The following is a 72,089-nucleotide window of genomic DNA, read 5'->3' on the forward strand; positions in this document are numbered from 1 at the left end:
TAGATTCTCGCCCTCATATGCCAACCTAGTAATGGGAAGGTTTGAGGAGATGAGAGTCTGGGGCCCACCAGCCTCCGAGTGGAACAATGACATATTGTTCTGGGGACGATACATTGATGACTGTATCATGATCTGGACAGGAACACCAGAAAAATTACATGGGTTTCATCAATATCTGAATGACAACGATCAGAATATAAGATTTACTATGGAATATAGCAACACAAAACTCCCATTCCTAGACGTGGAAATCTTTATAGAGAACAAAACAATACAAAGCAGACTATATAGGAAGAGCACGGCTTGCAATGCTGTACTACACGCAACAAGTGCACACCCAGAACACCAAAAAAGAGCTATCCCCTTTGGGGAGCTAGTCAGAACACGCCGCAATTGCAGCAGTGACAAGGAATTTGAAGACCAAAAACAAGGGGTGGTCCAAAGATTTCTTAACAGGGGATATAACAAGAGACAATTACAAAAGGCGGTAAATAGAATAGATGGAATCACCAGAAGTGACACACTAAGAGAGAAAACAAAACACAAGAACAAAGAAGACAAGATCAGATTAATACCGGGCTACAACAACTGGTCCACTGTCTTACGTAAGAGCCTAAACAAACATTGGCATCTACTAAGAAAGGACACAACACTGACTAAGTACATAACGGAGAGACCAACACTAACTTACAGAAAAGGTGTAACACTGAGAAATATACTAAGCCCAAGTTACCCGACCAATGTAACAAAGACAAACTGGCTGACTGAACTAGGCTTCTTCAGCTGTGGGCAATGCGCAGCCTGCAAATGGGCTTATAAAAAGAGGAAGGAATTTGAAGGACCGAATGACAAAAAATACAGCATTCGCACTGCTATAAATTGTCTCACCAAATTTGTGGTTTACGCCTTAGACTGCAAATGTGGCAAAAGATATATTGGCAGCACAAAGAGACCCTTGAGAGAAAGGATAAATGAACATATCAGGGCAGTGAAACAGGGAGATATGCGCTACCCAGTAGCAGCACACATGTCCATTTGCCCAGCCCAAACATCAAACCACACATTTCAATTTTTTGGATTCAACCATGTACCCACCCACCCAAGGGGGGGAAACAGGGAATTATCACTGAGGAGGAGGGAGGCAACATGGATACAAACACTGAGAAGTGTGGAGCTCGGGCTTAACATTGACCATGAACTTCATTATTTCCTAGGCACATAATACACCTTAGAGATGGGAGAGATTGAATTAAAGGAGTTCATCAATGCCTATTTTAACAACGAAGAAGTCTCCATAAATTGGTAATTGAAATATGTGAACTAATTACTTCAAACGTTTGATTATGCCTGTACTGTATATCTTTCACATGATCATATAGTCACATAATGACTCCTATTTATGTTCTGTCCCAGTTTTGAGTGGAGAAACCATATTTTGAAATATTTTGTCAAGTTGGAAGTAAACTTATGATTCCGTGAGGTTCTGCATGAATACACCTGAATTATCACAAACAAATCTTGAACGAAAAATTAACACAGGACCTCACAGAAAGTTGAATTAATTAAACATAAGCTTATATTTCACGAACTACACTGACACCAAGGAGCACTATCTAATCCCCCTTACCGAACAAATATAGTCCACTGCACTACTATTAGAATCATGGGACCTAGCAAACATATGTAATCAAATTAACCTTGGACATTGATCAATGGATAAGTTTAATATATAAGTAACGTAAGTGTACTATTAAGGGTAAGGATAACGAATACAAATGGACTATTCTTTCACATTCATAAAATAACAAATATTACTCGATTTCAGAATTTTTCACTTAAAAATAATACACTCTAACGAAATACCAAAATATACAAGAGAAACGATGACTAAAAAATGGTCGCAATGGGTAGACATTCATATCATTGACACTCGGGACCTGTAAATAAACATGTATTGACAACATGATAAGATGGCCGCCACGAACAACATTTTAAACAAGGTTAAACTAAACGAAGCTATTTCGAAACACCGGAAGTGCATCCAATCACGTGGTCCGGCATGTAAGGCTATGTTACTTATAGTCCTTTAAAATTAATGGCGGGGACTGCTTCACATACATGGCAGAGGGGACGGAATTGCGCGACTAAAAGCTACAGCGAAAGGTAAGATGACGTGCATGCCTAGACAAACCCGAAACGGTAAACGTAACGAACCAGCGAAATGCGGGCCTTTTATAAAAAAAAAAAATAAGCAAGCCGACGACACCCCTCGCTCTGAAAGCATTGGAGTAACTATTCCTGCTACTGAATAAAATATCGAATATTTGAGGTTTAACACAAAAACAAGATAGCCTACTTCAATGTGGGAACGTGTTTTCGCCACACTTTCAACACACAATTAGAATGCGTGGAACTACGATGCTTTGAAAATAAATATAACGCGCTATCAGGAGGTTACCAACTCCTTTAACAGCTGGCCATGAAATGCATGCGCACACGCTGTAGATAATTATATATACAAAAAATTGGATTAATTACAAAATATTCAGACCCCGAGTACGAACCTAATAAAACGTTTTTTTTTTTAAACAGATAGTACTGACATTGACCAGTTTATAATTAGAATTATCAATTGATTTACAGCTGCACTTTTGAATACTCTTAACGCTGAATACCTCTACAAGAATCACCTGATTCGAATAAATCCCCAACAGAACCCCTTGAGGGTCGGAAGTATCACCTCAACCTCTGTAAGTACACGAAATATAGTTAATTACAAGAATCTTAAATGTAAGAACGCCTACTTTTAACTTGAGTACAGCGCCTCACTTCGCTGTTATTTCTTTCAATAAGAAGATTAGGTACCCTTATGATTACCTACACTATGCATGATATCACAATTCTTAATAAAAATTGAAAACACTATCTCCCAAACTTTAGATCATCCAGCATGTTGACATATGCACCGCACGGTGATAGTTAACACTGGGTTCTCCACATTTTTTGAAATGGGCCATAGACCTTCTGTTTTCACAGAAGTCACCATGTAAATCACGAGCTGTATTTTTCCAAAAAATGCATTGTTAAAAGCAAACAGCGAATGAACCTTACAATGTAAATGTACTATGTTGAACACCACCATATCTCAGTAATATTGTAAGTACGTCTCTTAACAACAGTAACACAATGTCTATAAATGTTTACAATGCAATATGTTCATTGGAACTACAAGTTACAATGCTCGTTTTTCTTTACCTAACAGCCTTAAGAAAGTCGTGGGTTACATTCCCAGTACGATGAAACACGTGTTGGCTGTGACGTCTCCTGAAAAAAAAACGACACCAAAGAATACCTTGAATATTAAGGATCATTTTGTTTGAAATGTATTTTGTTGTATGGTGAAATACATGTATATCTTTTGAATTACCAAACGTGTGCTAAGGAGTTTACCAGTTATGTATGGCCCTAGCTAACTTTAGAAGAGGGAAAGTGGTTCTCTTCTCCTTATAGCACCGTCCCAAGATTTATCAATTTAGAACAACATAGGTGGACTTTCCTGTGTGGCGCCGGTACCTAGAATCAATACCACTAAACACTATCAAAATTCAGTCTCTGCTAGGGGCAGCCTAAAGGAACACCATGACTTCCCTAATTAATGATAGAGCTAATAGAGATAAAGAAGCCGAGGACCTGTTTAACAATACAGGGACCCAACAACCAAGTACATCCTCTGGACAGGGTGGGCAACCGTCCAGACAGGAGGGCCTTAAAGAAAAATTTGTAAGATTAGAAAAACTAGAAATCAGTGAAACATCAAGGTGGTGGGATGCAGCTACTCTAAAACAATATATAAAAGTCAAGAGAGTACCGAGAGGCCTCAGATCTCAAATTATTCCAACATACGAGGACCTAGAACCAGACCTACTATTGGCCTGGGAAAAAGAACTAACGAGTAACTCAAACAACTTGATAATGATATTAATTGAAAACTGTGAGAGAAAAGTGGCCAAGCTCCAACAAGATATTGATAAACTGGAGGCAGAGATTAAGGATCTCAACCAACCAGATGTAACCAGTAAAAATTACCAGATTTTAAATGAGATACTACAACGACATGTCACAGATATAAAGCTACGAAAAAGTAGAAAGCCTAAAAGAGACGAAAGGGATTATGCTAGCGGAAGGATATTTACTTTCGCCAAAAAATATGACCACTTAATTCCTAAAACAAGACCCCAGAATCAAGGTGAGAACAGCTCTGTCAGCTCTGGCATGACTTCCATAGATACTATCAACACTAGTGAAAGCGAGAACGAAGGACTGATTAGAACCACTAGTGCTACAGACCCTAATAATAGTTTTTTATTAGAGATCAACAGAATAAAAAAGGGCAACAGGGAAAACAGACAAACAGGGCAGCAAGGAAAACAAGGAGAGGAAAAAGAGGTGGGAGCAGGTCCAAACAGGCAGGGAATGAAAACAAGATCCTGGAACCAAACTCAGAAGAAATAAGAAATGTTACAGTTATGAATCTGAGTGACTTGGATCTCAACAATGATATGATATCGGTTCTTGAGAAAGGCATGAGTTTTTGTCCCAATAATATTGGTGATTACTGTACCACTAAGGTTGATTTGTTTAAATTCACGCGCCGCTTGAAACTGAAAAAACATTTTGAGATAAACAAAACTGTAAATAAAGAATTGCAGCAAAATTTGGGTATAGTGTCTAGCTGTGAATATTCTATTCAAGATATTGTGGACACTAGGCTTTTATTGTCAATAACAGAATGTGAGGATGAATTGATACTGACAGATAGAATCATGAGGGATTTAGATATAAATATGGATTACAACATCACAAGCAAACTCAAAGACAAATCCACATGGACACCAACACTCACAGCAGGCAATAACATTGATCAGTTCTTCAAATCAGTTTCAGCTGACCTAGACAAACACCACTCAAGAAACACGGTAACACGCATACATCGAGACAATTTATCCATTGGAGAGAGGAAAGCACTCCTACAACTAAGCCAAAATAAAGACCTGACAATTAGAGAGGCAGATAAAGGGGGCAACATGGTGATTATGCGAAGTAATGACTATGACCATGAAATCCTCATGCAATTACACAACAGTGAATGCTATGAAGAAATCACAACAAACCCTATATGGAAACTAACAGAGTATATCAATACTCTCTTAAAGAAATGGCATGGGATGTCCTTATTAAATGACAATGAACTCTCATATCTGAAGACAGACAGACCCAGATATCCAGTCATTTATACGGTTCCCAAAGTACACAAACCCCACACTTTCCCTCCAGGTAGACCCATTATATCGGGCATAGGGGGGCCAACAGAGAAACTGTCGGAGTACGTAGCCATTTTTTTAAAACCTTTGGTACTGAACCTTCCATCTTACATAAGAGACACCAAACACATCCTGGGGACCATGGCTGACCTACCATGGGAAGACAACATGTTGCTAGTCACACTAGACGTAGTCTCCCTTTACACCTGCATCAAAAGAGACATAGGGCTGAATTCAGTCAGAAGAATGCTATCCAGGCGACCTGCCAGTGCTTGGTCACACTCAGAAATGATTTTGGAAATGGTAGAGACCATACTGGATAATATTTTTTTCTTATACAAAGACAAATGGTACAGGCAAAGACAGGGTGTGGCTATGGGCTCTAGATTCTCGCCCTCATATGCCAACCTAGTAATGGGAAGGTTTGAGGAGATGAGAGTCTGGGGCCCACCAGCCTCCGAGTGGAACAATGACATATTGTTCTGGGGACGATACATTGATGACTGTATCATGATCTGGACAGGAACACCAGAAAAATTACATGGGTTTCATCAATATCTGAATGACAACAATCAGAATATAAGATTTACTATGGAATATAGCAACACAAAACTCCCATTCCTAGGTGTGGAACTCTTTATAGAGAACAAAACAATACAAAGCAGACTATATAGGAAGAGCACGGCTTGCAATGCTGTACTACACGCAACAAGTGCACACCCAGAACACCAAAAAAGAGCCATCCCCTTTGGGGAGCTAGTCAGAACACGCCGCAATTGCAGCAGTGACAAGGAATTTGAAGACCAAAAACAAGGGGTGGTCCGAAGATTTCTTAACAGGGGATATACCAAGAGACAATTACAAAAGGCGGTAAATAGAATAGATGGAATCACCAGAAGTGACACACTAAGAGAGAAAACAAAAATCAAGAACAAAGAAGACAAGATCAGATTAATAACGGGCTACAACAACTGGTCCACTGTCTTACGTAAGAGCCTAAACAAACATTGCCATCTACTAAGAAAGGACACAACACTGACTAAGTACATAACGGAGAGACCAACACTAACTTACAGAAAAGGTGTAACACTGAGAAATATACTAAGCCCAAGTTACCCGACCAATGTAACAAAGACAAACTGACTGACTGAACTAGGCTTCTTCAGCTGTGGGCAATGCGCAGCCTGCAAATGGGCTTATAAAAAGAGGAAGGAATTTGAAGGACAGAATGACAAAAAATACAGCATTCGCACTGCTATAAATTGTCTCACCAAATTTGTGGTTTACGCCTTAGACTGCAAATGTGGCAAAAGATATATTGGCAGCACAAAGAGACCCTTGAGAGAAAGGATAAATGAACATATCAGGGCAGTGAAACAGGGAGATATGCGCTACCCAGTAGCAGCACACATGTCCATTTGCCCAGCCCAAACATCAAACCACACATTTCAATTTTTTGGATTCAACCATGTACCCACCCACCCAAGGGGGGGAAACAGGGAATTATCACTGAGGAGGAGGGAGGCAACATGGATACAAACACTGAGAAGTGTGGAGCTCGGGCTTAACATTGACCATGAACTTCATTATTTCCTAGGCACATAATACACCTTAGAGATGGGAGAGATTGAATTAACCACTTGGCTGCTAAGGGGTGTGCGAGGGGTTCCATTGACTTTCCATTGAAATCAATGGAAACTCCATGACGAGCTGAGCTCGTCATGAGCGTCGAAGGGGTTAAAGGAGTTCATCAATGCCTATTTTAACAACGAAGAAGTCTCCATAAATTGGTAATTGAAATATGTGAACTAATTACTTCAAACGTTTGATTATGCCTGTGCTGTATATCTTTCACATGATCATATAGTCACATAATGACTCCTATTTATGTTCTGTCCCAGTTTTGAGTGGAGAAACCATATTTTGAAATATTCTGTCAACTTGGAAGTAAACTTATGATTCCGCGAGGTTCTGCATGAATACACCTGAATTATCATAAACAAATCTTGAACGAAAAATTAACACAGGACCTCACAGAAAGTTGAATTAATTAAACATAAGCTTATATTTCACGAACTACACTGACACCAAGGAGCACTATCTAATCCCCCTTACCGAACAAATATAGTCCACTGCACTACTATTAGAATCATGGGACCTAGCAAACATATGTAATCAAATTAACCTTGGACATTGATCAATGGATAAGTTTAATATATAAGTAACGTAAGTGTACTATTAAGGGTAAGGATAACGAATACAAATGGACTATTCTTTCACATTCATAAAATAACAAATATTACTCGATTTCAGAATTTTTCACTTAAAAATAATACACTCTAACGAAATACCAAAATATACAAGAGAAACGATGACTAAAAAATGGTCACAATGGGTATACATTCATATCATTGACACTCGGGACCTGTAAATAAACATGTATTGACAACATGATAAGATGGCCGCCACGAACAACATTTTAAACAAGGTTAAACTAAACGAAGCTATTTCGAAACACCGGAAGTGCATCCGATCACGTGGTCCGGCATGTAAGGCTATGTTACTTATAGTCCTTTAAAATTAATGGCGGGGACTGCTTCACATACATGGCAGAGGGGACGGAATTGCGCGACTAAAAGCTACAGCGAAAGGTAAGATGACGTGCATGCCTAGACAAACCCAAAACGGTAAACGTAACGAACCAGCGAAATGCGGGCCTTTTATCAAAAAAATAAAATAAGCAAGCCGACGACACCCCTCCCTCTGAAAGCATTGGAGTAACTATTCCTGCTACTGAATAAAATATCGAATATTTGAGGTTTAACACAAAAACAAGATATCCTACTTCAATGTGGGAACGTGTTTTTGCCACACTTTCAACAGACAATTAGAATGCGTGGAACTACGATGCTTTTAAAATAAATATAACGCGCTATCAGGAGGTTACCAACTCCTTTAACAGCTGGCCATGAAATGCATGCGCACACGCTGTAGATAATTATATATACAAAAAATTGGATTAATTACAAAATATTCAGACCCCGAGTACGAACCTAATAAAACGTTTTTTTTTTAAACAGATAGTGCTGACATTGACCAGTTTATAATTAAAATTATCAATTGATTTACAGCTGCACTTTTGAATACTCTTAACGCTGAATACCTCTACAAGAATCACCTGATTCGAATAAATCCCCAACAGAACTCCTTGAGGTTCGGAAGTATCACCTCAACCTCTGTAAGTACACGAAATATAGTTAATTACAAGAATCTTAAATGTAAGAACGCCTACTTTTAACTTGAGTACAGCGCCTCACTTCGCTGTTATTTCTTTCAATACAGAAATATCAACAACAAGAAGACTAGGTACCCTTATGATTACCTACACTATGCATGATATCACAATTCTTAATAAAAATTGAAAACACTATCTTCCAAACTTTAGATCATCCAGCATGTTGACATATGCACGGCACGGTGATAGTTAACACTGGTTTCTCCACATTTTTTGAAATGGGCCATAGACCTTCTGTTTTCACAGAAGTCACCATGTAAATCACGAGCTGTACTTTTCCAAAAAATGCATTGTTAAAAGCAAACAGCGAATGAACCTTACAATGTAAATGTACTATGTTGAACACCACCATATCTCAGTAATATTGTAAGTACGTCTCTTAACAACAGTAACACAATGTCTATAAATGTTTACAATGCAATATGTTCATTGGAACTACAAGTTACAATGCTCGTTTTTCTTTACCTAACAGCCTTGAGAAAGTCGTGGGTTACATTCCCAGTACGACGAAACACGTGTTGGCTGTGACGTCTCCTGAAATAAAAACGACACCAAAGAATACCTTGAATATTAAGGATCATTTTGTTTGAAATGTATTTTGTTGTATGGTGAAATACATGTATATCTTTTGAATTACCAAACGTGTGCTAAGGAGTTTACCAGTTATGTATGGCCCTAGCCAACTTTAGAAGAGGGAAAGTGGTTCTCTTCTCCGTATAGCACCGTCCCAAGATTTATCAATTTAGAACAACATAGGTGGACTTTCCTGTGTGGTGCCGGTACCTAGAATCAATACCACTAAACACGATCAAAATTCAGTCTCTGCTAGGGGCAGCCTAAAGGAACACCATGACTTCCCTAATTAATGATAGAGCTAATAGAGATAAAGAAGCCGAGGACCTGTTTAACAATACAGGGACCCAACAACCAAGTACATCCTCTGGACAGGGTGGGCAACCTTCCAGACAGGAGGGCCTTAAAGAAAAATTTGTAAGATTAGAAAAACTAAAAATCAGTGAAACATCAAGGTGGTGGGATGCAGCTACTCTAAAACAATATATAAAAGTCAAGAGAGTACCGAGAGGCCTCAGATCTCAAATTATTCCAACATACGAGGACCTAGAACCAGACCTACTATTGGCCTGGGAAAAAGAACTAACGAGTAACTCAAACAACTTGATAATGATATTAATTGAAAACTGTGAGAGAAAAGTGGCCAAGCTCCAACAAGATATTGATAAACTGGAGGCAGGGATTAAGGATCTCAACCAACCAGATGTAACCAGTAAAAATTACCAGATTTTAAATGAGATACTACAACGACATGTCACAGATATAAAGCTACGAAAAGTAGAAAGCTTAAAAGAGACGAAAGGGATTATGCTAGCGGAAGGATATTTACTTTCGCCAAAAAATATGACCACTTAATACCTAAAACAAGACCCCAGAATCAAGGTGAGAACAGCTCTGTCAGCTCTAGCATGACTTCCATAGATACTATCAACACTAGTGAAAGCGAGAACGAAGGACTGATTAGAGCCACTAGTGCTACAGACCCTAATAATAGTTTTTTATTAGAGATCAATAGAATAAAAAAGGGCAGCAGGGAAAACAGACAAACAGGGCAGCAAGGAAAACAAGGAGAGGAAAAAGAGGTGGGAGCAGGTCCAAACAGGCAGGGAATGAAAACAAGATCCTGGAACCAAACTCAGAAGAAATAAGAAATGTTACAGTTATGAATCTGAGTGACTTGGATCTCAACAATGATATGATATCGGTTCTTGAGAAAGGCATGAGTTTTTGTCCCAATAATATTGGTGATTACTGTACCACTAAGGTTGATTTGTTTAAATTCACGCGCCGCTTGAAACTGAAAAAACATTTTGAGATAAACAAAACTGTAAATAAAGAATTGCAGCAAAATTTGGGTATAGTGTCTAGCTGTGAATATTCTATTCAAGATATTGTGGACACTAGGCTTTTATTGTCAATAACAGAATGTGAGGATGAATTGATACTGACAGATAGAATCATGAGGGATTTAGATATAAATATGGATTACAACATCACAAGCAAACTCAAAGACAAATCCACATGGACACCAACACTCACAGCAGGCAATAACATTGATCAGTTCTTCAAATCAGTTTCAGCTGACCTAGACAAACACCACTCAAGAAACACGGTAACACGCATACATCGAGACAATTTATCCATTGGAGAGAGGAAAGCACTCCTACAACTAAGCCAAAATAAAGACCTGACAATTAGAGAGGCAGATAAAGGGGGCAACATGGTGATTATGCGAAGTAATGACTATGACCATGAAATCCTCATGCAATTACACAACAGTGAATGCTATGAAGAAATCACAACAAACCCTATATGGAAACTAACAGAGTATATCAATACTCTCTTAAAGAAATGGCATGGGATGTCCTTATTAAATGACAATGAACTCTCATATCTGAAGACAGACAGACCCAGATATCCAGTCATTTATACGGTTCCCAAAGTACACAAACCCCACACTTTCCCTCCAGGTAGACCCATTATATCGGGCATAGGGGGGCCAACAGAGAAACTGTCGGAGTACGTAGACATTTTTTTAAAACCTTTGGTACTGAACCTTCCATCTTACATAAGAGACACCAAACACATCCTGGGGACCATGGCTGACCTACCATGGGAAGACAACATGTTGCTAGTCACACTAGACGTAGTCTCCCTTTACACCTGCATCAAAAGAGACATAGGGCTGAATTCAGTCAGAAGAATGCTATCCAGGCGACCTGCCAGTGCTTGGTCACACTCAGAAATGATTTTGGAAATGGTAGAGACCATACTGGATAATATTTTTTTCTTATACAAAGACAAATGGTACAGGCAAAGACAGGGTGTGGCTATGGGCTCTAGATTCTCGCCCTCATATGCCAACCTAGTAATGGGAAGGTTTGAGGAGATGAGAGTCTGGGGCCCACCAGCCTCCGAGTGGAACAATGACATATTGTTCTGGGGACGATACATTGATGACTGTATCATGATCTGGACAGGAACACCAGAAAAATTACATGGGTTTCATCAATATCTGAATGACAACAATCAGAATATAAGATTTACTATGGAATATAGCAACACAAAACTCCCATTCCTAGGTGTGGAACTCTTTATAGAGAACAAAACAATACAAAGCAGACTATATAGGAAGAGCACGGCTTGCAATGCTGTACTACACGCAACAAGTGCACACCCAGAACACCAAAAAAGAGCCATCCCCTTTGGGGAGCTAGTCAGAACACGCCGCAATTGCAGCAGTGACAAGGAATTTGAAGACCAAAAACAAGGGGTGGTCCGAAGATTTCTTAACAGGGGATATACCAAGAGACAATTACAAAAGGCGGTAAATAGAATAGATGGAATCACCAGAAGTGACACACTAAGAGAGAAAACAAAAATCAAGAACAAAGAAGACAAGATCAGATTAATAACGGGCTACAACAACTGGTCCACTGTCTTACGTAAGAGCCTAAACAAACATTGCCATCTACTAAGAAAGGACACAACACTGACTAAGTACATAACGGAGAGACCAACACTAACTTACAGAAAAGGTGTAACACTGAGAAATATACTAAGCCCAAGTTACCCGACCAATGTAACAAAGACAAACTGACTGACTGAACTAGGCTTCTTCAGCTGTGGGCAATGCGCAGCCTGCAAATGGGCTTATAAAAAGAGGAAGGAATTTGAAGGACAGAATGACAAAAAATACAGCATTCGCACTGCTATAAATTGTCTCACCAAATTTGTGGTTTACGCCTTAGACTGCAAATGTGGCAAAAGATATATTGGCAGCACAAAGAGACCCTTGAGAGAAAGGATAAATGAACATATCAGGGCAGTGAAACAGGGAGATATGCGCTACCCAGTAGCAGCACACATGTCCATTTGCCCAGCCCAAACATCAAACCACACATTTCAATTTTTTGGATTCAACCATGTACCCACCCACCCAAGGGGGGGAAACAGGGAATTATCACTGAGGAGGAGGGAGGCAACATGGATACAAACACTGAGAAGTGTGGAGCTCGGGCTTAACATTGACCATGAACTTCATTATTTCCTAGGCACATAATACACCTTAGAGATGGGAGAGATTGAATTAAAGGAGTTCATCAATGCCTATTTTAACAACGAAGAAGTCTCCATAAATTGGTAATTGAAATATGTGAACTAATTACTTCAAACGTTTGATTATGCCTGTGCTGTATATCTTTCACATGATCATATAGTCACATAATGACTCCTATTTATGTTCTGTCCCAGTTTTGAGTGGAGAAACCATATTTTGAAATATTCTGTCAACTTGGAAGTAAACTTATGATTCCGCGAGGTTCTGCATGAATACACCTGAATTATCATAAACAAATCTTGAACGAAAAATTAACACAGGACCTCACAGAAAGTTGAATTAATTAAACATAAGCTTATATTTCACGAACTACACTGACACCAAGGAGCACTATCTAATCCCCCTTACGGAACAAATATAGTCCACTGCACTACTATTAGAATCATGGGACCTAGCAAACATATGTAATCAAATTAACCTTGGACATTGATCAATGGATAAGTTTAATATATAAGTAACGTAAGTGTACTATTAAGGGTAAGGATAACGAATACAAATGGACTATTCTTTCACATTCATAAAATAACAAATATTACTCGATTTCAGAATTTTTCACTTAAAAATAATACACTCTAACGAAATACCAAAATATACAAGAGAAACGATGACTAAAAAATGGTCACAATGGGTAGACATTCATATCATTGACACTCGGGACCTGTAAATAAACATGTATTGACAACATGATAAGATGGCCGCCACGAACAACATTTTAAACAAGGTTAAACTAAACGAAGCTATTTCGAAACACCGGAAGTGCATCCGATCACGTGGTCCGGCATGTAAGGCTATGTTACTTATAGTCCTTTAAAATTAATGGCGGGGACTGCTTCACATACATGGCAGAGGGGACGGAATTGCGCGACTAAAAGCTACAGCGAAAGGTAAGATGACGTGCATGCCTAGACAAACCCAAAACGGTAAACGTAACGAACCAGCGAAATGCGGGCCTTTTATCAAAAAAATAAAATAAGCAAGCCGACGACACCCCTCGCTCTGAAAGCATTGGAGTAACTATTCCTGCTACTGAATAAAATATCGAATATTTGAGGTTTAACACAAAAACAAGATATCCTACTTTAATGTGGGAACGTGTTTTTGCCACACTTTCAACAGACAATTAGAATGCGTGGAACTACGATGCTTTTAAAATAAATATAACGCGCTATCAGGAGGTTACCAACTCCTTTAACAGCTGGCCATGAAATGCATGCGCACACGCTGTAGATAATTATATATACAAAAAATTGGATTAATTACAAAATATTCAGACCCCGAGTACGAACCTAATAAAACGTTTTTTTTTTAAACAGATAGTACTGACATTGACCAGTTTATAATTAAAATTATCAATTGATTTACAGCTGCACTTTTGAATACTCTTAACGCTGAATACCTCTACAAGAATCACCTGATTCGAATAAATCCCCAACAGAACTCCTTGAGGTTCGGAAGTATCACCTCAACCTCTGTAAGTACACGAAATATAGTTAATTACAAGAATCTTAAATGTAAGAACGCCTACTTTTAACTTGAGTACAGCGCCTCACTTCGCTGTTATTTCTTTCATTACAGAAATATCAACAACAAGAAGACTAGGTACCCTTATGATTACCTACACTATGCATGATATCACAATTCTTAATAAAAATTGAAAACACTATCTCCCAAACTTTAGATCATCCAGCATGTTGACATATGCACCGCACGGTGATAGTTAACACTGGGTTCTCCACATTTTTTGAAATGGGCCATAGACCTTCTGTTTTCACAGAAGTCACCATGTAAATCACGAGCTGTATTTTTCCAAAAAATGCATTGTTAAAAGCAAACAGCGAATGAACCTTACAATGTAAATGTACTATGTTGAACACCACCATATCTCAGTAATATTGTAAGTACGTCTCTTAACAACAGTAACACAATGTCTATAAATGTTTACAATGCAATATGTTCATTGGAACTACAAGTTACAATGCTCGTTTTTCTTTACCTAACAGCCTTGAGAAAGTCGTGGGTTACATTCCCAGTACGACGAAACACGTGTTGGCTGTGACGTCTCCTGAAATAAAAACGACACCAAAGAATACCTTGAATATTAAGGATCATTTTGTTTGAAATGTATTTTGTTGTATGGTGAAATACATGTATATCTTTTGAATTACCAAACGTGTGCTAAGGAGTTTACCAGTTATGTATGGCCCTAGCCAACTTTAGAAGAGGGAAAGTGGTTCTCTTCTCCGTATAGCACCGTCCCAAGATTTATCAATTTAGAACAACATAGGTGGACTTTCCTGTGTGGTGCCGGTACCTAGAATCAATACCACTAAACACGATCAAAATTCAGTCTCTGCTAGGGGCAGCCTAAAGGAACACCATGACTTCCCTAATTAATGATAGAGCTAATAGAGATAAAGAAGCCGAGGACCTGTTTAACAATACAGGGACCCAACAACCAAGTACATCCTCTGGACAGGGTGGGCAACCTTCCAGACAGGAGGGCCTTAAAGAAAAATTTGTAAGATTAGAAAAACTAAAAATCAGTGAAACATCAAGGTGGTGGGATGCAGCTACTCTAAAACAATATATAAAAGTCAAGAGAGTACCGAGAGGCCTAAGATCTCAAATTATTCCAACATACGAGGACCTAGAACCAGACCTACTATTGGCCTGGGAAAAAGAACTAACGAGTAACTCAAACAACTTGATAATGATATTAATTGAAAACTGTGAGAGAAAAGTGGCCAAGCTCCAACAAGATATTGATAAACTGGAGGCAGAGATTAAGGATCTCAACCAACCAGATGTAACCAGTAAAAATTACCAGATTTTAAATGAGATACTACAACGACATGTCACAGATATAAAGCTACGAAAAGTAGAAAGCTTAAAAGAGACGAAAGGGATTATGCTAGCGGAAGGATATTTACTTTCGCCAAAAAATATGACCACTTAATACCTAAAACAAGACCCCAGAATCAAGGTGAGAACAGCTCTCTCAGCTCTAGCATGACTTCCATAGATACTATCAACACTAGTGAAAGCGAGAACGAAGGACTGATTAGAGCCACTAGTGCTACAGACCCTAATAATAGTTTTTTATTAGAGATCAACAGAATAAAAAAGGGCAACAGGGAAAACAGACAAACAGGGCAGCAAGGAAAACAAGGAGAGGAAAAAGAGGTGGGAGCAGGTCCAAACAGGCAGGGAATGAAAACAAGATCCTGGAACCAAACTCAGAAGAAATAAGAAATGTTACAGTTATGAATCTGAGTGACTTGGATCTCAACAATGATATGATATCGGTTCTTGAGAAAGGCATGAGTTTTTGTCCCAATAATATTGGTGATTACTGTACCACTAAGGTTGATTTGTTTAAATTCACGCGCCGCTTGAAACTGAAAAAACATTTTGAGATAAACAAAACTGTAAATAAAGAATTGCAGCAAAATTTGGGTATAGTGTCTAGCTGTGAATATTCTATTCAAGATATTGTGGACACTAGGCTTTTATTGTCAATAACAGAATGTGAGGATGAATTGATACTGACAGATAGAATCATGAGGGATTTAGATATAAATATGGATTACAACATCACAAGCAAACTCAAAGACAAATCCACATGGACACCAACACTCACAGCAGGCAATAACATTGATCAGTTCTTCAAATCAGTTTCAGCTGACCTAGACAAACACCACTCAAGAAACACGGTAACACGCATACATCGAGACAATTTATCCATTGGAGAGAGGAAAGCACTCCTACAACTAAGCCAAAATAAAGACCTGGCAATTAGAGAGGCAGATAAAGGGGGCAACATGGTGATTATGCGAAGTAATGACTATGACCATGAAATCCTCATGCAATTACACAACAGTGAATGCTATGAAGAAATCACAACAAACCCTATATGGAAACTAACAGAGTATATCAATACTCTCTTAAAGAAATGGCATGGGATGTCCTTATTAAATGACAATGAACTCTCATATCTGAAGACAGACAGACCCAGATATCCAGTCATTTATACGGTTCCCAAAGTACACAAACCCCACACTTTCCCTCCAGGTAGACCCATTATATCGGGCATAGGGGGGCCAACAGAGAAACTGTCGGAGTACGTAGACATTTTTTTAAAACCTTTGGTACTGAACCTTCCATCTTACATAAGAGACACCAAACACATCCTGGGGACCATGGCTGACCTACCATGGGAAGACAACATGTTGCTAGTCACACTAGACGTAGTCTCCCTTTACACCTGCATCAAAAGAGACATAGGGCTGAATTCAGTCAGAAGAATGCTATCCAGGCGACCTGCCAGTGCTTGGTCACACTCAGAAATGATTTTGGAAATGGTAGAGACCATACTGGATAATATTTTTTTCTTATACAAAGACAAATGGTACAGGCAAAGACAGTGTGTGGCTATGGGCTCTAGATTCTCGCCCTCATATGCCAACCTAGTAATGGGAAGGTTTGAGGAGATGAGAGTCTGGGGCCCACCAGCCTCCGAGTGGAACAATGACATATTGTTCTGGGGACGATACATTGATGACTGTATCATGATCTGGACAGGAACACCAGAAAAATTACATGGGTTTCATCAATATCTGAATGACAACAATCAGAATATAAGATTTACTATGGAATATAGTAACACAAAACTCCCATTCCTAGACGTGGAACTCTTTATAGAGAACAAAACAATACAAAGCAGACTATATAGGAAGAGCACGGCTTGCAATGCTGTACTACACGCAACAAGTGCACACCCAGAACACCAAAAAAGAGCCATCCCCTTTGGGGAGCTAGTCAGAACACGCCGCAATTGCAGCAGTGACAAGGAATTTGAAGACCAAAAACAAGGGGTGGTCCAAAGATTTCTTAACAGGGGATATACCAAGAGACAATTACAAAAGGCGGTAAATAGAATAGATGGAATCACCAGAAGTGACACACTAAGAGAGAAAACAAAAATCAAGAACAAAGAAGACAAGATCAGATTAATAACGGGCTACAACAACTGGTCCACTGTCTTTCGTAAGAGCCTAAACAAACATTGGCATCTACTAAGAAAGGACACAACACTGACTAAGTACATAACGGAGAGACCAACACTAACTTACAGAAAAGGTGTAACACTGAGAAATATACTAAACCCAAGTTACCCGACCAATGTAACAAAGACAAACTGGCTGACTGAACTAGGCTTCTTCAGCTGTGGGCAATGCGCAGCGTGCAAATGGGCTTATAAAAAGAGGAAGGAATTTGAAGGACCGAATGACAAAAAATACAGCATTCGCACTGCTATAAATTGTCTCACCAAATTTGTGGTTTACGCCTTAGACTGCAAATGTGGCAAAAGATATATTGGCAGCACAAAGAGACCCTTGAGAGAAAGGATAAATGAACATATCAGGGCAGTGAAACAGGGAGATATGCCCTACCCAGTAGCAGCACACATGTCCATTTGCCCAGCCCAAACATCAAACCACACATTTCAATTTTTTGGATTCGACCATGTACCCACCCACCCAAGGGGGGGAAACAGGGAATTATCACTGAGGAGGAGGGAGGCAACATGGATACAAACACTGAGAAGTGTGGAGCTCGGGCTTAACATTGACCATGAACTTCATTATTTCCTAGGCACATAATACACCTTAGAGATGGGAGAGATTGAATTAAAGGAGTTCATCAATGCCTATTTTAACAACGAAGAAGTCTCCATAAATTGGTAATTGAAATATGTGAACTAATTACTTCAAACGTTTGATTATGCCTGTGCTGTATATCTTTCACATGATCATATAGTCACATAATGACTCCTATTTATGTTCTGTCCCAGTTTTGAGTGGAGAAACCATATTTTGAAATATTCTGTCAACTTGGAAGTAAACTTATGATTCCCCGAGGTTCTGCATGAATACACCTGAATTATTACAAACAAATCTTGAACGAAAAATTAACACAGGACCTCACAGAAAGTTGAATTAATTAAACATAAGCTTATATTTCACGAACTACACTGACACCAAGGAGCCCTATCTAATCCCCCTTACCGAACAAATATAGTTCACTGCACTACTATTAGAATCATGGGACCTAGCAAACATATATAATCAAATTAAACTTGGACATTGATCAATGGATAAGTTTAATATATAAGTAACGTAAGTGTACTATTAAGGGTAAGGATAACGAATACAAATGGACTATTCTTTCACATTCATAAAATAACAAATATTACTCGATTTCAGAATTTTTCACTTAAAAATAATACACTCTAACGAAATACCAAAATATACAAGAGAAACGATGACTAAAAAATGGTCGCAATGGGTAGACATTCATATCATTGACACTCGGGACCTGTAAATAAACATGTATTGACAACATGATAAGATGGCCGCCACGAACAACATTTTAAACAAGGTTAAACTAAACGAAGCTATTTCGAAACACCGGAAGTGCATCCGATCACGTGGTCCGGCATGTAAGGCTATGTTACTTATAGTCCTTTAAAATTAATGGCGAGGACTGCTTCACATACATGGCAGAGGGGACGGAATTGGGCGACTAAAAGCTACAGCGAAAGGTAAGATGACGTGCATGCCTAGACAAACCCGAAACGGTAAACGTAACGAACCAGCAAAATGCGGGCCTTTTATCAAAAAAATAAAATAAGCAAGCCGACGACACCCCTCGCTCTGAAAGCATTGGAGTAACTATTCCTGCTACTGAATAAAATATCGAATATTTGAGGTTTAACACAAAAACAAGATATCCTACTTCAATGTGGGAACGTGTTTTTTGCCACACTTTCAACAGACAATTAGAATGCGTGGAACTACGATGCTTTTAAAATAAATATAACGCGCTATCAGGAGGTTACCAACTCCTTTAACAGCTGGCCATGAAATGCATGCGCACACGCTGTAGATAATTATATATACAAAAAATTGGATTAATTACAAAATATTCAGACCCCGAGTACGAACCTAATAAAACTTTTTTTTTTTAAACAGATAGTACTGACATTGACCAGTTTATAATTAGAATTATCAATTGATTTACAGCTGCACTTTTGAATACTCTTAACGCTGAATACCTCTACAAGAATCACCTGATTCGAATAAATCCCCAACAGAACCCCTTGAGGGTCGGAAGTATCACCTCAACCTCTGTAAGTACACGAAATATAGTTAATTACAAGAATCTTAAATGTAAGAACGCCTACTTTTAACTTGAGTACAGCGCCTCACTTCGCTGTTATTTCTTTCAATAAGAAGATTAGGTACCCTTATGATTACCTACACTATGCATGATATCACAATTCTTAATAAAAATTGAAAACACTATCTCCCAAACTTTAGATCATCCAGCATGTTGACATATGCACCGCACGGTGATAGTTAACACTGGGTTCTCCACATTTTTTGAAATGGGCCATAGACCTTCTGTTTTCACAGAAGTCACCATGTAAATCACGAGCTGTATTTTTCCAAAAAATGCATTGTTAAAAGCAAACAGCGAATGAACCTTACAATGTAAATGTACTATGTTGAACACCACCATATCTCAGTAATGTTGTAAGTACGTCTCTTAACAACAGTAACACAATGTCTATAATTGTTTACAATGCAATATGTTCATTGGAACTACAAGTTACAATGCTAGTTTTTCTTTACCTAACAGCCTTGAGAAAGTCGTGGGTTACATTCCGAGTACGACGAAACACGTGTTGGCTGTGATGTCTCCTGAAATAAAAACGACACCAAAGAATACCTTGAATATTAAGGATCATTTTGTTTGAAATGTATTTTGTTGTATGGTGAAATACATGTATATCTTTTGAATTACCAAACGTGTGCTAAGGAGTTTACCAGTTATGTATGGCCCTAGTCAACTTTAGAAGAGGGAAAGTGGTTCTCTTCTCCTTATAGCACCGTCCCAAGATTTATCAATTTAGAACAACTTAGGTGGACTTTCCTGTGTGGCGCGGTACCTAGAATCAATACCACTAAACACAATCAAAATCCATTCTCCATCGTGGCCAGACTGAACTTTTGCATTTGCTCCAGCCAAGCATGACCACAGAGCCTCAGTTGTAGTTATTGACTTCTAAGCACAGCGTTTTGATTTAATCTTGCAAAGTTCATATCCTGACTTGTGTATGTTGGATTTTTATCGTTTTGGTCTTGTTTTACTCAAATAAATATTGGCTAGAATCCTGTGCCATGCAACATGTTGTAAAATGTGTGAAATATAAGAAACTACATCTTTTACTTTGATTACTTTATGCATTCTTGCGCACATTGTTGAGAAAGAGACCATTGTTTTTGCTTGTAAAGTTGAGGGTATGAATACAGGACCCGGTTCCAACCTATTTCAATATCTGTTTTTAACACCTTCCAGTGCTTAGCACTGCTGGGCCTGCCCGTTAAAGCCCTGGAGCACATTTATCAAGAAATCATGCAGCACAGTGCAGCAAGCATTTTTGCTGTGCTGCGCTGTGTGAAAGGGAAAGGGCAGGATTGCACCATATTTAACATTATATGGCGCATTTCTATCTTTTACGAGCACTGGCACACAATGTGCTGCCTAGTGCCAATGCAGGCAGCTTTGCACCATGGTGCAAGGGTGTGCAAGGGTGCCTGCGTTCTAAGCAGGATTGTTTTTGTGCAGGTAGGGACACCTTCCTGCACAAAAACAATCATCTGAGGTATTTTCCTCTTTCTATGTGTGCTGCAGGATGAAGCGCATATAGAAAGAGGAAAATAAATATATTTCTCTTTGTTATGCCTCACCTGGGAAGGCGCAGCATTTTGACGCATTTCCAGGTCTACCAGTAATGGTAAATCTGGGACAAGCAGGGTGGCCTTGCATGGGTTGATACACCTAAATTAGTGGTTGCATCCCCCTTGCACTCCCTTACGGGGTGCAAGGATGAGGCAACTGAATGATAAATTTACCCCCTGGGATAGTTAAAGAAGTTGAATGATTGTGTTCTAAATTCAATTGCTACTCATATCCATTATTTGTGCATTTAGTAAAAGTGGGACATACATTTTTTATACAGTTAATCTGTATACTGAGCGCAGTGCTATCACAATACAATGCAGGCCAAATTTCAAGTCATTAGGGACCGCCCCAGACAGGTGCTAATGGCTCGTCCTTTTAGTGCTACAACAGCAGGCTCTGAGTCCTAAAGGTCTCTGGGGTTACTAATTAGCATATCATATAACCAGTGATATCACAGGAAGTGATGATGCAGGAAGTGATGTTACAATCCTACTTCTATTCTTACCACACATATGTAACACACATGGCCATTACTATGGCACTGCAACATGTTCGGCAATCCATGGTTTTCATACACCACACGGAGAATGGACCTATTATTTCAAAGCTGAAATACAATGTTGACATAGAATTTTTGGTATGCCTACAATGTATTTCTTTGTATCTGAAACCCACATTCACGTGTTCTTGTGTGTGAATGCTTTATGTAATAAATAAATCTATATTTATGCTATGAGGTTTTTGTACGACTGCACATGGGTGATTTTGGACAATAAATGTCTAGTGAAGCGTGCCACTTATTCCCCCTTACCACAGCTGCTAATTATTTACGACCTGACTCCTTAGGTACTTTACCCATTCCCAGCTTAACCTAAAAAACGTAGGTGTCTGGTTTGATTCAGAGTTATCTCTTCGTAATCAAATCATGAGTTTGGATGGAGAAAGTTTCGGAATTTAAAAAAATTTGCAAAAAATCTCGCATTTCTGCCAGAAGCAGCCAGGAAGACAGCGGTCCAGTTTTAATTATGTCTAGACTAGACTACTGCAATGTCTTATATCTTGGGGTGTCTCAGGACGATTAATGAGACTACAGCGTGTGCAGAATATGGCAGCATGGTTGCCTAGATGCTACTCCTCAGCTTTAGCAATAAAGGTCCTAAATATCTTCGTTCACTGATTGCACCATAGGTACCCAAAAGGAATCTGAGATCAGCTGATTCCTTTCTGGCATGCAAACGTAGATTTTTATAGCCCGTACAGGAGGTAGTTCCTTTGTGTACTTGGCAGCAAAAATTTGGAATTCGCTCCCTCTTCAGCTCGGGGAGGAAACTTCTGAAGCATCTTGTGGTAAGAATCTCAAAACCTGTTGTTTTAGATCTTTCTAAATCAGGTACTGCTATTTGTTTGGCTTCCATGTCAGGACTGAAACCTCAGCGCCGGGACGCATCAGTGACATAGCTATGTGCTTTACAAATCATATTATTATTATTTAGCTGAAGAGTGTTCATTGAAACACAACTTTCATGGTTTCATGACCACCAACAGGGTGCAGATCAGCCCTGTCACCCTTATCTCCAGACTCTTGATAACTGGAAGAAGAAGGGAAAATGGGGCTGAGGCACAAACCAGCTACTAAGTGCTGTTTAATACCATGGCACTCTGTAGATGGATGTCTGGGTTGCGCATGTTTAAGGGACGTAGTTCAACTACCATCTCCTCACAAAGCGTGAGTGTGTGTTTGTTTATTTTATAGTTGTGAGTCTGCCACTGGCCATAGAATGCTCAATATGAATCTGGGTTTATGGCAGCACCCAAGGTAACATACTGCAGCTGGCATATTGAAAATAATTCTTGGCTTAACCCCTTGTGTGCTGTTGACGAGCTCAGCTCGTCATGAGGGACGGTTGAGCTGCCCTCATGACGAGCTGAGCTCGTCACAGCCGTTGGGACGTTCGCACGCGGGGATAATTACTCCGCAGTGCTGAACGTTTGAAAAACGGGTGTGGTGTGACGAGCTCAGCTCGTCACGAGGGCAGCTCCGCTGTGCCTTATGACGAGCTGAGCTCGTCAACAGCACAGCGGCGCCGCACACGGCCCCTCTCCCCCCGCACAGCGGGGGGAAAACACCCCGCAGCCAAGGGGTTAAAGAAGGTCACCAATGGTGAAATGGATGCCCTAACATATTAGAAATAGTTCTTGGCGTAGGGAACCCTGTGTAAAAATGCTGGTGCTTGCATACCGGTGTTAATTGTTGGCTTGGGAGCACCCATGGCAAAATGCTGGCACTGAAATACTGGAAATAATACTTAATACAAGGGGACACTTATAGTAGAATGCTGGTGCCTGGCACACTGGAGGTAACTCTTTGCCTCAGAGAGGGCAGCTATGGCATATTAGGACTGAGGGGGTCAGTTGGGGGAAGCAAACCATGAGAAAAGACTGGCTCTGAAATACTGGAGGTAATTTTTGACAGACAGGCCACAAATGGTATATGGGCAGTATCAATGAAAAAATTCTAGCACCAGAATATTGCATGTAAGGCGGTGCCCATACCAAAATGCTAGCATTTGGATAAAGAATGTAATTAAACATATGGCAAAGTCTCACAGCAAAACAATCTGCTGTACTCTAGGCAAATATTACTCTCTACCATATTCAAAGATTATCAGTCTCCTTGATGTGTGTCTATAAAATATTAAGCAATTCTGATTGGGCATTTATGAAATATTCTAAACACATTGAGTGGGACCTGCTGAGGTTGGTCTTTCCCATGGATCCTGGATGAGACCCACCAAAGAACATTTTAAAGAAGTTAAGAAAGTGTGCCAAATGTGCATGTTAAACAAACATTTTTAAATAAATTGGCTTCAAGCCACAGGATTTACAGGGAGTTCTGAAGTGGATCTTTTGGTATGTTATGATTCATTTATAGAATGCTCATATGCATATTGTTCTTGTTCCTTACAACGTAACAGCAACCGGGTGAAAATATCAATTAGCATCTAAAACAGAGTAAATTTGTTTCTGCCCAAAAACTCAATGTGAAGGACACCAACAATTTGGCTGATGTTATAGAAAAAGTACAGTCTCCATAAGTGACCGTTGTGGTCCTAGTGACGGCAAACAAGAATTGGTTTGCCAAAATAAGAGAGAGTGGTGGTTGATAGAAGAACAAACTGTTGGCTAGAAAGTAGGGGTGAGCGTAAATCACTTAATTCAATGTAGTGTAAAAATGACATACTTTAAGGTGATTTTAAAGACAGTTAGGTTGCTTTAGATCACAGGTACTCAAAGTATGGCCCGTGGCCCGCTAGCGGCCTGGCAAGCCTTCCCTGGCAGCCCACGGACCTTGCAGTACCCCTGTTTTATAAAAACATTTATAAAGAGTGTTTGCAACCGGAGCGCGACTCCGAGAGACTCTGCTGCTCTGTGGGTGCCGGGTGATTCATTTCAGCGATAGTCAGAGTGGAGCTGCAGGGGCCTAAGAAGAGGTGAAATACTACAAAGCACCATTAACATGCAAATGGTCTTTTAAAGACCTGTGAAGTGCTCGGGTGCGGCTGTGTGTGTGTGCCCAGGAAGCTGTCTCAGCCCGGGCACACACAGGCAGGGTGAGATGACAGAGGAAGGTAGAGGGAGGATGACAGAGGGAGAGGGAGGGAGGGAAAGGGAGGGAGACAGAGGGAGGGATGGGAGGGAAAGGGAGGGAAATGGATGGAGAGTGCGACCGAGAAATGGAGACCGAGAAATGGAGACCGAGAAAGGGAGACAGACAGAGGGAGGGAGACAGACAGAGGGAGGGAGACAGACAGAGGGAGGAGGGCCACAGAGGGAGACAGAGGGAGGGTGACGGAGTGAGGGAGGCGGTGGAGGGAAGCGTAAGTGAGGGAGTGAGGGAAGGGGAGTGAGGGATGGGGAGTGAGGGAGGGAGTGAGAGGAGTGAGGGAGTGAGGGAGGCAGAGGGAGGGAGGTGGAGGAAGAGGGAGGGAAAGGGAGGAAATGGGAGGGAAGAGTGTGACCGAGAAATGGAGACCGAGAAAGGGAGACAGACAGAGGGAGGGAGACAGACAGAGGAAGGGAGATAGACAGAGGGAGGAGGGCGACAGAGGGAGACAGAGGGAGGGTGACGGAGTGAGGGAGGCTGAGTGAGGGAGGCGGTGGAGGGAAGCGGATGTGAGGGAGTGAGGGAAGGGGAGTGAGGGAAGGGGAGTGAGAGAGGGAGTGAGGGGAGTGAGGGAGTGAGGGAGGCAGAGGGAGGGAGGCAGAAGTGAGGGAGTGAGGGAAGGGGAGTGAGGGAGGGAGTGAGGGAAGGGGAGTGAGGGAGGGAGAGAGGGAAGGGAGGGAGGGAGTGAGGGAAGGGGAGTGAGGGGAGTGAGGGAAGGGGAGTGAGGGAGGGAGTGAGGGAAGGAGAGCGAGGGGCGAGTGAGGGGGAAGTGAGTGGGAAGTGAGGGAGGGAGTGAGGGAAGGGGAGTGAGTGGAGGGGGAGTGAGGGAAGGGGATTAAGGGGAGTGAGGGAGGAGGGAAGGGGAGTGAGGGAAGGGGAGCGAGGGGGGTGAGGGGGAAGTGAGGGAGGGAGTGAGGGAAGGGGAGTGGGGAAGGGGAGTAAGGGGAGTGAGGGAGGAGGGAAGGGGATTGAGGGAAGGGGATTGGAGGAGGGAGAAAGGGAAGGGGAGTGAGGGATGGAGAGGGGGAAGGGGGAGTGGGGGAAGGGGTGTGAGGGAAAGGGGAGTGAGGGAGTGGAGTGGGTGGAAGGAGAGTGAGGGAAGGGGAGTGAGGGAAGGGGAGTGAGGGAAGAGGAGTGAGGGAGGCAGAGAGGGAAGGGGAGAGAGGGAGGGAGGGAAGGGCAGTAAGGGAGGGAGAGATGGAAGGGGGAGCGGGGGAAGGGGAGTGAGTATGAGGGAAGGGGAGTGAAGATGAGGGAAGGGGAGGGAGGTTGAGGGAAGGGGAGTGAGTAAGAGGGAAGTGGAGTGAGGGAGAGGGAAGGGGAGTGAGGGAGAGGGGAGGAGAGAGGAAAGGAGAGGGAGGGTGAGGGTGGGTGAGGGAGGGAAGGAGAGGGAGAGGGAGGGAAGGAGAGGGAAGGGGAGGGAAGGAGAGGGAGGGAGGGGAGGGAAGGAGAGGGAATGAGAGAGGGAGAGGGAAGGAGAGAGAGGGAGTGAGACAGTCAGAGTAAGGGAGAGTGAGGGAGAGAGAGGGGGAGAGAGGGATAGAGAGGGGGAGAGAGGGAGAGAGAGGGAGAGAGAGGGAGAGAGAGGGAGTGAGAAGGAGTGAGGCAGTCACAGTGAGTGAGACAGAGGGAGAGAGAGGGATGGAGGGAGGGAAACAGAGAGAGATAGAGGGAGGGAGACAGAGAGAGATAGAGGGAGGGAGAAAGAGAGAGAGAGATGGATAGATAGAGAGAGAGAGGGATGGAGGGAGGGAGACACCGGGGTTGTTTATTTTTAGCTTCGGCAAATCTTACTCGCGCGCTACTTTAACCCGCGGCTTCCGGGTTCTATTCACTGATTCACTTTTGGACACCGGAGTTTACATTCGCGGATGCACGCCAATTTCGTTTTGAGCGGGTAAGCTCCTTTATTCTACAGGTGCTTAAGCTTATAATTATTTACCGATTTAACTTGCATGTGTTTGGATTACACCTCCGTTTTTTTTTCTGGCACTATAGGCACGTTGTGCCTCTTCACTTTTAGTCCACAATATAGCACGTTTTGGTTTTCTTTGCACTATAATCAACCTTCACTTTTCAACCTCACCATCGGGTAACCCGGTTTTCTTCGTCCCTACACACCTTCCTTTGTATAATTACCAGTTAGATCACGGTACCTATACAGTCTAGTTACATCCTTCTTTGCATTCCCTTTTACTGCAGGACAGCGATATATACTTGCTTTTTTGGTTTATTTCATTGTGGATTCCCCCTGACGAAGTGCTACGCACGAAATGCATAGGGGATATAGCTCACTTATGTAACCTATTGGAACTATGGATTGAATACGATTTATACATATATTCAGCAATATGAATCTATTTATACCTAATCATGTGATGGAATATGATGAACTTTATTGATATTTTCAAGAATTAAAAGATTTTGCTTCTCTACTTAAAAAACCTGTTCTGTTCACCCGATTTTTCAAAATTTCCCTACGCATATTGACGCCATTGCAGTGCACGAGATTTTACCTTACACTGTGTAAGGCTCTCTCAGTTTATTTCCTGTTGCACCTCATGGACTAGGAGGTGATCATCTCGAGCACCCAAACCAAGAAACAATTTGTATATATATTTTTTGAACACTGATTAACAGAGAGTGCAGCGGTTTTCCTAATCAATATTCAACCTCATGGTCACAGTTTTTCTTGTTACTCTAGCCCCACCCCCTCCCGCACTGACTCTGCCCCCACGGGTGCGGCCCTCAGACACAAACCACACTGTAACTTTGGCCACCGAGAGAAAGTTTGTGAGTACCCATGCTTTAGATGTTGGTCTGGAAAAGGATAGTTTGTAAAACCTGAAGTTTGCTGGGGTCTCCAAGAGTTCTTCATAAGTACTTTGATAGAAGGAGTCACCATGGCTCTCTGCCTGCAAAATAGATTTTTGATGGTAAACTGTGCTAGGAAATCACACCATTATGATGGAGTCCTGCACACCATTAATGATGGAGTCCTGTACACCAGACATTTTAACTGAAAAAAGAAAGGCAATGTTGTCACACAGGGCGTCCGATGTGGTATTCTGAATGTTATGGCCATGGTGTGTTAGATTTCCAAGACAATGCAAAATAATTATTTGGAATGATTGGTGGAATTAGGAATCCTTTCAGAAAAGGAAATTTGATGAGCTTTAATTTTTGCTTTCAACAAGAGCGTTTTAGAGTAATATGCCTCCTTAGCTGAGATAGAGTATTCTCATCTCCATTTCCTTTTAGCTCTGCAAACTTTTAGTTTGAGGTAGTTTAACGCTCACCTGAAAACCAAAGGATTATTTCTGTTTTGCGGGTGTCCAGATTTTTGTTTCCAGATTGACAATCCTTCATCCGGGTTAGCAAGAAGTGAAGAGTTTAAATTATGTGGTAGGATATTAGGGTTGGAATCTATAGGTGGTGTCTTGTTGGGTCCACAGACTGCTGCAACTTGGTATGGGATGAAAAGATTCCAATTGTACATGCTGGTCATTGCCAAGGGTTTGTGGCTACCAATGTTGTGTTGTTGTTATGTTACCTAGATTTATAGAGCGCGTAACTACCCAAACACAACTAGCCAATAGGTTTTGCTTATTTTATATGTAATGTGATTTCATAGTACTCAGACCAGATTAAAGGGGCAGTTTGTGCTCTGTCTTTAGGTCAGCCAATTCATAAATGACACTAACATATTGCTTGCAATGCGAATGGGCTTCTGCATTAGTAGTTCAAGATATAGGCTGGCCAAGTTATTTCTGACATTTGTCAGATTTTTTAAGGAGGACTCAAAGCATATGTTTTAATTTTAGAAAACAAAGAAATATCCACAGCGGATCAAAGCAAAAGCACCTCAAATTTCCAAAGTCCCATAAAGTAGTCCAAATTCTTATGTGCTGTCCAACCTCCAAGACCTGCTGCGGTTCGGTCCCACTGGAATCCCAGATAGATAAGTTGAAGAAAAAGTCGAGGCAGCACCGAATTGCAAAATAAATTGCAGGAGACCAGGATTTGCAAAAATAGATTTATCTTTTATTTTCAAATTTCAAAATATATTTGGTCCAATGTCAATACGATGTAGAATGTGAATAACGAAGACGGATAGTACCGATATGGTGGTACGGGTACTAATCAAGAATGCCGCAATGTAACTACGTGGGGGGCCGTAGGGTCTCTTGAATCGAGTAATATCAATTTGACATCAGTGAATATTTTTAGAGTCCTTTGTGATGTCACAGAACAAATTCGAAAACATACAGTCCTTGATAAGCCGCTGTTATGAGTAACTCGGACGGAGTTCGACGTGCTTAGAGGCCCCCGACGGAATCAGTCAAAAACGCTGGTCTCCTGCAATTTATTTTGCAATTTGGTGCTGCCTCCACTTTTTCTTCAACATATGTTTTAATTTCCTAAAGGTGTGGCACCAGGATATAATTTTCCAATATTGTCTGACATCAGTTTGTGTTTTAAATATCATTATCATAATACCATGGGGTTAGAGTCAATACCAAGAAATCTAAACCCATTTGAATGAATGTATACGACACACAATTAATGGCAACTCTATTTATGAATAGGATAGCCTGGCATACAACGCCCATGAACTATTCCAGCACTTTCATGTCTTGCCACAGAAGTCTAATCTCTTCAGCATAATTTAGGCACAGGAAGTAGGAGAGAGGGGGTGCTGCAGCACCCCTAAAGATTACCATGCTGGAGTTCAGAAAGTGAATGATCAATTAAGATGACTTTAAATTCGGTTTTTATCTTGTGACATTTGCTGTGCTTCAAAGATAGATCATGTAAGAACTTGTCTTCTGAAAAGTTACTGCTTATTCCTGTAACATGGAGATTGGTGTTTATTTTGTGAGAGTCTTTTGTGATGTGAACTAAGTAAAAATCTTGCTGGCGTACCAGGAGAGTAAAAGGATGGGTTCTAGGATGTTTTTTCTAACACACAACAACACTTAACCCCTGCGATGCTGCGGACGGCCCCCGGCCGTCCCACGTGACGGTGGGCATGTGCAGAGGACGGCCGGGGGCCGTCCGAACCCCACCCACTGATTAGAATTCCAGCACCGCAGCGGAATTTGCGCCGCGGTCAAGGTGCTAAATACCTGTAAATTAACTATACAAAAATTCCAGAATATGTCAGCAGCTATAAAAGTCCAAATGAAGCCATTTTATTTTAACTTAGAGGAGTGATGGATCATTTTTTGTAATTCTGAGGAGTGATGAAAACAAAGATTTTAATAGGATCAACGTAAATCAATACGTGGTGATGAACAAATTAACTATGAAACCCAATTTCCACATCTTATTGTTTGTGTGCGTCATAGTTTCTTTTTTCATAACATACTTTATTGTTGACAGCCGGTACGGATCAGGCTCCACCAGAGGGGCCAGAAATACACAGAAATTGTTAATAATACTGATATCAACATTTAAATTATTATAGTTACACCATTTTTGGTATATGAATGTTTGAATACAACTTTTCAAAACAAACAAATGTGCCATGTTAGGCTTATAGAAGAAATAAAGAAATCTGAAATACTCAGGTCTGGGCGCTCCAATATGAAGACGATTGTCCTCAAGATCTATGTCCCAATGCAATACAGTCATATCGGCAGTCCCTTGATAGCAGAAACTGGAGGAATGTGTTCTAGGTAAAGCCCTCTATAATCTGCCCATCTCTTCTATATTTTAGGATGTTTCTGGGGGCATCACCTAAACTTAAAAACTGATATTTCCAGACCCATATAAAAAACCCAGGCCCTTTGCCCATATCGCGACAGAAGGCGGGGACTCCTCTCTGGCAATATTACGTCTAGCTAATGTGAGGCCTAGAAACAACAGGTGACGCTTGTATCGGTTACCACCTATCCCCTCACTAATGTGAAGCATAATCAAGAGTGATGAAAGTGAGATATTCCATCCTAGGACCTCCGAAAGGCGAGTGGTGGTCACCTCCCCACCAAAACCTCATTAAAGTGGTACACTGCCATACCGTATGTAGGAAGGTGCCCTCAGCAGCACCACAATGCAAGCAATTGGGGAGACGACAACCCCAGTACGCCAAAGCCTATATCTGGTAAAGTAGACCAGATGAAGGTATTTAAAATGAATAAGTCTCAAGCGTGCCGCAATCGCCGCGCTGCGCGACGACTCCTGCGCCTCCACCCAATAATCCTCAACCAGTGGGCCAAGATCTATCTGCCACGCAGCTCTAGTTTTGTTTAGTGTATTGGGGCTGTTATTCTGAATCGTACGATATATTTTAGTTAATTTATGGTCTCCCAGATCCCCCATGAAGACCTTAGCTTCTATTGGGTTGAAGTGGGGTATGTCTGCTTACTGTGCTAGATACGGGGAGAAGGCATGACGGAATTGGAGGTATTTATAGAACTGCAAATACGGCATGGCATATTCTGTCTGCAGTTCCTGAAAGGACTTCAGGTGTTGACCGTGTATGACCAACCCCACAGTGTCATTCCCAATACTCTCCCAGACCCGAAATCCGGGTAGTTGCGCTAGCTGTGGCAGCAGGACGTTATGCCAAAGAGGGGCTTCTTTGGTCAATTTGCCCCACCATCCCATTATGTGTAGTACTTGTTTCCAGGTCATAAATACTGTACTGGTCGCTGGTGACAGCCCTTTAAGCATCGGGCCGGAATATAGGATCATATGCTTCGGCATGGCATCCATCAGCCAACACTCGACTGCATATGCAGGATCCCTCGATCTCCGTACCACCAGTCATTTAGGATGAGTAAATGTGATGCCACATGGTAGGCCTAGATATCTGGAGTGGCCATTCACCCACAATAGGTAGATTGGAAGCAGGTCCTCAGCGCCACTCGCGCCCCCCCCCCCCCAAAGAAACCGCGGATTGCATTCAGTTGCCGGAACCACAAGGGCCGTATCGGGTACGGGTAATTTTGCAGCTAGTATAACAGTCGAGGCAGCAAGACCATTTTGAATATAGCAGATCTACCGAACAGAGACGGAGAAAGATGCGACCACAAGCGCACCTGATCCTCCATCTGCATCCACAGTGGGGCCAGATTCCCTTCCCAGGAGATGGACTGAGAATTAGAGAGGAACACCACTAGATACTTGAATCCATCGGGGACCACCGTCACCTCCCACAACCATCTGCCCAACTGGTCCCCCATGCAAGGGCCACTAAAAGGATGTTCCCCAATTCATGTAACGGCCAGAGGTTTCACCAAAAATTTGCATAATTCTGAGCAGGCGTGGGACAGTTCTATTGGGCTGCATGAGGAAAAACAGTACATCGTCTGCATATGGTCCGATACCTGCCCCGACCACTCAACACCATAAATCGGAGCATTTATTCTCACCCACATCGCCAATGGCTCCAAACCCAGTGTGAATAGATCCGGGGGAAGGGGGCATCCCTGACGAGTTCCCCACTCAATAGCAAAGCTAACGGAGATAGAGTTGGCTACACGGACTGACGCTGTGATGTCAGGATACAGCAAATGTATGAAGGAGAGAAGACGGGGACCGATGTGCAGGCAGCTAATCAAAGCGAAGTGATATGTCCAGGTAAGGGAGTCAAACGCCTTGTCGATATCTGCTAGGAGGAGTACAGCCGGTTCATTGAGTTGATTTACCGCAGCAATTCCATTGGGCGCACGTCGAATATTGTGCCGTGTGGCACGATTGGACATAAAGCCAGCTTGGTCAGGGTGGATCAGGTCTGTAAGATGCGGGACTAGGCGGTTGGCAATTATCTTAGCCAGGAGTTTGGCTTCAACGTTGAGGAGAGAAATCGGGGGGTATGAAGAGTGAAGTTTGGGAGGTCGACCTGGCTTTCAGAAGATCCCTGTCTCTGTGTGCCTCCACTCCGGAGTAAGACAGCCTTCCTCCACAGTGGCATTTATGTCCGCCAGATATGGTACCATCATTAGAGATTGGTATTTTTTAAGGAACTCACAGGGGAAGCAATTTGGGCCGGGTGCCTTGCCCTAGTTCATATCCATCAATGCTTGTTGGATCTCCTCCATCATCAAGGAACCTTCAAGGGCTTGGCATACAGAGTCAGAAAGGGACCATGGGGGCAGGTCTGCAAGGATTTTATGAATGATGTTGGCCTGTAGGGTCTCTCGAGGGGTGTAGAGGTCCGTAAAATACGTGGCAAAGCCTGCTGCAATTTGTGATGGGTCTGTAAGTATCTTCCCATCCCGGTCACATATACCTGGAAGAAGTTATGGGCGTAATGTCTGTTGACACAGGCGGTGAAGCAAGGCGCTGGATTTGTCGCTCCACTGATAAATGCAGCTACAGGTAGCGAGCCAGTAGAGTCTAACTTCATCCAGAAGCTTGCTAGCATGTGTTTGCTGTGTACTGAGCAGATGTCTGTGCGCAGTACCCCGGTCCTCCTCCCTGCTTCTACACTCCAGCTCAATTAGTCGGGCTGCGTTCTGTAGTAGCTTTTTACAGCGTTGTCAACACCGCGCGGCACAAAATGTTATGTCCACCCGCCTAAGAGTAGGTTTCATGGCTTCCCATAAAACTATAGAGGATTCGACTGTACCAGTGTTATGTGTAAAATAGTCAGTAATAGATGTTTGGAGATGTACCTTATATTGTTCATCCTGCAGCAGCCATGGTAAGAGCCGCCAGCAGAATGGGGAGCGTTCAGGGTCAAGGCATAGTTGTAATGAAGTTGGGGAATGGTCGGACAGGCCTTCGGCAGAATTTCTACAGTTTGAAGTCTGTGAATGTGGGGTGCAGAACCAAATATGTAATCTATGCGGGAGAAGGACTTGTGTATCCCCGAAAAATACTTATATTCATGTTCCCTGAGGTGTAACGTCCTCCAGGAGTCGACTCATTCCATTCCCTGAATCAAAGGCAGCAGTTTAGACTCTCACATAGCTATTAGTCGCTCCACGCTGTGCCACCTACCTCGAGCTGGACATAGCACATCGTACCAGTCCCCCCTGCTATCATCAGACCTGATCCGATCAAAGACCAGAGCTTTGTTAAGCGCTCTACAAGGTTCCAAACTAAGGGGGTGGGGCATATGTGCTGCCCAGAATGAGGGGCTCGCCTTATTCTGAGTGTTCCTGTAATCACTATGAATCTGCCCTGCGGGTCTGACCACATCCTGGAGTGAATAAAGGGAACACTACGGTGGATGAGGATTGCTACTCCGCCGGACCCCCTTGTGAACCAGGAATGAAGAAGTAAACAAATCCAAATCATGCCAGGCAGGGTGTCTTAATGCCCAGCAAGTGGGTTTCTTGTAAGAGTAAAACTTCTGCCTCATAGTGTTTAGTTTGTCTGAGTATGGCTCCCCTTTTAATCTTGTCCAGGAGGCCTCGGACACTCCAGCTAAAGATTTGAAGTTCTCGGTGGCTGCTGCCCCTCAGATTAGATGTCATGACTGGCTGTGGAGTATATCAATGGAAATATGTACCTGAGTGATCTGATTGATCCGAAAGCTACATGTGTAATAGCTAACTATGGCACTAAATCTAAACAGAAACTTCTCAATAACCCTCCCGCCCTTCCTCCCTCCCCAATACCTCATAAACATTGAAGTATCTGTCGTGGCATGATTTGTCACCCATCCCAAACGAGGAGTAGAAGAAACATATAGCCAATGGATCTGCAAAATGTGTCCCCTGCACATAATAATGTCTAGTAATAGAGGGACATATGTACAATTGTAGCCCAAGTATGTTAGACATCTGTAGTGTAAACGTTTTTTATGCTGTCCTTGGCGGAGCGTCGATTACGATGCTGCAGGCTCTGGCTGGTCTTCTGCCAGTTGTCTGTCGGGCTTGCTCCCAGTTTTTAATCGTTTCTTGGAGCGTGATCGGCGGTGCTGCTTGCCAGTGGATCCACGGCTGGGCCCCCCAGATGAGGAGTCGGATTCACATGTGGGTGGAGTATGAGGCCTAAGTTTCACTACCTCGTCTGTCCAGTTGAACACCACCTCCGGCTTCTTGAAGAAGTGCATGCGGGACTGGCAAGACACCCTCAGGCGAGCCGGAAACAGCAAAGAGTATTGGATTTGAGGTCAAGAAGACTGACCTTGGCCTCCACAAAGGATTGTTGGTGCTGTTGCAGGAGTTTGGTATAGTCTGGGAAAATCATGAAATGGTGAGAGGCGAACAAAAGGGTAGCTTTAAGTCTGGGTTGCTGCAATATAACATCCCTGTCCTTGTAATTAAGGAGCCTCGCTATGATTGGTCTTGGGCGAGCACCAGGTGGGGGCTTCTGCAGTAATGCCCGATCTGCATTCTCAATTATAAAGCATGGAGACTCTGCCATTTGACAAGGAAGTCCTCTATGCTGCCACCCTCACAGCCCTCGGGAAATCCAACGAAACAGAGTTTATTCCTATGAGCGTGCCCTTCTGTATCTTCTACTCGCGTCGCCAGGCCCTTCATAAGTGTCTCTAGGGTTGATACTTTCTTTTGGAGGGTTTTTACTGTGTCTTCCACCATTGTGACCTGGGATTCTGATTCAGCAATGCGTTGCACAGCATTTCTAAAATCTTGTCTAAGCAGCATAATGTCTGAGTCCACAGCACCTATCTTGGCTTCAAGCGTTTCCCGAGACTGTGTAATCACTGCAAGCAGTGCCGTATTATCCGGCATGGCCACTTCCTGGACTCCTGGAGTCGACACTTGGGACCCCGTGGCAGTATATTTATCCAGCCTGCTTTGCTTGGTTGGTGCACCCAGTGGCTTATCTTTAGCCATTCTGTACCGGTATATACCAGATGATCCTCTGGGTGTATATCCAGGAGCTACTCGAGGCCCCACACTTAGCGCAGGACAACAACACTGGTTCAAACTCTCTGACACGCCTGCACGGGGGTCAGCTAGGAGAGAGCACTGCACCCGCAAGCTGCATCGCACCTATCAGGCGCCTACACACAACCCCAATCAGACACTGTCCCAGCCGTAGTTCATAGAGGTATCCGTATAGTATAGATGGAAATCGCCCCCTGGAAGCAGATGTCTAGGCTCCACTGCCACGGTGGCCCCAGCCAGCATCAGCACCAGCCGCCCCCCAGATCACCTGTCCGTCGCCGCAGCTCATGGTGCGACTCCTGCTGGGGGAGGGGCATACACACTGTGGCGCGATCCAGCCGCTAGGGCCCCTCTAGTTTGTGCTACAGAATGCAGATCAGGAATATCTTTTTTTTTAGCAGTCTCATGACATTCAAGCTGGGGCAACTCCTCCACCCACGCGGCTGCAGGCCCAGGCCGGCTCAGTGTTATCAGCAGGGTCACGGCCCACCAGGGCAACACCTAGGCCCGCTAAAGGCAACAGTTAGGACGTGCCCCCGCCTTGCAACAGCCTCCTCCCCCGCTCTGGCACAGAGTGCGGATCTGCCCTCCGCCTCGTCTCGGGGCTTCACTCACCACAGCTGTCCCCAGTGCCCACCAGGGAGGGCCGGGGGCGGGAGCCACTCCACAACAGGGCCCGGGTGTTCGGCACGGCCCACAACAATCTCCACGCCGCAGCCCAATCAGGCCGCCAAATCACCGGCAGTATTCGATTGGAGACAGCCAACTCCACACTCCCAGACACCGCCACAAGCCGCCTCACCTTGCCGGGCGCGACCGCCCTGCAAGGCCCCTGCCAAGCAAGCGTCCAGGTATATCGGCAGTGCATCTTCTGCTGCAGTACGTCTCGCCGCCGGATCAGGGCCGCACACCAAGCGACCGCCGCACAGCCACCAATCCACAGTATCCTACCCTCCGGAGTGCTAAAAACATCTCGGCCGACTGTTTCTGAACTCCGCTGATTCTTAAAAATGCGTATAATATGTAGATGTGGCAGGATTAATGAAGGATTTATTGGAGGGCTATGGGTGTTTAGCTAAGCCACGTCCGACAAGTTAGACCGCCAAGCCACGCCCCGTGCTTCATAGTTTTAGCCATAAAGCAGTATATCTGCAAATTTAGTGGCCATTTCACAGAAAAATGTAAATAAGGAGCTACCACACCATGCTTTAGTAATATATTCATGGCAGTATGCTCCAAAATGCACCACCAGCTTTATACTGTCCCTTTGCCACTCTCTTTGCTATATTTGTCCTCTGTGGGACACTTGGATTTTTCACAGTCTCAATGACCTCAATGACGTAACGTTGATTGCAGCACCTCCACTCTGAAAATGGTTCCAGATAACTGCAGTATAATGGGTACACCAGCCTCCCAGATTAGCCAGACCTTTCCGAGTCAGACGGTGGACGAATCTTTACCAAGGAGGAATGCTGATCTATAATTTAGAATCCTTGAATGAATTTTTTCATGAAGCAGGTGGTCTTCTAATTTTTCGGATTCTCTGATACTTTATTTGGATTTTTTGAGTCAGTTACAGAGGAGGCTCCTTAATTTGAGCGGAGGAGCCACCCCACAAGTCCCAGAGCTGAAAAATAAAATGGTAATAAAGTTTATTTATTACTGTTTTATTTTTCAGCAACCCATCCCAAACTGAGGAAAGCTTGCTCTATCCAATCCTGGTGCTGCTTTCATGCTGTGAAAGCAGCACCAGGATTGGGTAGTGCAGTTTCCCGCATCTGGAGCTTCCTGGAAGACACACGAGGGAGGAGGACGTCACGCTGCAGAGGTAAATTAATTTGTTGTATTTTATTTAAGAGGTTTGTGCCGCCCCACCATCATTGGTACAAGCCAGCCACCTCTGGTTGGTTGTGGAGCTTTTTTCAGAGCAGCTCTCCATGTTTCCACTGTCTTTCTATCCTCTTTCTTCCAACTCTTAGCCTTTCGACTCATCAGGGCCCACTTGCTGGATCTGAAGGCCCCGAGAGGGATGAAGAGGGTGATCATTTTCCAAGGCACTTAGGGACTTTCCCCCAGGCGGCCTTGCACACCGAGAGGATCTGATAGCTGGAGGGAGGCTTTCTGAGTGGGTGCTGCAGAGCACTTTCCCATCAGTAATAGAAAAAAAAATCTTTTGACAGACTAAGATTTTGTTTATAACCCTTGCCAAAAATGAACTATAAAATGGAGAAAATTATCATATGGTACGTACCTCTGTGTATGTAAAGGCACAAGGCAATAAAATGACTTCATTGTAACATTCCTTCCCTTCTTTTGTACTCTCTACACCGCTGGTATTTGGGGACTGGTTATTTTTAAATACAAAAAAGGAATGTACCGTGAAGTGACTCGGCACTTCCAATTATTTTTAATGACCTGCTGGTTTTGGCCTCGCTGAGATCACAGCCAGGGTATCCATGAGGGACGCTGATTTTAATAAGTACCTCGTAACTTACTTCCAGAAAGAAATGTGAACATCTCTTCTGATTTATCAGCTGCATGTTAAAGAAGAGCTCCCTGTGCCAATTTGTCTTGACAAGCCTGCGCCTCTACAGCTCACTTTCATTAATAAAGGAGCTTTCGGCCTTAGGTGTAGCGCAGCCAGTGAAAGACGGCTCTGTCACAGTTGCAGAACCCGACAACTCTTTGGTGCTGGGGATAGTTCAAAGGTGGTGTCGGCTCGAAGAGAAGACGTAAGTGAAATCTGTCCTGGGTCAATAAAGGCTTGAGCATCTTGGTGTTGCAGCAGGTAGGAGCAGTGGGAGGTGGGGGGCGGGGGGGGGGGGGGGGTGAGGGGAGTCGACAGTCGATGAGGGTAACTTAAATAAAACCACTTACCTTGTGTTCGCTGCATTGCCTATTCGGCGATACAGTGAGTGCAAGGTGAGTGGTTTTCTTTGTATTTAAGATTCCATTGTCGTCGACTGTCGACACCCCCCACCCCACCCCGCTGCTTTTACTTGCACGGTCTGCGCTTGGTATTTCGTGAATTAGGTCTGACTATAGACCAGTGGTGTTTTCATCATGAAGGTGGGAGAGCATCACCTAAACACCCACTGCGAGCTGCGCATGAAAAAAACTAAAATGGCAATGACAATATTTCATTACGATTTAATTTACCTGTTGAGCGCGTTCCAGCAGTTCCAGCCCCAAGTCTATGGACATGCTGGGCATGTCCTCTGCTGCCGATTGGCAGCAGAGGACAGCAGCAGTGGTTGACTGGTTGGATGCTCCAAGTGTGTATATCACTTTGTCCAGCTGTTTTGAGCCTGACAAAGTGACATGCACAGTTTGGAGCTCTCCGAGACCAAGCACAGGCCTCCAGGGTCTGAAGGAGCATCCAGCCAGCCTGCTTGTTAGACCTGGCACCATTGGTGTAGGTCTCCCCTGCATTTTTTTTGCATGTGCCTCCTGTGTTTCTGTTGTATGTTGGACTTCGTATTGCTAGTCTAGATGCTTTGTGCACTTTGCCACTGCTGTTCAGTGCCAAAGTGCAAGTGCTCCATTTGTACATTTACTGTTATGGATTGGTGTTCCCATGATTGCCTATTTGATTAACTAGTCAGTCCCTAGTACAGTGTACTGTATGTGCCCAGGGCCTGTAAATCAAATACTGCTGGTGGGCTTGCAGCATTGATTGTGCCACCCATAGAAGCAGCCTGTAAGTATAACTCTGGCCTACCATTGCAGAGCCTGTGTGCAGTCTTGTACTGTCGACTTGGCAAGTGCACCCAATTGCAAGGCCCTACCCTTTCCTTTTCTTACATGTCAGTTACCCCTAAGGTAGTCCCAAGGTATCCCTGTGGGCAGGATGTAGTGTATGTGAAAGGTAGAACATGCTGTGGTGTGTGTAGCATGTCCTGATAGGGAATTACTGCCAATTTTGTTTTTCACTATTGCAAGGCTACCTGATCCTATAAGACAGAATAGGGAGTTTGTTTATAACATCTTATAAAAATAGTTGGCCAAGGGAACAAGGTAGGAAAATAAAGTTTAGTATGCCTGAACTCAGAATGTTAAACTGCATCTTTTAGTGAGGGTGATTTTTCCATTCTGTTTGAAAATACCACCTTTGGAAAATATTTATTTTCTTGCCTAACCATCCAGTGTGCCTCTGCTAGCTTTGTGTATTCCATATCTGACTTTTGGATGACAGGGGCTGACGAGGGCAGTGGCTCCAGAAGTCTGATGAGTCAGGTCTAGGCTGAATAGACCTGGGCTGCATTTAGAGTAGGGGGAGATTTCCTTTCACCTGAATAGGCCTGGTCTGCCTTCAACAATGCTGTCTCCACCTCCTGCCAGCAGGAAGCTGCACCAGCAAGGACAGAACTGGTTTAGGCTGGGTACAGACACTCTCTGCCTACAGAGAACACATGATTTGTGTGTAAAAAAGAAAGGCCCAGACTATTAGTTTACTTCTGGGAAATTAAGAGCTGAGGAGGAATACTGCCCCTGTGCTGTTTGCTGTCTGGGGTTGGCCTGCAGTGGCTACCTGCTGCCAAGGAAAGGAGAAAAGGACTTTGCTGCTTGCTTTGTCCCCCTGCTTGAAGAAAGGATCTCCAAGGGCTTGAACTGAGTTTTCCCCCTGTTCTAGAGGTCTCAGGAACAGCAAAGACCTCACCATGTCTGTGGGCACCGTCTCTGATCCTCTCCGCAGAAGGAAAGGGTAACTGACTCTGTCAACGAGCCGCTGCTTGCTCAGCGTCCTGAGGGTACCGCACTTCACAATGCTTCGCTGCACGCTGCGAGGACTTCACCGACTCTGTCAATGCCCGACCCAAACATCGACCGACTCCGTCGCCGCACTGTGACCTGCCAGCACCGCACCGAGCAGCATCTCACCCTTCAACACAAGCCCTGGTCTCCCTGACACTTTCAACGAGCCGCTGCCTGCACCGAATCGTGAGGACGTCATCCGCCGCAATGCTCCATTTCACCACGCTACCGCAGCATTTGCCCTGATGGACTCGCACCAACGTGTTGGTCGCAACAAGAAAGATACTGTGTCTGAGTCTGTGGATGCTTTAGCTGGCCAGTTACGACACGGTCGAGTGGAATTGTTAGACTCTGTCGTAGCCAGTATCGTGGTAGCCCCAGGAGGAGCTACTTACTAGGACAAACTGTGTTTTATTGATTTTCCTGCAATTTAAAAGTTATTTTGTACAAGTCAGCAGGGGTTATTTTAGGATTGTACTCCCCCTTACCCTGACTAGAAGCAAGGGTCCCAATTCGGATAAAGGTACCTACCTCAGCCAACAAGAGAGCCCCATTTCTAACATTGGTGGTCAGCAGTGAGGATCCTGGACTTACATTTGTGATTTACATACAGTGATTGGTGTACACTACTAGCATAGTGCAGACCATTACATGACCACATACTTTTACTGGACTTTTCCTTGGATTGTTTTTTCTGCAAAGTAAGGAGCTGCCAGTTTTTAATCAATCAATCCGTGGTATATAAAGCGTGCTACTCACCTGTGAGGGTCTCAAGGTGCAAGGGGGGCATCTCCTGATCAAACGAACAGCCAGGTCTTGATGTCCTTCCTGAACGCGTGCAGGGTCGGGGAGCGTCTGATGTTCACAGGGAGCCCGTTCCAGGTTTTTGCTGCGAAGTTAAGAGAAGGATCTCCCACTGGTTCTGTTTCTGGGGAAGTGGAGGACCTCAGCCAGGGTGAGGTCTGCAGAGCGAAGGTTCCTCTTGGGTACTTGGAAGGATACTCTCTCGTTGAGGTATTTGGGTCCGATGTTGTTGAGGGATTTGTAGGCATGGGTGAGGAGTTTGAAAGTGACCCTCTTCTCGACGGGGAGCCAGTGGAGGTCTCGTAGGTGTTGGGTTATGTGTTCATGACGCGGTGCCCCGAAGACGAGTCTAGCCACGGCGTTCTGGATGGTCTGGAGTCGGCACAGAAGAGATCTGTTGATTCTGGCGTATGGGGAGTTTCCGTAGGCCAGTCTGCTGGTTATGAGCGCGTGGGTGAAATGTTTTCTGCAATCGTGGGATCCATTTGAAGGTCTTACGGAGGATGCGCAGGCAGTTGAAACTGGTGGAAGTGACGGTGTTGATCTGGCGGGTGATGGAGAGTTAGGAGTCGAGGAAGATGCTAAGGTTTTGAGCGTGGTCTGTAGAGGTTGGTGGATTCCCGATGGCGGAGGGCCACCAGGTGTTGTCCCAGGCGGAGATGCAGGGTCCGAGGATGAGGACTTTGGTCTTCTCTGAGTTGAGCTTCAAACAGCTGTCTTTCATCCAGGCCGCCACGTTCTTTATTCCTTCCTGGAAACAGAGCCTTGTGTCTAGGGGATTCTTCTTTTGTCATCATGACCAAGCCAGCATCCATTGCATCCATTAATATCGAATTTGAGGAAGATAGGGTGGAAACCTACACTGTGTCTCAACTGAAAGCTATCTGGAAGAAATTTAAAGTCTCTGTGAAAAGCCTCACCAGGAAAGATGGATACCAAAAGGCGCTGAGGGCCTGGTTCAAATCCAGAAATGCCAGTGGGCAGGACGTGGAGCCTCTGGTGGAGGTAGAGAATGTGGATGAACAACAGGAGGGGCAATTGAATCTGCCAGGAGGGAGAGTACCTTCTGTGGATGGCAGCAGTGTTTCTCAAAGGGGTCTGTCTCCAGAGGAGTTGGAGGACAGAGAGAGAGAGACAGGGTGCATGAGAGGGAGCTTGCTAAGCTCAGGCTGGGGAAGGAGGGTGACATAGAGAATAAGAAGTTGGAGTTAGAAAAGCAGAAATTGGGCATGGAGGAAAAGAGGATGCTTTTAGAGCAGGAGAGGGTTGAGGGAGTTGGATCTAAAAGCAAAGAGTTTAGAGATAAATCCCTCTGGTGGCAGCACACCATCAGTGCCTGGAGAAGGAAAGGTATACATTCCCAAAGATGTTGTTAAGGATTTTATGAAGCATGAGGACATTGGTCAGTGGTTCAAGGCCTATGAAGTAGCAATGAGGTCCCACCGGGTCCCTGAGAAAGATTGGGGAGCGGGGTTGTGGGGCTGCTTTGTCAGTGAAGGGAGGGAAACCTTGCAGAACTTGCCCACTGAGGATCAGATGTCCTATGCCCCCATGAAGGAAGCCTGGGTAGCCAGGTATGGGTTGACCCCAGATGTTTATAGGCAGAAATTTAGAAACTATAGGAAGCTGGAGTCAAGTACCTGGGTGGAGTATGTGTCCTATTCGAGTTGGAGGAACTGTGTTTTATTGATTTTCCTGCAATTTATAGGTTATTTTGCACAAGTACTATTTGTCAAGAGTATTGTATGTTGGATTTTTATTGTATTTGGTCTTATTCGTTGAGATAAAGAACTACTATTTTTCTAAACTCATGTGGAGTCCATTTGTAGTGTTTTCACTGTATGTGTTCACAAATGCTTTACTCATTGCCTCTGAGATAAGCCTGCCTGCCCGTGCCAAGGTACCAAGGGGGTGAGCAGGGGTTATTTTAGGAGTGGATCACCCTTACCCTGACTAGAAGTAAGGGTCCCTATTTGGACAAAGGTACCTACCTCTGCCAACTAGAGACCCCCATTTCTAATACTGCTCAATCCTGGCACTACTCTCATGCTGATTACCAGCATGAGACCAGCACCAGGATTTGTTAGGGGAATGGAGAACACACAATAGAACACAGAGCAAGGAGGACGTCAGACCCGTGCAGCAAGCAAGGTAAGTGGTTATTGTTTCTTTTTATTTACACTCACCTTGCGTGCATGCATCTTCCCACTACCCATTTGCCCGCCCCTCACTCTTCCTAAATGCCATCGCTGATCCTATAGACAGCTTTAGCTGTCTCCTAGATCTCATGTTAGCACACCACACACTATACGAAATATAACATAACATAAAGGGGTAGGTCACTGCTTCACTGGAATTTCTGGCAATCTGGCACTGTTATATGGACCAGCTTAAAAGGGCCAGTTTCTGGGGTGTTCTTGTTTGGTGCCATTGGCTGTGTTAGAACCAAAAATACAGCCTACTACTTCTTGCATGATAATTGGGAGATCACGTGGGGCTTCTTTGGTGAATAAAAGTACATTGTCGGCATAGGTTGCCACAACTTACCTGCCAGAGGGGAAGTTGATACCCAAAATATCTGGATTATCTCTAAATATGGCAATTAAGGATTAAATGGCCACCAGAAAGCATAGGAGTGATAAGGGACAGACTTGGTGAGTGCCTTGGTAGTGGGTTAAGGGTTGGGAAAAATGGCAGTTGACTCTGACTCTTGCTGTCAGGTTGGAGTAAAGGACATAATCATGCAAATGGAGTAATATCCAAGTTGGTATTTATGGAGGGTGGCTGCAGGAAAGGCCAGTAGACCTGGTTAAAGGCCTTCTCTGCGTCTAGTGCGAGGTCCACAACTGGTGAGTGGGATAGTTTAGCTTTCTTTAGGACATGGCAGAATGTTCTGATGTTGTCTGTAGTGAGCCTACCTTTGAGGAAACCTGTTTGTGAATTCGCTATCAGGTTCTGAATAACCGATTCTAATCTGTGGACTGTATTCTTAGCGTAAACCTTTTAATAAATGTTGAAGAGGGCGATCGGTCTAAAGTTTTTAATGTTTAGAGGATTTTTCCCTTCTTTTGGGTTTGCCACGATTGTTGCTTCTGTCGCCGAGCTGGTGATGCACCCATCACTTTACTGCAAAAAGTTTACGGAACTTTGCAGAGTAGCTGTCTGGTCCCGGAGCTTTCCTGGTTTTAAGAGTATGTTCTGCAGTCCTAATTTCATCCTCTGCAATGGGTTTCTTGGTGGTGAGGGAGACTTATTGTCATTTTCTTGGGAGACGGCAGGATTCAAGATAATCATTGATTGCCAATGAGGAAGTCGGGCAGTGGAGTAGCAGAGATTGGCATACATTGCTTTAAATGTATGAAGGATACCTTAGGTTGGCAATGTAATCACACCTTTGGGGTTTGTTATTGCTGATATGAGATTTTTTTAAATATATTTTAGGTAGCTAGCTAGGGTTTTCCTGGCTCTGTTGTTATTGCTGAGTCTCCCAGCGTTCACTACATCAATCCACCTGTGTGCTCTCTGACTAAGGATTTGATTGTATTCATATTGTAGAGAACGGAGTTTGGTTAGTACTGCAGAGCCTTTAGTGTGCCTAAGTTCTGAGTTTAGTGTCTGGATCTCCGCCTCCAGTGTCTTAAGTTGTTTAAATATATCTTTGTTTTTTTACAGACATGAGATAGCTCAAAGTGCCTCTCATGGTGGCTCTGAGGGCATCTCAACTAGTGGTAGGGAATGTGTCGCCAGAGGGGTTTTCCCTGAGGAAATGCTAAATTTCTGTTCTGCTGTTAGAGTCGTCCACTAGTTCATCATCTAAACGCCATTGCCAGGGTGGGGGTGTTGGGTCATTGAAGGACAGTTGAAAGGACATGCATGCATGGTCAGAGACAACTATTGGTTTGATTTTTGGGGAGTGTGAGAGCTGAAATAGGGGTTTGCTCACCAGAATGTGGTCTATCATTGAAAAAGAGTGGTGTGGCACTGAGTAGAAGGTACAGTCGGATCCTGTGGGGTTATATACTCACCAGATGTCTACTCGGTTATTGTTGTTGCAGTAGAGATTCATTTATTTGTGAGAGTTATTACCTTTAACATTTTGAGCCGAAATTCTTTCTAAGTTCACATCCATTGGAAGGTTGAAGTCTCCACCCAAATGTTGTCAGGAAGGTCAGAGAATTGTTTATCTAGGTCTTTCCAGAATGTTAATACATTGTCGTTATGTTAACAATGAGGAATTCTAGATCTCTTTTCTTAACTTTGGAGCTGAGCCACCTGCCCTCATGGTGGTGTGTGTGTGTGATAGCATTTCAATGTCAGCTTTTTTTGTTATCAGCGTGACAACACCGTTCTTTTTTTTCTGGGCAGATGAGATGCCAATGACTGTGACCCATGTGCTGTAGAACTTCGCATCATCTATAGATTTTAGGGGTGCCTCCTGTAGGAAAATGATATCCCCTTTGGCTTTGTTGCAGTAGTCTGCCACAATTCACTAGTTGCAGGATACTCCCTAAACACAGATAAAATGGAAGCTTTCCCCCTAAACACAAACTGTACAGCAGCTGTAATCAGCGACCTCGGTTTAAAATTGAAGCTGAAGGCCATCTAGTACTTAGGCGTATAGTTTAGCTCCGATCTGAAACACTCCATCGATATTAATGAGCAAAAGACACTCTCCCAAATGAAATATCTCCTAAACACTTGGTCCCAGAAGTACATCACTTGATCAGGGCATGTGAACACAATTAAAATGATGATCACCCCACTAATCAATTTTTCTTCAAGTATGCTCTCTGTCACCCTCTCCCCCTCCTTCTTTAGATTAATAGATAAATCAATTTCCAATTTCCTATAGAAAGATAAGAAACTAAGAATCTCCATGAAAATTCTGATGAGGAATAAATCCTCTGGGGAACTTAACCTACCGGGCTAGCCCTGCTACCAAAGGGCATTTCTGATCTCACAGGGCGCATGGTGGTTCCGAACGTGGGAGAATGGTACCCCGTGGGTCGCAATAGAATCGGAGCTAATCTAACCCCATTCCTCTCACCTCCACCCTCACAACACACAAATTGGCAAAGCTCCCCCTGGAACACTCCAGACATATCATATTGGACACTGTTGCCTCAATCTTACTACTAGACAAACGCTTAGAATAGCTCACATATGGCTCCACCATGGCCACCCTGTGGCCCAAACGTGTAATTAAGCTGGAGGGCAAAGAATCTTTAGGGATACTTAGGCTGGGAAAGGTATTAATTCAGTAAATGACCTGGGCTCATAATTAAACCCCACCCCATTCTCAACTTTGCAAAGGGAATTCGACCTCCTAAGCATATATTTCTTTAGATTCCTGACACTAAAAGGCGCCTTGAACAGGTTGAAGCATCCACACCATATGGACCTCCCGGAGCTACTGGGTAAACTAAAAAGAGAAGCCCACACTGCTTCACATGTACACAAACTTCTAGACACATCCAGCACCCATGCACAGTGTCTGTTTACCCGTAAAGGGGGACCTCACATACAACCAACAACCCAAGCGGATGTCACCAACAAAAGGTGGGTCAATATTTGGCGATCTCCTTCTCGGCGAAAATCACACCAGCTCTAGCACAGTGAAGTTATTGTTAATTCACAACAGTTACTGGACCCCCTCCAGATTACATAAACTTGGTTTAAGAGACTCGGACACATGCTGGATATGTGGGGAGGGGACAGGTGACCTGCAACGCATGTTCCTTAATTGCAAGATGTCTCATCCGCTGTGGTCGAGAATACAATCACTGATACAGGCAATCTCAGGGGCAGCAATAGAAATTGACTTTTCAATTAAAATCTTGGACATCCACGCTAACCCCCCTCTTCTCAGACCTTACTGGAAATACCTCACTACTGGTGGATCTCCTCATCTCATTGGTGACAAAGACAATACGTGTGGATTGGAAAGCCACATCCCCAAGCTCCTTTGACAAATGATGGAACCTGCTATGCTCTGTCAGATGGGCTGACAACATACTACATACAAAAATTCACAACACCGCCGGGCCTAGACATCGTTGGAATGCCGTAGAGAAGGACCTACAAGAAAACAAGCCACCATAAATTAGCCTTGAAGACTACCCCCTCTCCCCCCCCACACACACAGGTAAAATGTGTGAGCCCAACACAGTTCAGCCTCTCTCCCCTGTACTCCTTGCCTGTCTTTCCTTCTTCTGCCTTTAAGCTTTCTTTCCCTATAGTCGTATCTCTCTTTTCTTATGAGCCACCTAGTTTGCCATTTTACACTCCTGTCGAACCAGACTTCCTAGTACACCGATACAGCATCTCTTAAATCACCCCAAGACCAGACATTACTGTATGTATTCCGCTAGGTCTTTCGCCATGAATGCCTATGACAAGTTATATTCCACCTTCATCTACTGGGCTGTCCATTCGCCGCTGCTACCGCCTCTACATGTATTGTAACAGGAGTGTATGCTATACCTTTGTTATTCCTTTGTATTTATATGAAAATAAAAAGTACTTGAAAAAAACAAAATACAGCCACACACTTGCCCGTTCAAGCTGGCCCATCTGTCAGTGCTAGAGTGCTCTCAGCTCCAGTTCAACACTGAGCAGGCATTGGTTAGGCCTCCTTCAGCTATTGGGTTGTTTGGGTGAGTCAACTTCAGGCACTGGGTTGCTAAGATATCCTTTATGATTTGAAATCATCATAGGGCATTTTCCTGATATTTATATTAGAATTTAAACTGATGACAGTTAAAAAAAAGTATTTCATCTCCATGAATACCTCTATTCCTTCTGTTCGTGCTGGCGCCTACACATTGGTCATCACTGTTTATGTGCAGAAGCATTGAGGTGAATGTTCTTACAGCAGCAGCAAAGAGCCTCCAGTGGTAAAAGTACCTAAAACGGGCTGGAGGAAACTTGCATTATAGTGGCTGCCAAAATGTGTGACATGCATCTTGCCAATCCCAAAAGGCAATGTCTCTGTTAAAGGAAATACACCCCTGGTGCCCCAGATAGTGCCCTATAAGTTACAGCTATGCTGGGTAAGTGGTACATATGTGCAATTGCAAACTATTGACCGTCAGCTGCACCCTCTTTTATACCAGTTTTCCCTACCTGGTAATCTATAAAGCAATTAAAAAAAACAAATTTGAGGGGCATAGAGAAACAGATCATTAAAATATTTACAGCCTGATTCATGAAGCAAAATTGCGCCCGCAATCGCTGCGAAAATGCAATTGCGGGCACAATGTCCGTAATCGGCATTCAACATGAAGTCGCAAACACATAATAGCGAATTCGCAATAATATTCGCAGAATCCCGGTAGGAGAGCATTAGCGAATCGGAAAATGCGAAAATCCACGGATCCTGCGAAATAAATTGCGAATTCGCTATACAATCGCAATCGGTATTCATGAAAAACCACAAATAGCGAAAAACCCAAAAATCGCAGTTTGCGCGGCGCAAATTAAGGACAACTCAAAGCAGGTGGTAACCATAAAAGCCATTCAAAAATATTTTTCAAAAAACCGTTGGCCAATCAGTAACAGGTTCAGGCCTGACCTATCACACATAAGGACAATCAGCAGCAGCATTAGGAGTTCCACAATGCCAGGAATGTACATGGTGGTCAGGCGGCGAAGGCTACAGCGAGCAGCACGGAGGAGAGGCCGGATCCAGGACAGGATATTCCGCCAGCGGGTCACCTTGCTGGGCCAAACCAGAGAGCAGATATATGCTAAATACAGGCTGAATGGGGAAATGATAATCCAGCTGATACATGACCTTGACCCCCTGATGCAGCACCCAACACGGCGTACCAATGCGGTGCCTACACATGTGCAGGTATTGTGTAGCCTGCACCTCCTGGCCTCCGGGAGCTTCCAGGGGATAGTAGCGGCTGCTGGGGGGATATCCCAGCCCACCATGTCACGCTGCCTCAAGACTTTTGTTGACGTTATGCTTACCCAGCTACACCGACACATCAAATTTCCCACCAGCCAACAGGATTTGGACTTGACCAAGCTACAATTCTACAATGTAGCCCATTTTCCACATGTACTCGGATGCATAGACTGTATCCACATCGCCATCTGCCCACCAGCTGCCACGGAGTATATGTTCCGCAATCGCAAGTCCTACCACTCCCTCAACATACAGATGGTCTGCAATGCTAAGACATACATCACTGACATTGTGGCCCAGTACCCAGGGAGTACCCATGACTCCTACATATTCCGGCACAGCAGCCTCCACACACGACTGGCCAGGGGAGACTTTGGGGAAGGACACCTACTTGGTAAGTACACTTTGTCGACAATGTCACATTGCTATGAAGTAGCAGCGCAGCACAGGCACTCACCCTCTGCTCCTCTCATTCAGGTGACAGTGGCTACGCCCTCCGTGATTACCTCCTCACCCCATACCTCAACCCTGCTACACCCCAGCAACGGCGCTACAATGTTGCACACATTCGGACAAGGAATTGCATAGAAAGGACATTTGGGCTGCTCAAGAGCAGGTTCCGCATACTGCACAAGACAGGTGGGGCCCTGTATTACAGTCCTGCAGTGTGCTGCCGCATTGTGGCTGTCTGCGCAATACTACATAACATTGCAACCAAGCGCCGGATACCTGTCGACATCTCTGGCAGTGAATCTGAAGGGGACGACCGGCCACCTGCACATGCGTGCCATGCACGAGGGGAGAATCCAGCTAAAGGCCACAGACGTCGCAACCACATCACACTGAACAGTTTCTAATGCACCCTCTTCCCTCACCCCACAAATCACAAATGCATGCAAAAAGTAATAATGACACAACGCCAATGTGTGCTGCTAAAATAAATATTATTGTTTCATTCACAATAATGGTACCACTTTAAATGTTGTCATTGCTAACAGTATTTCAGCATACTGCTGTGTGAAAGGACAGGGCAGGCTTATACTCAGCCTGTGCCTGTAAGAGTCATATGAAGTCATGTGCGCCTCCTGCGCGTACCACCCAAGCGCCTCTGTGGCTCATCCTCATCCAAGGCACGTGCAGCTGCTGTGGGCCTGGTGCTGCGCCTGAGTGCCCCTACGTGTGAGGCAGAGTGGCTGCTCACACTCGATGTCCCCTCACTGGCATCATCACCGCCAACAGTGGCAGGTAGAGCAGGAGGGTGTAGTGCTGTCACGGCACTGGTCAGGTGCTCAAGGACCCTGGCCACATCCTCGCAGCACTGGATGAGCTGCTGCTGCTGCGCAAGGGACCGCCACGACAACTGTGATGTGGCATTGCGTATGAGATAATTGGACCTGGTGTAGGCGGTCAGCCGGGTCAATAGCTGACGGTGGCGGCGGCGTGCTGCGTTGCACTGCGATGTATTTGCAGCAGTGCTGGCCTCCATGGCTGCAGTCATGCGGGCCATACCCTCCCCCACACCTGCCATGGCTGCAGTCATGCTGGCCATTCCCTCCCCCACACCTTCCATGGCTGCCGCCATGCGGTCCATCCGGTCCCCCACTCCGGCAACATTGCGCCCAATGTTGTACAGCTGTAGCTGTATGGCACCTTGCTGGCGTGCTTGCAGCTGATGAATACGGAGCATGCGTCTTTCCACGCTCACTCTCACCAGCTCCTGTCCATTCCCCCTCCTGCTGATAGGTGCATTGGTCTGCAGGTGAGGCCTGCCACGCCTGCTCTGCTGGCCTGACACAGTGGGTGGCCGCTGTGTTGCCGCTGTCGCAGGCCCTGATGTTGAAGCACCACTTGCTGGTGGTGTCACGGCAGGCGTTGTTGGTGCGGCAGGGGCTGGAGGCACCCTGGTAGTGGACCTGGCTGCGGGAGTAGTTGCTGGGCCAGATGCAGGAGGCACACTGGTGGTGGACCTGGCTGCGGGAGTAGTTGCTGCGCCAGACGCAGGAGGCACCCTGGTGGTGGACCTGGCTGCGGGAGTAGTTGCTGGGCCAGACGCAGGAGGCACACTGGTGGAGGACCTGGCTGCGGGAGTAGTTGCTGGGCCAGACGCAGGAGGCACACTGGTGGTGGACCTGGCTGCGGGAGTAGTTGCTGGGGCAGGGGCTGGTGGCTGTGTATGTGGCGGCACCTCCTCCTCATCCTGTGCCTCCTCATCTATTTGCAGCCTTGCGCTGTCGCTGCTGTCTGCACCACCTGTGAGGGGAAGTGGACGTTCATTAGTTGCATGTATCTGTCACACGTGCAGTTGCTACATGCATGCTGGGTGACATTCCCTGACTGGCTATGGCTTTGCGTACTTTGGAACCTGTCTGGCTGCATTGTGGTACATCTACATTGTGGCCACACTACATGTCCCACAATGCTTCAGGGCATTACCTGATGTGGAACGATGGCATGACTATGGAACCATATGGGAGGCTAATTGGTCATGGACATTCATAGGGGACAGGGTCGCAGTCGCATGCCACTTACCTTGGTTGTCTTGGGTGGGGCGGGATGAGTCCAGATGAGTCACTCCGATGACCGCCTCTGTCTCCAGGGTGTTCTCTACTTGGTCCTCCATGGGGGTGTTTGGAGGGACTGTAGGTCCTCCCCCTCCAGTGCCCGATGACTCTCCAAGGCGCTCAGCCACCCTCTCTTTGGCACGACCTCGGAGGTCGTACCAGCGTTTTTTGAGTTCGTCCATTGACCTATCAGCCACACCCACGGAGTTCACCGTGGACGCTATACCCTGCCAGATCCTGCGTTTTTCCTGTTCCGCCACCCTCCTAGAGTCCTTCCCAAACAGTTTTGAGTGGTTGGCCACCACCCCTTCTATTAAATGCTCCAGCTCCTGCTCGGAGAATTTTAACTTTCTCTTTCGCCCTGTGGTGTTGCTGGGCCCAGGAACTGCATCCTCAGACATTGCTGCACTGTACTTTCTGAGTTGTATCCAAACAGAATTGCAGGAGCTCTCCCAGTTGCTGACTCGAGGTCTGCCTCACTGTGGTGAATGGGGGTGGGCCCTGGCTGCTTCCTGGTTGTGATGTCATCGCTGTGCTCGACATGCGACTTCCCGTTTTCCCGATCTCGCGCTATTTGCTGTCCCGCTATTGACGAACTCGCTATTAGAGATTTCGCAATTCCGACACGGATGTAGCCGGTAATAGCGTATTTTATGCGATTTTCGATAATCGCAACCGGTATTAGCGGCCGCGTGCGATTCGCTTTACTTTCTCTAAATTAATCATGAATACCGTTTTGCGTGTCCTTGATAGCGAGGCGCTATTAATCGCTATTAGGGCCACGCAAAACGCCCCGTTGATGAATCATGAGTTACAATGGGGTATACCCTAAGAACTCTCTGACCTGGGTCAGTAAAGGTAGATACAAAAGCAGTGGTCAGAGGCTATCGATTTGTTGTAACATCAAATGTAATACATGCGTTCAATTGTGTATAAATTAAAGAGTGTTACATCCATGGTGTGCTATTATTTTTATTCCTTATTTTAGCACAATATTGGCTGGGTACTCAATTTCAATCAATGAGTACCAAAGTTTTTTTGAAATACCAATTATTCAAACAAAAAAGTAAGTATGTCATTCAATTACTTCATAGAATCACATAAATGCCTGGGGACACAGGTCTCATACAGATATCATGGTATGTAGCTTCATATACAAAAAAAACCCACAAATAATATCCATATATTAACATTTAAACGCGCTCAAAGTGATGGAAAGAGGAAGTAGTTAGGTGGGATGGGTGTGATGGGAAAGAGGTGAGGACTAGGTAAAGGTTGTTGTGACCTTAAAACAATCACAGTGGGATCAGTCACGGCTTGCCCAGCGAGGATGCAGTAACACGCCACAGACTCGAATCGAATGAACCGCGAAGGTGACGGGAATCTTACACGCACCAACGTTGGTCCCCGCGGGATCACTGAACAAACTATAACTATTAATGAACGTATTGGAAAGCCTCATGTCCCAAAATAATAGCACACCATGGATGTAACACTCTTTAATTTATACACAATTGAACGCATGTATTACATTTGATGTTACAACAAATCGATAGCCTCTGACCACTGCTTTTGTATCTACCGTTGATGAATCAGGCTGTTAATGTCCTTCTCATTTAATTGTTCAGAATTAAATACTGAATGATAAAAAAAATTAGGTGGGCCTTGGGAAATGATCTGCTATAGCGAAGCACTCGTTTGTCTATGATTTTGAACAATAAAACAATAAAATGAGAAAATGTAACTGTTTCATATTCTGCTTCTTTATGTTTGTTTTTCGAGACTAGCATTGCAGAAGCCAGTGCTTGATGCTGCTCTGCTGCCTCTGTGAACCTGTGCGAGCCTTCAAAAGCATCTCCAGGGGCGGTTCGAGGCTCATGGTGGCCCTGGGCAGGGAGCGTAGGTAGGGGGCCCCGGAAGAGGAGGTCCGTGCGGGGCGGAGCCCCATAGAGCTCAGGAAGGTGTTTTAATAAAACATCCAGAAAAGGCGTTAGATGACCAGTACCTGCGGCTGCTCCTACCCTTCCGAATTTGTCTCAGAACAATAACATTCTGGAGGAGGAGGGTATTGTGAAACACGACATGAGGGAGTGGGTAGGAAAAAAAATAAGTCAATCAGGAAGATGGAGGAACGCAGGCGCTGAGGCCAGTGAAGAGGGTGGGGTCAGGGTGTTTGGAAGTTGAACAGAGCCGGAGGCCGCCAAATCCCTGCCAGGGGCCGCCACGCAAATATGTATCCATCCTCAGAGGATTATTATATTAAGGATATATATTGGCGTGGCGGCCCCTGAGGTTTGGTGCCCTGTGCAGGTGCACAGCTTGCACATGCCTAAGCCCGCCCCTGGCATCTCTCACAGCTGCTGTTGGGGGCTTGGCATAGTTGGGAATTCGCACTGGGGCTCAGTGGGGTCTAGAAATAGTGCTAGTCATGGAGCTACTGCTGGAATTGGGCTGAGAGGGTCCAGAAACAAGGCCTTCATGTTGTTAGCAACACAAGTAATGGTGCTGGATTTCTGAATTAACCCTTCTCCTTCCAAAGGTGCAGTTCTGCGACTGTACACAAGGAGTTGATAGATATCGCACCCAGAGAAAAAGGAGCGGGAAAAAGAGGGATCAGAGGATGGCCTTCTTACGGTATGGAAACCTCAATCCTCAATAGGAATCCACACTATAGCATACACCAGCCTCTTTCTTTCTTCAGTGGTACCACAACATCGTAAGTCATACAAGAAACATTATTTGGCTATACATGTTTAATATTTCATGAAAACATATTCTGCAGTTTGGGGAATGCTAAGCTCCACCGAAGAACAGCATACATCCAGAGGACTCGTGAAAGGCAGGAGAACTGGCCAAGAGCCCATCAGACATTTGCAGGTGGGCCTCATTAGTTGCTCCATCGTGGTGGAGGACCAAAGAAGTGGGTCATGACCGGAAGTGGTCATGAGTTATGCAACAGAGGGGGAGTGGGCAGAGTAGAGTCCTTTAAAAGTGGGCTACCCCCCAGTGACCCCTTCTTTGTCCCCTGGTGTGCTGCGGGAGCCGGACTGAATGTTTGTTTGCCATCCAGGTTAGTGAGCAGTACAGGGGCGTGGCGTAGCAATGAAATTGTGAAGAGTTTCACAAGTATAGTTGTCCAAATCTGGGAGATTAGCTCTCCGTTTTTAGGCTGCAGTAATGTACCACTGAGGGTGAGGGTTCGATCTGAAAGCAGAGACTGGCATGTGGGGAAGCCATAATAAATCACTGAAAACATGTGACCTTGTATCACATAGGCCAGGATCCCTTCACAACCAGGGCTAGAGAAGGGTAGCATAATGAACCTCCTGGCCACCAAGAGGTCATAGACCTGTCTTTCGCATGCACCTGTGAAGGGCGACAATCATTTAGCACAATGCACACAAGCAGCCTTGACTGTTCACCTCTTACTCTTTCCAACCCTGCCACCTTCCATCATGATTCTCTCCACTGTGCCTGACATGTTCATGCTGCCTTCCACCTCTCAACCCCTCAAGATGCTTGTGTTTTTTATGAAATGGAACCATCCGCTTCATCACATTGTCTTTGTGTGCAGGGCCACAATAAAAGTTGAACATACTGTATAGAGAAGGATCAGTGGTATGCTGAATAGTCCTAGCCATGCAGTACCTTCCAATGACAGGCAGCATGAATACATTGACACTTGCTACCGGGCTCTCTGCTGTGCCTCCAGCTCCCTGTTCAGCGGCCGGGCTTGGCTCCGCCCCCCCATTGCTGCAAACGACCGGCCGGGCTTGGCTCCGCCGGTCCGACGGAAGAGACTGCAATCCCCAGGATCCCACGGGGGAAGTCTTTGACGCTACTAGCCAGCACGCCAGGAGGCACATAAAACAACGTCAGAATCCTCGTCCCGCGGGGACGCGCGCCGGACGCGCCGGACGAAGACCGGACAAAGAGAGGACAGTCTTAGACAGTCCGAGACTGTCCGCGACTGGACTGGGCCAGGACCCCTGCCTGTTCGGGGACAGAGATAGATCCTTGAAGTAAGACTGCATTGCTTAATTGATTGTATTGCATCAAGGGATATTATTCGACTTAGCCTCTACTATCTCATGTATTGACTATCCTTCGGCATTAATCCCTTTATTAATCTGTGTGACTGTATAATATGCCTAAAAAATTGCTGCTCCCGCGTCAAATACAATGGAAAACTATCTGGTTCAGGTGGTAACCAAAATTAACAGTGAAAGAAGGCAGTCGCGAGGGCTGAGCCAATCTCCCATTCTCTACCCCTGAGCCAAACCTCTGATTCACCACAGATAGTTGTACCACTGCATGCTGCCAATAGCGACGCCCCAGACATTGATCTTCATGTCAATGAAATTTCTGACCAAAGCGCACTGTTGGTGGCTGATGCCGATACGGATGCTGACATTGACCCTGATACACAGGTGGATGTGATAATTGAGCAAGCCCACCCCCCCTGTATCTGCAACTAGGGCAGCCAGGAAATGTAGAAAAACACAGCCTAAGCGTGGGGGACTACGATCCGGGAGAAAAAGGGTTACACCGCCATCAAAATCCAAGGAAATAAGTATGGATCATGAGGAGGATAGTGTCAGGCAAACCATGGGTGACGAGCTGTTTGATAAGATAGCTGACATGTTTGACTGTAAGATAAAGGCTATTCTTAAACCACTGATGTGTAAAATTGATAAGCTCACTGCCGAGGTAAAAAGATTGGGTGGGGTCCAGAACAAGATAGCTGAGGAGGTGGGTAGTATGACAACCCTAGTATCAAATTTAGCTGATATAAATAATGAGCATACTGCGAGCGGGATAGAGGGCAGCGGAAATGCCGCACTGACTATCCCCCCTGGACAGGTATTAGAAAATCCAGATACCGAGGCAGCAACAAGAGAAGACCTTACATCAAGACCATCTGTACCAACTGCACCGTGCCCGGAGATAGTTTCTCTCCAGTTTATAGCAGAGGCTTCACCCTTGGTGCTGGTGTTGGCCAATGTACCTGTCTTGTTACCTGGCCAGTCAGAATCTGTTTCATCTCTAACTAGCAAGGCACTACAATGGCTGTCAGGTAATATGCAGATGGCTCCATGGGGGAAACAACAGCTAGCTGGGGAGATCAAGACGGCTAGGAGGGTAGCCTGGATAGGGAACAGACAAAAAAGGTTCAAAGGCGACTGTGTGGTGTTGAATTTTTCTAACACGGCTGTATTACCTAATGTCTTGTCAAACATCCTCCCCCCCCAACGTAGGAGTGGATCTATTATTCCCCTCACCCTTGAATTTTTTCAAGGCGAGCAGAAAAGTGTGATACACCCGAATACTTCAAGGCCTAGGTGGAACGCATGGGCGCATAGATGGGACGCGGGTGCTTCTGTAAATGACTGGGGGATAAGCTCGGGGAACAAACTTGGGGTGGCACACTCTAATACTTCAAGGCACAGGTGGAACACAGGGGCATATAGATGGGATGCGGGTGTTCCAGTAAATGATTGGGAGATAAGACTAGAAAACAGATTTGGGATACTGTCAGGCTTAAACGACTGCGACTGACTTCAGAGGGGCCATATCATGGCATGCAGTATAGCATCTGATGACCCTATAGCATGCGATTCTTTAACTCAGAGAACTGCCTCCACAAATGACATTCTCATGAATGAGATAAATAGGATGGAAAACTGTAACATACTTGAGGATCTAGAAAGGTTGAATTGCGTTAGTCCAACTTTCAACCTTAATGTTCCTGACCCATCGAACTATCAAGGGCAAGAATCGCAAGAATTAGCGGCGATATTGGGCAATTCACTGGTTAGTGAAATATCTTTGCCTATATTAGATGATGAGACCCAATATACTCTTAAGGCTACGCTTCCATCTATCTTGACGGCTTGCCCAGTAGATGCAGCAGAAGTAGATCTACCAATACTAGCTGCTCCTGAGAGTACTATTATGGCCTCTGGGCATGCGACCTGTAATAAAATAAGGGAGGCTAGGCTAATCTCCTGGAATATTGCAGGAATAAAAAAGAATTTGCCTGATCCAGCTTGGCACCAATATCTTGATAGCGGGGAGCTCATTCTGTTCCAAGAAACCTGGGGGCTAGAAAATTATTATAAAATTGGATATAGGTCCTTTTTTATCCCAGCTGTTAACATACATGGCGGAAGACCATCTGGGGGCTTGATGATTTGGGCCAGAATCACAATGGGGGTTACATTCAAACAAATAGACTCAAAAAACCCCGATATATTGATCTTAGAATAAAAAAAAACCAAAGGACCCACACTCTATGTGATCAATATTTATAGCAGACCGCATAACTCATGTAAGGAGTCACCAGTAATAACGCAGCTATGTAATATTATCTCGGAGCTTGGTCACAACTCTATGTTAATTATAGGTGGTGATTTTAATAGGAATTTTGAGCCCATTTTAGGTCTGGAGGATGTTCACAGGGATGAGGATAGTGTTAACAATATCCCTTGTGCTGATGCAGAGCATAAAGTCGCCTGCACAACAAGTGCCCTACAAATTCTAAGCATGACACTAGAAAATAGACTACGTGCATGTAATGGGCGACTTCCCTCCGACTGTCCTACCCGACCAACATTTGCTAGAGGGATTTGTATAAGCCATCTAGATTATATCTTAGTCTCCCTGGCCCTATGGCCAATGCTAGTGGATATAAAGGTGGACAAGCGTACCGAAAGTGATCACTTTCCACTCTCCTTGTCCGCTCAAGACTCACTTTTTATTCCCTCTAGCGCAAAAGGTAGTATGGACTCTATATCCTCACATGAACCTATAGAATCCAACAATCGCAGGTGTCTGAAGTGGCCTGCGGTGCTGGGCAATGGGGGCACTGTTAGGAAGGTCTATCAACTCTTTGTTAAATATATGACTCCACTAGTTGATGCTGACGCCGTTATTGATAATTCCCTCGTCATGGAGATCCATGGCCAGTTAATTTCCGAACTTGGCATTGTTCTGACAAAGGTGATAAAAAGGAAGGACTCCGATTACCGGTCTCCTTCACAGGAAAATCCTTGGTACAACCAAGCTTGTAGACGAGCTAAAACAGATCTTATCAAAGCCGTGAAAGGAAACCAATTAGACATTGTTAGAGCTAAGAGGACACAGTATAAAAAAACTGTCCAGATAGCCAAGATGGAATGGGACGAGAGAGTCTGGTCGGATTTGCTTGAGGCCTGTAAACTAAATGATCAGACCTCTTTTTGGAGCCTAATTGCAAGGGGCACGAAAGGGGTTACAGTGGCAAAAGACAGATTTCTTGAAGAAAGTACCTGGGTTAAACACTTCTCCTTGCTCTACTCCTGTAAGGGAGAAGAAGAAGATTGTGTAATAAAACAAATCAGGTTAGCTCCATACGAGAACCCTTTAATTTTTAATTTAATGGAGACCATTTTAGCAATTAAGGCGGTGAAATCGGGTAAAGCTCCAGGTCCAGACAGAATACCCGGGGACCTCTAGAAGCACGAGAATTTTATCTGGGCTCCCTACATTAATTTACTCACAAATAAAATAACTCGAGGGGCCCCAATCCCGGAGACCTGCAGGGGCGCAGAAATTGTGAATATATTTAAGAAAGGCGATAGGTCTAATCCATCTCATTACCGACCTATTAGCTTGATCGATGTGCTGCAAAAAAAAATCTCTCGCCAACTTCTTAGTAGGCTTAATGCATGGGTCGAGGACCATTTTATTCTTACAAAGTACCAGGCTGGTTTTAGACCTAGAATTAGCACAGTGGACCAGGTTTTTAGATTTTTATGTCTAGTTTGGAAATACATTAACATAAGGAACTCCCATATGTATGTGGCCTTCGTCGACCTAAGAGCAGCTTTTGATCTTGTTCCGAGGGGGAAACTTTGGAGAACGCTAAATGATATGGGTGTCCCTTGGAGCATTCTCCAACAATTGATCAGACTGCACGAAAACAATTTTGCAAGAGTCAGAAGGGGGCCCAATGGGGAGTTGAGTGAGAAAATAGACATAGCGAAAGGAGTTAGGCAAGGATGTGTTATGGCGCCTACTTTATTCTCCCTTTATGTTAATGACATCCCTGACACCCTCTTGGGCTGCGAGCATGACTCTCCCAAGCTGTGTGGTCAAGCCGTTCCGGCATTTCTATTTGCGGATGATACCATTTTAATTCCCCAAACCCCTAAAGGACTCCAGAACCTTCTTAATAAATTTTGGTTGTACTGTCAGGACAAGAAGCTTGAAATCAATTCGTCCAAAACCAAGGTCATGACAATCAACCCACATAAAGGTTTTAATAAAACTTTTTCCATAAATAAAGAAAAAATTGAAGAAGTCCAAAGTTTTAAGTACCTGGGTATCACTTTAGATAGCAAAATATCTTGGAAATCTCAATTAGAAACCTCAAAGATCAGACTAGCTCAGAATCAAGCTCCTATTTTAGGGAAACACAAAAATAGTCATTACAAATCAGTCACTCCAGCAATCAGTCTGTTCAAATACAAAGCACAATCTGCTTCTCTTTATGGTGCAGAACTTTGGGGACATATTTCGAAAGGCACGTTCTTAGTTCAGGAAAACAAATTCATCAGACAGCTGCTAGGTGTACCTGTTTCCACTCCCCTTACCCCGGTTGTATGGGATCTTAATTTTCGTCGATCAGATGACCACGCTGCATTGCGACCATTGTTATACTGGGTTCGCCTCTGGTCCACTGACGAGTTAGTGGACTACAGAGAGGCTCTAAAGGAGATAATGGCAATAAAAAATTCCACATGCTTAATATGGTTGGCCTATATCGAAAAGTGGTTTATAAAGCTGGGCTTAAGTAGTTTTTGATCAGACCCGGATTCAATTACCAATAATTCTAAGAAATTGCTAAAGAATAGGTATTGGGAATATATCAAAGACTCTGTGTTGAGAAATCCCAACCTGGGGACTCTGACCCTCAGGTTCTTTGAATTAAAAATGGATATGAAACTAGAATCCTTTATGGACGAAATCTACCCACCTATGGCCAAATCGTTATACTTAAAATTTCGCTATAGTGCCCTTCAAATTAAATCTAGGACTTCGAAATGGCACTGCAATAAAGGACCAGGAGGTAGTACTGGATCTGATTTATGCGAATTATGTGAAATGGGCCTAAGGGAAGATGAGTCCCATGTGCTATTTATATGCCCCGCTTACCTACATGCGAGGAAAAAATGGTTAAAACCCATATGCCAACTCCTGGGCCTTCGCCACATCAAAGATGGCGAAAGAGTGTTTAAAGGAGATACTGCACGCCCAATAGTATTCAGTTTGAGCCGCTTCCTCCTATCAGCAGCGATAGTCAGGAAGAGAAAAGGCCATAAAATGTAAACTGAGAGTTGGCATGATTGTAGTCTAGCAGCTGTAATGTATTTTAATTTGTGCCCTATTGTATATGAACTATTTGTACATATGTAATCTTTATTGGAACGTGTGCCCTATTGTATCTGAACTAATTGTACATATGTAATTTTTATTGGAACGTGTGTGCAATATGCAATTATAAATGTAACTGAACTGATATTATTACTACCAAGTGGTGCATGCAATTGAATTTGATCTAGACTAGAATATTGACAATAGGAATTGGCCTGATCTTAGTGTTTCCTGGTGCCTTGTTTTTATTGTCCTATAGTATTATTTTAAATTTAATGAATTACTATTTATTAAGTGTTCCTCGAATATGTGTGTTAATTTAACTGAGAAGGACCCTGTTGCTAGTTCTCCTTAATCCCAACCCGGTACTGTGTAGATATATATATTGTATTGTAATGTTTTAAAATGTATTGTATTGCATTCTTTTAAGGTTGTTTAACCGAAATAAAGAATAATGAAATGAAATGAATACATCTACACTGCTTGATGTCAAGATTAACCAAAGAAGAGGTCAAGCTCAGTCATGAACTGTCATTCCTCCTGTAAATTCTGCTGGTGCTTGGAGGATGAGTACAACTTATAGTAGAAAGTGAAGGAGCTGGTTAGGAACTTAAAGTGGATTGGAGTCCTTCATGGGCTACACACAGTTCACTTGTGCAAATGGTCCCCTAACATTGGCATCATGTAAATATCTTTAAAACAGAAATATTAGCCATACATGTGGGGTATGTTACAAATTGAGTTGTCCCCTTCTCCCATTTCAGGCAAGAAAAATCATGATCCAAGGCCTTATCCTATCCCGCCTTGATTACAGAAATGCCCTTTATCTAGGAGCCTTGGGGAGCTTGGACCAATTACGTTCCCGGCGGGAAATAGATTTGGGTGGGAGAGTGGGGTCCGGGATATCCCAGGACAGGGGAATTTGGAAGTGATCGGACCAGGGGAGCGGGAGCCGTGCTCCTGTTGTAAGCTCAGTGCAGTTGCTAAAGACGTGGTCCAGTAAGTGGCCTTTAGTGTGGGTGGGTTCAAATAATTTCTGCTTTAGCTGAAGTGCGGAGAGGCTTATGATCAGCTCATTAGTAGTGTGATCAGAGGTGACGTCTAAGTGGATATTAAGATCCCCTAATACTGTGAAATTAGATAGCGAGCGGGCTAGATTCGCTATGGTTAGCGGGAGGGTGTTGAGGAATTGACCCAGGGCCCCAGGTGGGCGGTATATTAGTAGCCCAGAGAAGATGATAGTGGGGGAGAAATCAATGGAGAAGGAAAGACTCTCGCAGTCTGATACTTGATCTGCGACTGTTATAATGATCTTTAAAAACAATTGCAAGGCCTCCCCTCTGCCCTTCTTACGGTTTTCTCGTTGTATGAAGTAGCCGTGAGGGAGAGTTTAAGTGAGGACTGGCTCGGACTCATTATTGAGCCACGTTTCTGTTAGGAAGAGAACGTCCGGTTGAAATTCTTCCGATAGCAGAGCGATTTCTGTGGCAAGCTTAGGGAGTGATCTGCAGTTAAGCAGGAACATTTTTAAAGTGAAGATGTTTGCAGGGGGACTCCTAGTTTTAATAGCCGGGTGGAAGTTAAACCCACATTGTGCACAGTTGAAATGTTCATCTGCAACATTCCAGGAGTGTGGGCAGCAGTGATAAGTCAATCCTCTTAGGTTGTGGAGGATGTGTGGGCTATACGACCTAAGATAGATCAAGGAACTGGCAGGGGTTGTGGCCCAAGGCCTCGGTCTTCCGCGGACGGGCACAGACGGGCTTGCCTTTGGCGCGCCTTCGGTGCACCTTCCGCACGGCCCCTGTGCGGAGAGTCTGGCATGTGTGCTAAGTAGGAGAGAAGAAGCCCCGTCCCATCCCGTCTCCTGCCCGGAAGTGAGCAAAAAAAAAGAGATGCTGTTGATGGGTACTCCCTCAACACAAGCGGAAAAACCGTGGTGGACTGGGGAGCAGTGTGGTTTGTGGTGAGATCGGAAGACAGGTAAGTGAACACAAGTTAGGAGCAGAGCGAGATAGTTGTAGCTGTTTTTCTTTAAATAGGTAAAAACACTTAAAAGCCTTAAAACAGTTTAAAACACACACAAACTTGCCTTGCTGCCTGCGCGCATCCGCTGTGCCGAGAGTCTTGTATGTGTGTTAAGTAGGAGAGAAGAAAACACCTGGTGAGTGATCAAAAATGACACAATACTTAAGCCAGGGCTTTAAGCACTTGACAAAATACAACAAGCACTTTTAATGAAATAGGTCTCGCATTTGCGAGAGTTACAGCTATAGGCGTTGTAAATGTAAATGTTTTCTACTTAATGTATTTTGGAGTGGAGTGGATGTATTTGGTGTTATGTGGTATGGTGTGCAGTGGAATTATGTGGATAGTTATTATGTGGTATTTAGTGTATTTGAATTATGTGGAGTGATATCAATAACAATAATAGACCAATTGATGAAGAGGGTTGCTGAAATTCTTTATATGTAAGTATATTTACACACAAGTTTAGCAAAATTAAAAACCTGTTTTTTAAAAAGTTTATCTCTACGAAGTACATATATATGTAGGGCAACAGAAAAAAACAGTGGGTGTTGGTAATTAAAGATGATATTAGTCAGCTGTATAGCACCAATGAAACACAGGATCAAACTTCCCAGTAGAATGATTTCTAGCAGAAATTGTGTTTGGAAGAAAAATGGAATAGAATTTGAATCTTTTTTAGTTTCCAAAATAGGGGTTAATTGGCTTTATTGGCACACGTGCTGTATTCGAGTGCATTGGAAGTATGCTTACTGAGATTGTGTGTTATGGAGTGTAATAATGTGGAATCGTGTTTTGTGTTGTGGAGTGTTATGTCATGGAGTTTATTTATGTGGTGGTCTGTAGAAGTTTTAGTCATATATTATGTTATTATTGTGTATTGGGTGCATGTGGTGGTTATGTACTTGCGTTGTTGATTAGAAATATGTCATTTGCTGTTAAATTAGGTGGTGTGTAATGGAATTTTGTTGAGTTGAAGTTTGAGTGGCGTGGCACCGCGTGGTGAAATTATGCTGTTGAAATTATGCGGCATGGTGTGGAGTGATTTTATGTAGATTGTTGCTATGTGGTATAGTTTATTTTTATGTGGTGCATAATTATGTGGTTGTGAGTAGAGTGTTATTATGTGGAGTTGAATTATGTTGTGCTGACTGGCATTTTGTGGATTGTAAATATGTTGGGTGGTGTTGATTGGTGTGTTGGTGAATTGTGTGATGTTGAATCATGTGGTATTGTGTGTTAAACTAAACATCCAGGTATGCCATGTGGTACCCAGGTGAGTGATGTGAAAAATAAATCAAAGTAGCTCCCCTGTTATATTTATGAAGAGTAATTTTATCCTAAAATGGAAATAATTTTAATAAAAAACTTGGAACTAGCAGTGTGATGCACAAGGGAACATACTTCTCATGAGTGCAGGGAGCTATTGCAGCATTAGGTATTCGACAATATGCAGATACTTTAATTTTAAGTTGATGCATTCTGCAATGTTTACAAGGATAGGCCTAATAATTGTTAAGGGGAGTGTAAAGATGTTGAGAGCTAGTTAAAATAAAACGGAATACATTTATTTTTAGCATGTGATTTTTTTAAAGTAGGATTTTGTTACATTTGCTCCTGGGTGCCTCACTGGTATGGTATAATCATGTTACTGGCTACAGTATATTTTTTTCATTTTAAGCATCTCCACACATTAGCGTTTACTCATGCTTCACCCTATGTTTCAAAAGATGATATCATCGCACTAATGTTAAATTGTAGGGGATGAAAAATGAATAGTTTAACAATTAGCTGACACGCTCCATTTCTCAGATAAATGTACATTTCTAGAAATAAATAGATACATTAAATGAAAATCCACAGTGACTTTCGGATGCCAGTAAAGCACTTTTCGAACCTTCAAACCAACTCGAACAAGAAAACCACGCTGCTCTTCTTATGGCAGTAAACCAGGTATGATTTAGAAATACATAAATTAGGAGAGTTACTTTTAATTTGTATGCAAGTGAAATTGTTAGATAATCTAAAAGCTGTTTGTAATGTGTACACACCTTGGGGCATATTAGCAAGAACCTCGTTAAAATGATCGCTGTTTTAGCGGCAGGAAACTGCCGCTAAAACAGCGATAATGGGCTTGCTAATATGCGTTATAGAATTCCAATAGAAGCCCGGTTTAGATGTCCTGCACATCTAACCTGGGCTTCTATTGGCATTCTATAACGCATATTAGCAAGCCCATTATCGCCGTTTTAGCGGCAGTTTCCTGCCACTAAAACGGCGATAATTTTAACGAGGTTCTTACTAATATGCTCCTCGTTTGTGCGAAAGAAAAAGCTGCGCCAAGAATTCTGGAGTGGTGTGAGGTCTGCATTGTTTCTAGACCTGTTTTCAGAGGAGACTGTGACAAAGAGCAAAGTAGCATTGTTAAGATTGCTATTGTTGTCAGCTTCATGTGTTGTTTTTGTCGGCACATATACATTTCATGGCAGATTTACAAGCCCCTTGCAACACTTTTGTGCCACTGTTGCGCCAAATTTTGCGACGCAACGGCGGCACATTTACAACGTGACGCATCTAGGGAGATGCGTCACGTTTTAAACCCCAGCGTCACATTATACCTGCTTCAGGTATAATGTATGCAGGGTAGGCATTTCCACACAGAAAAGCCTTGTTTAAGTGACGCAGTGAAATCTACAAGATTGTACTGTGCAATTTCTAGGATGCCACTGCGTCAAAACCTTATGACTTCTTGGAGCAGGCATGAGGAGTGACGCAGGGTTTTAGGTATGGTCCTCCCCATGCATTGCTGGAGTTGCGTCGTGTTTGCGACACGACTCCAGCAATATGTTCCTTTTGCATCAACAGATGCATCAGAATTTCTGATGCATCTGTTTCTCCTTGCGCCATGGTGTGCCGTATTATACATACAACGCATCCATGGTGGCGCAAGGGTTTTCTTGGCGCAAGGTAACTGATGCATCTCTGCTCTAATGCAGAGATGCGCCCGTTTCTTCTAAATCTGCCCATGTGTGATTTACCATAAACAACATGATGGGAAGCTTCCCACAGAGAATCAAACTTATTTCTCAACCTGGTAATGCCTTTGTTGTTGCCATGAAGGCACGTTTTCTGTTTTTTACCTTCATTTTTAAAGTTCCTACATCGAAAAATAAGCAAAAAGACATGCTTACTTTTAAATATTGAAAAAACAAATATATTAAAAAAAAACTCTTTTGATCTAACGCTTATCAATTTAATTTTACATTGTGTAAATATGATTCACTTTTAAAGTAATTGTATGTGAAGCAAAATTACTTCTAATTATTAATATAGTTAGGTGTTTTAGAAACACTATTTATAAAGGCTCTTGTTCTAAAATATGCCGCTCCGAAGAAAGGCATATAATGTTCGGGAGAATATTTGTATGTTGAAAGAAACAACATGTTGCTTGTATGTAAATATTTGAACAGGGAATGCAGTTATAGATTTTGTCCCCAATTAATGAAGAAATAGTGTAAAATGTGGCTTATTCTTAAGTATGCCGAAGTTTTTGTTTTTGAAATTGAGTTTTAGAGAATATGTAAATGTATGCCGCATTTCTTCCCACACAACTTGGTGTTAGGGGCTTGAACAACATCTTCTTGGCATTTGTATATAGCGCATAATCGAAACGAAAGTATAGGAGCACTTTAAATGTACACCTGTGAAAGTACACAAGGATGTAGGGGCAGATTTATGTTAACTGGCGCATCCCCAGGGATGTGCCAGTTATTGTACGCCACAGTGCGCCACAGCTCCGCCACCCATGGTGCGCCGCATTTACAATGCGGCGCACCATGGTGCAAGGCAGGGAAGATGCGTGATGCATCTTTTGGCGTACGGGCGGCGCATTGCTGGAGTCATGTCGCAAGTGCGACATGACTCCTGCAATGCACAGGGGCCACCCCTACAATGCATGGTGCGTCACCCTTGCACAGGCGTAAGGAATTTACGTAGAAAGTGACTGAGTGAAATCTCATAAATTTCACTCAGCCACTTTTAGGAGGCGTTCCTGTGCAGGAACGCCCCCCCTGCGCAGGAACGCCTCCTTATGGCGCAGGGCTTTCCAACGTGACGCATCTCCTAGATGCGTCACGTTGTAAATAGGGCGCATTGTTTGCGCCGCCGTTGCGTCAAATTAAGTGACGCAATTGCGGCGCAAAGAGGCACAAGGGCCTCAAAAATCTGCCCCGTAGTTTTTACTGTAATTAAAGGAATTGTGTAGGTAAGATTACCATCCAAATGGACAGCTCAGCCGCACGTACAATCAGCTGGAGTTTTGGGCGACTGCTTGAACAGGCTGATCGGAAGCCAACTAAACTCTATTAATTTACAAGTTATATTCCTGCAGTGGGGAAGGAGTGAGGAGCCTGGTGAACACACGCAGGGCCTGGAGAGACCACGCCGAGTACATGCATACCACAACCAGAATGCAAAGCAAACATCTGGCCAATATGAGCTTTTAGGCATTTTACTGCGGAACTTGACAGCCTCGGTGAGGGCAACATCATTAAGAACAGCACTTAGAATCTACATTACAACACTTAAACCCACCTTTACAAGAGTTGTCGAATTTTTAATTTTCCACAAAATAGTACAGAACTGGGGACGTAGCATGTATACGCTTTCTGTGCTACTTGGCGGAACATGGACGACTCAATGTAACTGACTGATTGCAGCTGCTGCACTCTGCTGGTGTTTCCCCCACCTATGCTACCTTGCACTACTAGCATGGCGGCTGATACTGCTGATGGTCTGTCTCTGCCACAACTAGCATGGCAGTCCTCGCTGTTCATGTACCTTAAGGGAAGCGTCAGCTAAGGAGAGTAACGTGATTGGTTCTCATCGGGGTTTGTGGATTTTGCCAAAAGGCAACTGGCAGCTGGCTAACCATTTTCGAAAGTAAGGGAGCGCTGTTTAACGGCACCCCCAGTGCTGGGACATTTAAATTCCTATTTTAGTGCTTATTCTTTCACTTTGCACGTAATACATTTTTTTTACCAACGCAAAGCATATATTGCTTTTCCTAATAGCACAAGATTTAAAAACGCACAAAAAACGTTTTTGCTCTCTTATAGGGTCAGATTTTCAAGAAACTGACACATCTCTGCATTATAGCAGAGATGTATCAGTTTAATTGCGTCGCGCAAAAAAAAACCTTGCGCCTCCATGGATGCATCGCATTTACAATGCGGTGAAACATGGGACAAGGGTTGACAGATGCGTCACACATCTGTTGGCACAAAGGTCACGCATGGCTGGAGTCGTGTCGCAAGCACGACGCACCTGCAGCAATGCTCATGTAGGCCCATACCTATCGTGCTGCGTCACTTCTTACGCCTGCTTCAAGTAGGCGTAAAGTTTTGCCGCGGTGGCATCGTAGAAGTGGCACAGTGAAATCTTGTAGATCCACTGCGTAACTTTTACGAGGCTTTTCTGCATTGGAATGCCAACCCTGCATACAATATAACTGTTGCAGGTATAATGTGGCACGTGGCTTTAAAACGTGACGCATCTCCCTAGATGTATCACGTTGTCAATGTTGTAAATGTGTTTCAGTGTGGTGCATTTTTACGCCAATGCAGTGTAACAAAAGTGATGAAACTGCAGCGCAAAAGTGTTGCAAGTGGCTTGTAAATCTGCCCCATGGAATTTAAAACATGGATATTGCCTTTTTAAAACAAGCAATGCCTGGGGGGAGGGGAGGAGGGATGGACACGACTGAGGATGGGTGAAGCAGCAACGAGGGAGGGCACGGGGATGAAAACAGAATCGGGAAAGTGAAACAGAGTGGGGACAGCCATTGAGCTATTGGACTACAATTAAAGTCCCTGTAAATTGTTTGATTGAGAAGCAAGCGTGCTGAAGCCCTGAGCCAGCAAAGTACAAGATGGACCACCGTATGGCCTGTGTCCAGGTGGGGTCAGTTTGGGGCATTATTCCATACCTCCTGAACATTGGGTTCCCTTTCTAATCAGCGTAGGGCTCAGTGAGCAATGAGCGGCTTGTGCACCCCATCTGCAAATGTTTTCCGGTCACCTAACCGTTGCCAAGGCAACCCCTTCCATTAGAAAACAAATTACCTTGGCTGTACCATAGCAAACTGGCTGCTGACTGACTCTACATGCAGACTGGAAATGAAACAAGAAAAACAAGCCACTTCTGGGTTGATGGGGCCGTGTATCATGACGGTGCACGAGTGGAGCTAGGCACAGCTTACTGAGGAGCTGTGATGTAAATGTAAACTGGCGTCAAAAAGCCCTTATCAGTAGGTCTTAAAAATTGTGTCAGCACTTTTTCATAGCGGCCTCGTGCCGTGAGTGGAGAAAAAAACTAAAGTAAATAATGAAACTTGCCCACTTCCAGTCACACTGATGCTTATGCTCAGCAATATTTAGAGAGGAAGTTGTAGAGAGCCACCCGGCCTCTAAACAACATTGTATCAGACACACGCACACGCATGCCTTCACCCTCGGGACGGGCACGCCCCGAGGTATATAATAAAAGCGCGGAAGACCGCTCGGGGTCTTTCCGGCATACCCTCCAGCTAGTGTGTGTCCAGTCATTATTATATCATTACCACGTGCGAGGCCCTGACCTCGCGCTCTACACTGGCGACGAGGCCGGTACCGCCCCCGCGCGTGTCTGGCTGCCTGTTGGAGCTGCTCGCTCCTTACCTGCTGCCTCCTGCCTGCTGTGGCTGCCTTGTGCCATCTCTGGCCGCGGAGCTCGTCCGCCAGCCTGCTGCCTTCGCTCGACATCGGCTCCCGCCCACGCGCCTCCTGTGACGGAGCGTGTTCAGCCGGCGGGAGCTGCCTGGTGAGTGCGCAGCCCCTACGGCTCTGCCTGGCCCCCCCGCGCTACGAGCGCCGCTGCCTGGGGGCTCGCCCTCTGATCTGCATGTAGCGCGAGCGCGCTTCGTGAGGTGTGCTGCCCCGGCGGGGGAGGGGCGAAGTGGGGAGACGCTGCACGTCAGCCCCGAGGCCCGGCCACGCGGAGCCTCCAACGCCTGTCCTGCCCTACTTCCTCACACGCTGTGTTCTGCGCTACTTGGACAGCCTGATCAGGGCAAATAAACAAGCCTTGGCTAAGCCAACAGCTGCCCTATCTTGGGAATCAATTCAAGGCAATTGAACGACCACGGGCTACGCCAACCTCACCAGAGGACGTCAGTGAGTGACCATCTGCCTACACGGTGCACTGGACGCCCGCGCAAGCGCCAACCCTGCCCCATACCGAGCAGCGCGGCCAGCGCAAGTGAGGAATAAGCCCAGGGAAGGGTTGCAAGCATGACCGACAACGCCACGGGAGGCGCGCCCACAGCGCCTGCCACGAATGCCGCAGTGCCAGGGCCCGCAGGCCCACCTCAACGTCGTGACGCCGACATGCACGTGATCAGTCATGCCCATACTGGGGTGGCCCCCATTCCACCTTTCAGTGAGACTGCAGACCCCGCAACTGCGGCACCGCGATGGAAGGCGTGGCTGGGGCGTCTGAACTTATACTTTAGAGGGACCCGAGAAACAGATGATACCGTGAAGAGATCGCTCTTGATCCTCTATGGAGGCCCGGAAATATACGACCTCTTCGAGTCCCTCCCGAACACTGGAGAGGATGATGACTACGACGCGGCGGTGGCCGCGCTGAATACCCACTTTGACCCCCAAGTGAACACAGACTACGAGAAATTCAAATTTAAGCGGGCATGGCAGACCGAGACCGAATCGGTGGACATGTACTACGCGAGGCTGCGCCGGCTGGCCAGCAGCTGCCCATTCGTCGACCCGCGTGAGGAGATCAGAGACCAAATCATTGTGGGGTGTAGGTCGAAACTACTCAGAAAACTCATCCTCAGACAACCGGGAATCACGTTGGACGCCATCCTTGTCCTCGCTCGCTCCCACGAACTGTCGGACGAAATGGAGCTGGCGCTCCGGTCCCCCATAGCCCCGCAGGCCGCGCCCAAAATGGCGCCCATCAAAGAGGAAACCGTTGACGCGATACAAAGAAGACCAACGGGCGGACGAGCACGACAGTGGCAACCTCGGGATACTCAATGTGCGTACTGCGGTGGAGACCACGCAGCGACCGCCGTGTGCAACGCGAAAGGAAAGACCTGCTCGAAGTGTGGCAGGCTTAATCACTTTGCCGCCGTGTGCCAAGGAGGAAGGTACAGGCCCAATGCACAGAGATCACGAGGCGGATACGGGCCTCGGTCAATGACTTCACGGGTGAGACAACTATCACTAGAACCAGAACACCAACCTCCTGACACGCATGCCCAAGACCGAAGGCCGCATTATGAAGATGAGAAGGATGACGAAGTGTATGTAATATCGTATGTCAGCCGGATCTCCACCCGGAAAAGGCCACCCCCCATGTGCACGATATCCGTGGAAGGCTCAGAAATCAGAGCACTCATTGACACTGGAGCCTCAGTGAATGTCATGGACTCTGACCAGTATGACCAAAT

Source organism: Lissotriton helveticus, chromosome 7, assembly GCF_964261635.1.
Source record: "Lissotriton helveticus chromosome 7, aLisHel1.1, whole genome shotgun sequence".
In the NCBI taxonomy this organism is placed as follows: domain Eukaryota; kingdom Metazoa; phylum Chordata; class Amphibia; order Caudata; family Salamandridae; genus Lissotriton; species Lissotriton helveticus.